The sequence below is a fragment of the Hyla sarda genome, chromosome 2, assembly GCF_029499605.1.
Source record: "Hyla sarda isolate aHylSar1 chromosome 2, aHylSar1.hap1, whole genome shotgun sequence".
In the NCBI taxonomy this organism is placed as follows: domain Eukaryota; kingdom Metazoa; phylum Chordata; class Amphibia; order Anura; family Hylidae; genus Hyla; species Hyla sarda.
This window is the reverse complement of record NC_079190.1, coordinates 38,912,552-38,975,162: the sequence shown is the minus strand read 5'-3', so window position 1 is coordinate 38,975,162 and position 62,611 is coordinate 38,912,552. Positions and strand designations below refer to the sequence as shown.

Here is a 62,611-nt window from a genome sequence, read left to right as displayed (position 1 = left end):
TCCTCGGTGTCTTCTCCGTTCAGGGATCCCCTGTATGGCCGGCGCTCTCCTTCCTCGTCATCACGTCGTCGCGTATGTGCGTCGGCGTGCGTAACGACTTGATGGCGGCGACGGAGAGCGAGGATACCCGGCCGGCAGCAGAGACATTCCGGAGCGACAGGGACACGGCGACAGCGATGGAGCGACATCCAGGGCAGTGGTGACGGGTCCGGAGCGGCGGGGACACGTGAGTATTACCTCTTATACAGTGGTCTTCAATCTGCGGACCTCCAGATGTTGCAAAACTACAACTCCCAGCATGCCCGGACAGCCAACGGCTGTCCGGGCATGCTGGGAGTTGTAGTTTTGCAACATCTGGAGGTCCGCAGGTTGAAGACCACTATTGGGTTCAAAATCTTTATTTTTTTTAGATTTTGCCCCTAAAAATTGGGTGCGTCTTATACGCCGGTGCGTCCTATAGGACGAAAAATACGGTAAAAGATAAGCAATTTCTGATTTCCAATAATGGCTGAGGGTGGGGGCCGGAGCAAGCCAATGATTATTAATTCACCACGTGTTCTATAATCCTACTGTGTTTTATTAGCTTCAACTTAAAGGACCTCCCCATCTCCTCTGCCATACAATACGTCCGCATACGTAAAAACAGAAATGCGTCAACTTAATATGTTTCTTTACAAAGGCTTTAATATAATGTAAGGCTTATAGTCTACAAAAGATTCCTCTACATTCCTGTCAGGTCTTGTAATGGACGCTGCTCTCCTAAAACATATGTATCTAAGGCCTAGGGCTCTTTTTCAATAGAATATTGCATTATCCATGTGTGGTCTATGTTGCAATGAAGGTTGATAGAAATTGCTACAGTTTGTCTTTAGGGTATTAATCTTCCTCCTGCTGTAATGTTATTCCAGTAAGTTATGGAAGTTTGGCGTCAAAAAAAATTTAAATGATAGAAGCTTCTGTGACTATCTGTGACTAGTCAGAACTTTTAGGACTCCACATGTAGAAAGCAGTAATTTGGCACCTATACAGGTACATGACACCTTGCTGTATTCCGGCCAAATACATCTTATCCCCTATCCAAAGAAGAATGTGTTGCATTGAGGGGGTGTGGCCTTGACATCACGAGCTTTGACCGCCGCTTCTAAAGTGAAAGTGAAACTATCCCGGCTAGTCAGTCGGGCTGTTTGAGACCGCCGCGGTGAAATCGCGGCGTCCCGAACAGCTTACAGGACACCGGGAAGGCCCTTACCTGCCTCCTCGGTGTCCGATCGACGAATGACTGCTCCGTGCCTGAGATCCAGGCAGGAGCAGTCAAGCGCCGATAACACTGATCACAGGCGTGTTAATACACGCCAGTGATCAGCATGAGAGATCAGTGTGTGCAGTGTTATAGGTCCCTATGGGACCTATAACACTGCAAAAAAAAAAAGTAAAAAAAAAGTGTTAATAAAGGTCATTTAACCCCTTCCCTAATAAAAGTTTGGATCACCCCCCTTTTCCCATAAAAAAAAAAAAAACTGTGTAAAAAAAAATAAACATATGTGGTATCGCCGCGTGCGTAAATGTCCGAACTATAAAAATATATAATTAATTAAACCGCACAGTCAATGGCGTACGCGCAAAAAAATTCCAAAGTCCAAAAAAGCGTCTTTTTGGTCACTTTATATACCATTAAAAAATGAATAAAAAGTGATCAAAAAGTCCTATCAAAACAAAAATCATACCGATAAAAATTTCAGATCACGGTGCAAAAAATGAGTCCTCATACCGCCCTGTACGTGGAAAAATAAAAAAAGTTATAGGGGTCAGAAGATGAAATTTTTAAACGTATACATTTTCCTGCATGTAGTTATGATTTTTTCCAGAAGTACGACAAAATCAAACCTATATAAGTTGGGTATCATTTTAATTGTATGGACCTACGGAATAAAGATAAGGTGTCATTTTTACCAAAATATGCACTGCGTAGAAACGGAAGCCCCTAAAAGTTACAAAATGGCGTTTTTTCTTCGATTTTGTCGCACAATGATTTTTTTTTCCGTTTCGCCGTGAATTTTGGGGTATAATGACTAATGTCACTGCAAAGAAGAATTGGTGACGCAAAAAATAAGGGGTTAAAGAAGAACTCCGGCCATTGTGTGGGATATAAAAAAAATAAACCTCTACTTACCTCCAGCACTGTCTACATTGTCCTGCTCCAGTTCCCAGCAGCGATTGTCCTCCTGAAGCTGCAGCATGACTGTCCTCTACAGAAGCACCCGGTCCCAATGTGTCACACTGCAGCTCAGCGAATTGCTGGCACTAAGTGGTTAAGTGGCTACTCTCAGGCAGTTCAGGAGTTAATTTACTCAAAGAGGCCACCATGCAAACATCTAAACTGTACAGTGATATGATCTACTGAAGGTAAGTGTCTAGAAAGTATGTCTCCTCTACTAATAGGCAGGGGCGGACTGACCGGCCGGTCCATTCGGCCGTGGTCCGAAGGTCCGGCCGGGTAAAGGGCCCGCTGCAGCTGCTGAGGATTGAGGACACTTGGCCTGGATCCCCAGTCAGACAAGCACTAATTTCAGATGATGTCTTTCTCTATGTAAATATCCCTGCGCTGCTCCTGCTCTGCAAATCATTAGCACAGACAGACAGCAGTGCAGGGATGAAGAGGACCTGATTGTTGGCTCCGCCCCCAGCACAGGAAGAGAAAGGGGGGACAAGAGCTGACAGGCCTCCCAGGAACACAGAGCGGCTTCATGTGGGGTGAGTGATGTCCCTGTGTGCTGCCTCTCTCCCCTCTGATCAGCAGTATATCCTGGGGCTGGGTGATGTGTATAGTAGTAGCCCAGAGGGGTCACTTTCCCTCCTCCAGTGTCCACAGGTCACCAACAGGTCACATTACCAGAACAATTTTTGGGAAAAATCGCAGCAAAAACGAGGGTAAAACTGCACCATTTTTTCCGCGATTTTGAAAAAATTGTTCTGGTAATGTGACCTGTGGGTGACCTGTGGACACTGGAGGAGGGAAAGTGACCCCACTGGGGCGACAACATGTGAACACACTGCTTGTTTATTTATTTATCTATCATTAACACCTTAGGGATATATTCACATGTACAGGATCTGCTGCATATTTTTTGCTGCATATTTTGTGCAACTGACTTTGCAACTCATTAGCTTCAATAGGTAGCAAAATTAGCTGCAGAAAACATACAGCAGATCCTGTACGTGTGAATGTACCCTAAGTGCTTATTCACATGGATGGATCCGCAGCGTATTTTATGCTGCGAATCCGCCAGCAATGGACCCTACAGTGCTGCCTCCATCTGTGTCTGCTCATAGCGGCAATCCACCGCTATGAGCAGACACGCTTCGAGGTGCATGTTCGCCATGCGCATGCGCAGTATACTCGCACACATCACAGCCGCTCCTCTTGTTCCTTGAGCTAGGCCAAGAGCAGCTGCGATATGTGCGACTATACTGCATGGGCGCGGCGAACATGCACATCAAAGCGTTTCTGTTCATAGTGGTGGATTGCCGCTAGATGGAGGCAGCACTGTAGGGTCCATTGTCGTAAAATACGCTGCGGATCCGTCCATGTAAATGAGCCCTAAGGACACAAGGCGTACATGTACGCACAGTACCTTCTCCCACTCCCTCGGCTAATGCCAGACATCACCAATCAGGCTGATGTCCGAATAGGGGTGGGGCAGAGGTGTGGCCAGGGGCTGACTGGGGGCCCTTACTTTATTTGGTCCGGGGGCCCTGAGTGTTGTCAGTCCGCCCCTGCTAATAGGGGTATGTTGTATGGCATGAGGTAAAAATGACCACGTCCTTTGATTCAGCGGTGAATAGCCGGTGACTGAAAATCAAGGCAAAACCGGGCTGACTAGTAAAAAACTACAGGGGCCACAAACCTTGGTATGGCGTATCTTATTAATAGTCTGCATTGTAAACCGTACAAATCACATCATCATGAGATAAAACCAGATGGCGTATCAAAATGACTTGACTTATGCATTGGATCCAATGGGAGCCTGTAAAACATGGGATTGCTCATGGCGCTGTGTCGGTACTGTGGAAGTCGTGACTTTTGCATTGACTTGCTGGGATGAAGGGAAAAGGACGAATTTGCTGACAGACTGGAGTTCAGCTACCTTTTTTACCAAAATTTGGAGCTCAAAAGAACCATGGGGGTTATCAATTTTACCTGTTGTCAGTTTCTTTTTACCTTTTTTTGTTCTCTGGTTTTTACGGACGTGCGTCAAATGTATCATTTTGGTGCAAATGCAAAATTCTGCTGTGGACAGCGCCATTTACACAGAAATAGCAGTCACAGAGGACAGCTTCTTTTACCCATGAAGAACAGCCATTCCCGAGTCTCTCCTGCAGCTGTTAAGCAAGCGACATGAGTGTTTTTTTTTCGGGGGTTTTGTAGCTACCTAGTCAAATGGAGTGTCCTCGTTACATTCCAAATATTATTTACAAAGTCCAAGAAATTCAAGCAATGGACGAGTGAAAGATTGTGGAAAGATGTGATCGTGTTAAAAGCACGTTGAATTGAGCCTTACCATATTGTTCCTTCGGTATGTGTGTTGTCAATGTCAGAATATTGTTGGCGGTGATTTGCGTCAAACATGTGCCACCTACCGCCAATTTAGCACCAAAGAACAATTGACGCAATTGATAAATTACTGACCACTGCAAAAATCATACACAGGACTGTCAAAGTCCTAGCAAGTTAAAATTTGACAGAGGAGAGAATGCGCCAAACATTGGTGCAAAAAGACACTGCGCCAAAGAAATGCGCCAAAGAAACACAATAAAACACACATAAATCTGTTGATAAATACCCCCCATATGCCCTTACCGAGCACATGAGGGACTCAAAGTAATAGTGTTCTGTGCAATGAGCAGGCGCAAAGTCTACAGTACCTTCACTCCTACCTGGAAATGTTACAGGAATGGCTTATGCCACAGAGGAAGACCTGCCAAACGTAGTCACCTCCATATTCCCATTTGGATGTTCACCGATACCGGAATCAAACTCTACTGGAAAACTGGAGTGGCTGCATCGACAACATAAATTCACCAATGTTGCGCTGGCCTCCATGATCACCAAATCTAACACCTTGTGACTTCTTTCTGTGAAGGCTACATTAAGGACTCTAGCCCCCCCACCCCCACCACCACAGGATGTGACCGAACTGAGACAATCATCTCTGAAACAGAGGAGTCCATGGGGGAGATTTAACAAAATCTGTGTAGAGGAAAATTTGACCAGTTGACCATGGCAACCAATCAGATTGCTTCTTTCATTTTAAAGAAGCCCTTTCGAAAATGAAAGAAGCAATCTGATTGGTTGCTATGGGCAACTGGTGAAGCTGATAAAGCGGATCCACTTCATCACCAGTCGTTACAGTAAGATCCGGCCATGGTCAACTTTTCCTCTGCACAGATTTTGATGAAGCCCCCACCATATCTGACGAGATGCTGGACCATGTCAGGACAGAACTGGACTACAACCTAGATGACTGCTGTGTCATCAGTGGAAATCACTATGAACATTTGGGGTGTATAGATAAAACCTGCATACATAGTGCGTCTTTTCATGTTAATACATTTGTTCTCTTGCTTGTGAATATCGAGGATATCATTTTGCACCATCCTTTTTTAATAATCCTGAACAATTTTTTGTATAATTTTATATGTAGTTAGGAGCAAAGCCTTATTAAATATTTTTGGTTGCACAAAGTAAGAAGTGTAAACACTGTTTTCTCCCTTATGTCTTTTATCAAAGGGAATAAAAGGATACATTAAAGGGGTACTCCGCCCCTAGACATCGTATCGAAAGGATAGGGGATAAGATGTCTGATCGCGGGGGTCCCGCCGCTGGCGACCCCTGTGATCTGGGCTGTGGCACCCCAGACATCCAGGGCATGGAGCGAACTTCCCTCCGTGCCGGATGACTGGCGATGCGGGGCGGAGGCTTGTAATGTCACGGTCACGCCCCTGCTTGTAACGTCACGACCACGCCCCCTCAATGCAAATCTATGGGAGGAGGCGTGACAGTCACGCCCCCTTCCATAGAATTGCATTGAGGGGGCGTGGTTGTGAAGTCACGAGCGGGGCGCTACACCCGACGCACTAAACGAATGCCGGGTGCAGCAGGGATAGGGGATAAGACATCTAGGGGCGGAGTACCCCTTTAAGAGAACCTACTAACAGCCCTATTGTATAAGGGGCCCATTATTGTGTGATTCTCCCATCTGACAATATTAAGAGCTTTCTTTGCTTCTGTGTCACATGATTAAATGAAGAGTTTATTTTTTATTTGTGAAATTTCCTCTGTTGCACGTTCTCTGATGAATCAATGCAACAATGAAACTCTTAAAGGAAGTGAATAAACTGAGCACGAGTCCTCGTATACACTGTGAAATCAAAGGAAGGAGGACAGTGATGAAACCCTTTAATTTGTGCTGTATAGAAAACTGACAAAATGACTGATATCACTTCCAGATTATTCAGACGTCTCTGTCAGACACATGTTTATGTTCATTCTACCAATGTGACCTTATATGGATACAATAATGTATATGGAAGAAGAATATCTAAGAATAAGATCACTAATAAAATCATGGCATAAACGGACTCAAGTCCACTTGAGTTACCTACAGAACCAGAAAGTTATACAGATTAGTAAATTACTTTTATTTAAATATTTTATGCATTCCAGTACTTATCAGCTGCTGTATGCACTAGAGGAAGTTGTGTAGTTCTTTTCTGTCTGACCACAGTGCTCTCTGCTGACACCTTTATCCATGTCAGGAACTGTCCAGAGTAGGAGCAAATCCCCATAGCAAACCCCTCCTGCTCTGGACAGTTCTGTACATTGACAGAGGAAGCAGGAGAGAGCACTGTGGTCAGACTGAAAAGATCTACATAACTTCCTCTGGAGCATACAGCAGCTGATAAGATTTTTATATAGAAGTCATTTACAAATCTGATTCTGTATAACTAATTTCCACCAGTTGGTTTTAAATTTTTTTCCCCTCTGGAGTATCCCTTTTAAAACAATCCTTTAACTTTTCTATTGGTGTTGAATGCCTATAGCCAGTAAACTGGTGTCATGTATAGCCCAATTTCCATTATTTTACAATAAACCTATTAGGAGTCGCGCCGCAGTCAGACTTGCTCGCCGCGGACGCACTCCTCCTCCGCTGCCCGACACTGCCTGTTCTGTGATTCGCATCCCGTGATGCAATCGCATTGAGCCCTCTGTTCCTCACCTCCCTCATCATCCTAGTGTGCTTCCTGCTTTCCGGCGCGCGTCCCCGCCTCCTAGGGCACGTGCGTCGGCTCTGTGAAATTTACAGGGACAATTCGCAATGAATTGGTTTTTGTTGCCCCATGACCTATGAGTACAAGCATTTCCTTTTGACCCTTGCCGGTTCTTTGTGCCTTATCAGCCTTAGAGAAAGCATTCAGTTTTGTGTCTTGCCTTGCTGTGTATCTGACCTTATTGCTACATATCCTGACCTTGCTACTGTGCCGCCTGCCCTCTGACTTCTTGCTACGTGACCTGACCTTGCTACTGTGCCATCAGCTCTCTGGTGAAAACCAGTGGCACCTTAGACTCTGCTCCCTGGTACAGCCCACATCATCATCCACACAGGTACAGCGGATCCACTTCATTGCCAGTCGTTACAGTAAGATCCGGCCATGGATCCCACTAAGGTGCCCCTGCCTAGTGTCGAGGACCTCTCCTCAATTATAGCTCAGCAGTCACAACAGCTAGCTCAACAGGCTCAGCAACTGAATCAGCTGTCCACCATGATGCAGCAGCTCTTTCTGTACAGCAGCAGCAGTAACAGCGGCAATCCGCTCCTGCTGCCCCTTTGGGGACAGCAACTACCGGGGCATCCCTTGGTCCTAAGCTTCGCCCCTCTCTGCCTACCAAGTACGAAGGGGACTTTAAATTGTGCAGAGGCTTCGCCACCCAGTGCTTTTATGCACGTGGAACGTGCTAAAGTAGCTTTCGTAGTGAGCCTTCTTTCTGGTAAGGCGCTGGCCTGGGCTACTCCTCTCTGGTGATCCAGTGACGACCAATATGCAATCTTTCCTTTCAGAATTCCGCAGTGTCTTCGAGGAGCCAGCACATTCTTCCTTGTCAGAAACCACACTCCTGAACCTCCGTCAAGGGGATTCCTCCATAGGCGACTACGCTGTCCAATTCCATACTCTAGCTTCTGAATTGGATTGGAATGATGCGGCCCTGTGCGCCACCTTCAAGAAGGGACTGTCTAGCAGGGTAAAGGATGCCCTGGCCACAAGGTACCCACCATCTTCCCTGACTGAATTGATTCTGCTGGCCACCCGCATTGATGTGCATTTTGCTGAGAGGCAAGAGGAGCTCCGTCAAGAACGTGACCCTGCCCATTCACGTTATCTACCCCGTTTGGCTCCGGTGTTTCAGAGGCCACCTCTGCCTATTTCTTCACCTTCTGCTGAAGAGCCCATGCAGGTGGATCGGCTCACCTGTCTCCACAAGAGAAGACACGCGACGGGAAGAGAATCTGTGCCTGTACTGTGCCAGCCCGGAGCATTTTTGTACTAACTGCAGTCTTCAGCCTCAGCGACCGGGAAACGCACGCAACTAGGGCATGTGGGAGAGGCGTCTCTAGGTGTGAATACTCCCTTGCTTATACATGCCTGTCCAACTCTTTTCCTCTTATGGTTCCTTGTTCCTCATTTCCACTTTTGTGGACTCTAGTTCAGCAGGGAACTTTGTGGATGCCTCACTGGTCCATAAATATCATCTCCCAGTCACACTGCTCGCTAAGTCTCTGTACATCTCCACTATCAATGGGGAGTGCCTGAATTCCACTGTAAAGTTTATCACTGAACCTCTGAAAATTCAAGTGGGTGCTATGCACAAGGAGTGGATCAAGCTCTATGTGATTCCTCACTGTTCTTCCTCGGTCCTCCTCAGTCTGCCATGGCTGCAACGCTATGCCCCGATTCTTGATTGGTGCTCCGGAGAAGTCTCCCGTTGGGGACAGGATTGCCGGAACCGCTGTCACGAGACAATTCAAGTGAAGCATCCTATTCCTTGTTCCTCTCTGCTGGGTCTGCCTTCCCGTATCAAGACTTTGCTGGTGTGTTTTGCGAGAAGCAAGCAGAGGGTCTTCCTCCTCATCAACCCTACGATTGTCCAATTGATCTTCTGCCAGGTTCTTCGCCCCCTCGGGGAAGAATTTATCCTTTGTCGGCTCCTGAGACACAGGTCATGTCTGAATACATCAGCGAGAACCTACAGAAGGGCTTCATTCGGATGTCTACCTCTCCAGCCGGAGCTGGTTTCTTCTTTGTGGAGAGAAAGGACGGTTCTCTCCGTCCATGCATTGATTACCGGGGTCTTAACAAGATCACCATCAAGAACCGCTACCCCCTTCCACTGATCTCTGAATTATTTGATCGCCTATGGGGAGTCAAGATTTTCACCAAATTGGACTTGTGAGGGGTGTATAACCTTATAAGAATTCAGGAAGGAGATGAGTGGAAGACAGCTTTTAATACCCGTGATGGGCATTATGAGTACCTAGTGATGCCGTTTGGTCTCTGTAACACCCCGGTCATTTTTCAAAAATTTGTCAATGACATTTTCTGAGATCTCCTTTACACTTGCATTGTGGTGTACTTGGACGACATCTTGATCTTCTCACCCAACTTGGAAATTCATTGCACTCATGTGAGTCTGGTTCTGGTTCAGAGCAACCGCCTCTACGCCAGACTCAAGAAATGTCTCTTCGAGAAGTCATCTTTACGGTTCCTCGCCAAGACCTCCGAATGGATCCTGATAAGCTGTCTTCGGTTCTAACCTGGCCGCAACCTTCTGGTCTGCAGGCTATTCAATGCTTCCTTGGCTTTGCCAACTATTATCGGCAGTTCATTCTGCATTTCTCCACCCTGGTAGCTCCGATTGTGGCTCTTACTAAGAAAGGTACCAATCCCAAGTCCTGGCTGCCTACTGCAGAGGAGGCTTTTTCTCGTTTGAAGTCGGCATTTGCCTCCGCACCCGTTCTGACGAGACCAGACCTAATGAGCCTTGAAGTGGATGCCTCTTCTGCAGGTGCAGGAGCAGTTTTGACTCAGAAATCCTCCAAGGGCAAAACGGTAACTTGAGGCTTCTTCTCTAAAACATTTTCTCCTGCTGAGAGGAATTACACCATAGGTGATCAAGAACTCTCGCTCTGGAAGAATGGCGACACTTATTAGAGGGAGCAACTTATCCTATAAATATCTATATGGACCATAAACATCTTCTTTACTCAACGACTGACCCCTCGGCAGGCAAGGTGGTCGGTTTTCTTTTCCTGGTTTAATTTTCTCATTCATTTTTGACCTGCACACAAGAATGTCAGAGCTGATGCCCTCTCTTGAGCTTCCGATGTGCCTCCTGATCGTTTGGTTTTGGAAGCAGCAGTCAGTTCAGCAAGTTCCCCCGGGAAAGACTTTTGTACCAACTCGCCTTAGGATTAAGGTGCTTAACTGGGGACATTCTTCCTTATTGGCCAGTCACCCAGGGATACAGAAGTCAACTTTGATCATCACCCGTCATTACTGGTGGACGAACCTGGAACGCAATGTCGCTGACTTTGTCCATTCCTGAGCAATTTGTGCTCATGACAAGTCGCCTTGTAGCAAACCAGCGGGTCCTGGATTTCACCACTGATTTGCCGTCCTCCTCCGGTTTCCCGATCCTTTGGGTGGTCGTTGAACGTTTCTCTAAGATGGCTCATTTTGTACCTCTGCCTGGACTTCCTTCTGCTCCTTAGTTGGTAGATCAATTTTTCCGTCATATTTTCCGCTTCACATAGTGTCTGACAGAGGGGTTCAGTTCGTTTCCAAGTTTTGGCGGGCACTCTGCTCGCACCTCAAAGTCAAATTGGATTTCTCATCAGCATACCATCGGCAAACCAACGGCCAGGTGGAGTGGGTGAACCAAGTACTTGGAGAGTATATTCGCCATTTCATTTCTGTCCGGTAAGACGACTGGTCCGATCTGTTACCCTGGGCTGAATTCTCTTACAATCATCGTGACTCAGAGTCTACAAGTACCTCTCTATTCTTTATTGTTTACAGTCATCATCTTCATCCTCCTCTACTTCCGCCCGCTTCTTCTGGAGTACCAGCAGTTCATGTTTTGGTTCGGGACTTTCAATCCATTTGGCAGGAAACCCGGTGTTCTTTAGCTGTCGCCTCCTCCCGCATGAAGTCCCAGGCTGACAAGAAGAGGAGGTCTCCACCAGTTTTTCCCCCCCGGAGACAAGGTTTGGCAAAATATGTCCGTCTGAAGCAACCTAGTTACAAATTGGGTCCATGCTTCTTACATCCTTTTAAAGTCCTATGCTGCATCAATCCGGTTGCATACAAGTTACATCTCCTTCCTTCCCTGCGCATCCCGATCTCCTTTCACGTCTCCCTCCTCAAGCCATTGGTCCTTAACCGGTTCTCTCTGAAGAATATCTCTCCTGCCCCTGTTTACGGGGCCGCTGAGATGTGTTTGAAATTCAGGAGATACTTGCCACCAAAACCAACTTCCTGGTTGATTGGAAGGGATTTTGTCCTGAGGAGAGGTCCTGGGAACCTGAGGAGAACATCTTAGATCAGGATCTGGTGCTCAGGTTTCTCCAGCCTAAAAAGAGATGGAAACCTGAAGGGGGGGGGGGGGTACTGTTAGGAGTTGCGCCGCGGTCAGACATGCTGGCCGCGGACACACTCCTCCTCTGCCTGGAACTGCCCGTTCTGCGATTCCTCAACTTCCTCGTCATCCCTGTGTGCTTCCTGATTGCCAGCGCGTGTGTTCCTGCCTCCTAGGGTGCGTGCGGCGGCTCTGTAAAATTTAAAGGGACAGTAGGCAATTAATTGGTTCTTGCTGCCCCGTGATCCTATAAGTACAAGCATTTCCTTTTGACCCTTGCTGGATCTTTGTGCCTTATCAGCCTTAGAGAAAGCATTCAGTTTTGTGTCTTGCCTTGCCGTGCATCTGACCTTATTGCTACATATCCTGACCTTGCTACTGTGCCGATAGCCCTGACCTCCTACCTGTCCAGACTTCGTGTTGCCTCTTCCGTCCTGTGCCACGTTACACCTCGGCCGCCTGTGTGGACGAGTCGTATCAGGGGTAGCGACCTGGGTGCCGCCTGCTGCAGCAAGTCCATCCCGCTTTGCGGCGGGCTCTAGTGAAAACCAGCGGCATCTTAGACTCCCCTCCCTGGTACAGCCCACATCATCATCCACACAGGTACTCCGGATCCACTTCATCTCCAGTCGTTACAAAACCCTCAGCAATGTCTCACTTCTTTATTATTAATTGGAGGCAGATACTGAAACATGTTATTTTTCTATTTTCTGGTTGCATTTTTTTAATTTAACTTTTTTGTACATTTTTATGGGGGGGGGGGGGCATATTGCCTGAATTTCAAGTCTGCTCTGTTTACAGCATTCAGAGATATGCTATACAGCAGCCACATGAATATAGGAAACAGTATACTGAAGCTGGCTCATTGGCTTCTGTGGGAAAGTGTTCTAGACATGCTCTGTGACCTATGCAGAGGTCATTGTGGAGAGAAGAGGTGAGCCGTGACATCACCTATTGTAAATGACCTGATCTTGTCTTATCTATATGCTTGTGTCACCTTCCACTGCAATCCTGTTTGTGATGATTTGGATGAGACTGATGAGTTGAGAACAATAAGTGTCAGCATATTATTAGGCTTAGTAGCCACAGCATATTAGTAGGCTTAGGGGCCAGAATGAAAACGAAAATCTTTCATTATTTATTTTAGGATACATAGTAAAATGAAATAGTAGAAACCCAGAATTCACTAAGAATTCGTAAAAAAAATAAGAACTTGATTTTAATAGTAGTTCAATTTCTCATGACACATTCCCTTTAAAAATCAACATACCAATATTAAAACATTGCCACTAGGTGGTCAGAACAGAAGAAAGAAGACCACTTACAGGAGAAAGCCCAGAAAAGGACACTCAATCAGCCCTGGCAAAATTGTAATTGTGTGACCTCCCTCTAGTCATCTTAAATCCTCTTATATAAAAATAAAATTTCAATATAAAAAAGAAGAAAAAAAAACTAAAAAAGTAATAAATCCATCTTTCCCATTGAAAATCCATTAATATTGGAAATTAGTAAATTAGTTACATAGTTGGTAACAATTTTCACAAAAAATGATGCTTCTATATGTTACTCACTAAGTCATGCAGATCCTTAACATGTATTTTTTAATGTGTCTAGCTTCTGTATTTGGCTCGCAAATCCCTCTGTTTTATTGCTCAATCATTCTGACATCCACTGCTTAGGAGGCGTGTCTGAGGTAAGCACTGAGTCCGCCCTCATTCCCCATCCATTCACTTCCTCCCTGAGTCTGCTGTGCAGTGCTGGGTCTCTATATCCAATCACTGCAGGCTGCTCTGTAACCCCCTCCTCTCTGTTTTCATGCTGCAGTCTGATAGGACAGGAGTGAGCACGGAGGAGTGCTAGTCCCACCCTCACTTCCTGGACTTCAGCTGGGACAAAGATGATGCTGTAGCCGGAAAGAATTATGTTGTGGATGGTATGGGGACCCCTAGTGGCCTTTTTTAAAGCCATGATTTCTATAAAAAGGAGAAGATGTTATGAAGTATATTAGAAAGGTTAACGTTTTGCCAAGATGTTCAACATATAAAAAGTTTTTTAATCTGACAACGCCCATTTATCTGAACAGAATTTAAAATGATTTTGTTGATAAATGCAGTCATGGGACTGGAGTTAAAACTGGCCAGAAACTGTGTAGAATTTGGGTATTTAAGAGGGTGTAGTTATAGGGGTACAGAGGTATTAACCCAAATATCCCCCTGCCACATAAGAAGACTCCAGTATCATAAGTGGCACATGGTAGGGGAGGGCCTTGTTATAGATTTTGCATTGAAGCCAAGATGCAATGAATGACACATTTGGGTATTTCCAAAATGTGTTAGCAATGCCCAACATTTAGAATTGGAGCCTTAGGAATGAATAACAGAATACAGAAAGAAAATCAACTTTTCTCCAAAACCTCATTTTAATTGGTCATTTTCTTTACTATTTCCAGAGGTGCTTTCCCTTTCCCTGTCCGTTCCCTTGGGAGGCTGTGCACAGAGCGCACTGTTGTGTTTGGCAATGACAAGCATGAAGCCTCTGTAAACTTTTCAGTAGGAAAAATTCCCACTTAGCTTACACAACGAAGGCTCATACCGGTAATATTATCCGTCTCTTTCCCAAAGGTAGACGAGTTCTCTAGGAAATCCCTATAGAATGAGAAGATATGATCTAGTTAGACTGTAGCCTTCGGGCTTGTGGCTCTATTTACTGGAAATAACTCAACATAAACGCGTACGTCAGCTCGAACAGGTAGGAATGCAAACATCATGATCTGTGATAGAAGGTTGGAAATTATGATACAAAATTCAGGGTCCGTAACCCAAAACAGACATATCCGGGGGAAAGACATTCAAGGAAAAACCTCTAAAGTTTACAAAAAGGGGAGAAATTTTTAGGCTGCTTTCACACTATTAAAATATCTCCGTAATGAACGTCCGTCATAAAAATCTTGAAAATCGGCCATTAAACGGCCGTTAGAAAACCCCATTATAGTCTATGGGATTTTTCTAATAGCCATTTAAACCCGTTATCGCCTGTTATTAATAATGGCCGTTATTTTGTGATGGGCGATAGTAATGGGAGGAATAGTGCATGCACTATTTCTTCCGTTCATTCGCCCATCACAAAATAATAGTCTATGGGATTTTCTAACGGCTGTTTAATGGCCGATCGTCAAGAATTTTATGACGGACGTTCATTACGGAGGTATTTTAATAGTGTGAAAGCAGCCTAAGGTGCTCGCCCTGTCCATAATGGTAAATGAGAAATCAGGAGGAGGTTATTCTTTACTATTAGTTAGAATGGAGAGTCACTGAAAAGAGCAGTTCTGTGTCTGAAGGATTCAGGGTGACTAAGCATTGGATGGGTGCACATTAATATTAAAGGTGTACTCCAGCAAAAAACATCTTATCCCTATCCAAAGGATAGGAGTAAAAATGTCTGATCACGGGGGTCCCACCACTGGGGACCCCCGCAATCTCCAGCGCGACAACCCAGTCATCTGTGCACGGAGCAACCTCAGCTCCATGCTGGATGACTGTCGACTACAGCCGCCACGCCCCCTCCATTCATGTCCATGGGAGGAGGCGTGATGGCTAGGTACTAGCCGTCACACCCCCTCCCATAGAGATGAATGGAGGGAGCGTGGTGTGACATCACGAACACAGAAGCGTCAAACTTCAGTGTTCTCCAGGGGCCGCTGGGCCGGAGATCGCACATCTTATCAGACATCTTATCCCCTATCCTTTGGATAGATAGTAAGATGTTTTTTTGCCAGAGTACCATTTTAATGGGTTCTATGCAGGGGAAAACTGGCAGTGATCTGGGCCTGTGGCAGGACCTCTTACCAACTACTATAATTGTGATACAATTGGTTTTCAATAATAAACTGCATTTGAGAAGCAATTGAAGTGTTTTGCACTTTCAGTTAACTTGTCAGAATAAGCTCTGGTGTGTGTACATGAGGAGTGCTACTCTTTTTGTATGTTATTTAACTTGTATATGGCATTTTTCACCAGTTTTCTCCTTTATCGGGACCATCTTCAGTTTTCAGTTGTCCTAGAGCTAGTGGGTAAAAACCTATCTCTATGATGGCTCCTTTACATTGCACACATATAAGAGGGAATCCTGCTCCCCTATATACCCTCAGAAGCAGCAGCATGGAAGATGTATAGATCAGTACTGAGCAGTGTTATGTGTGAATCCAGCAATGGGATGAGAATTAGCACTACACTACAATCTGCTATAGCCTCTCCTTATGTCTCTGTCTGCCTCTGTCTCTGACTGGTGACTGCCTCTTCATCTTGCCATAGACTTCTATGTGCAGCTGTAACCTGATACTTTAGTCAGCCAATCCATACAGAATTGAGCAGTTTTTTGGGTGAATGATGAGTCTTGGGGGGGGGGGGGGGGGAGAGGGGCGGCTGAAGAGTATCCTAAATGCTAAATATAGAGAAAGAGATATTTTTGTGTGATAAGATACATTACAACATTTTTAACAGTCGCTTGTTGTCTCACTCCTGACACCGTGTGTAAGTTATAAGCCGGAGAATTGCGCAGCATTAAGCTTGTCTCCCCGTCCGCCCAGCAGATCTAACCTTTTGGCTGCATAAATTTGTATAGCTAAAAGGTTGGATTTGATTGACAGGTAGGGCGTGAGCCGAGCGCTGCTGCAAACTTTCCCGGCTTATAACTAGAGATCGAGGTGGGTCTCAGGAGTGAAACCTGGTGCGATCAAAACTTTTGACATGTCAGGGCAACATGTCAAATGTTTTTAAATGATAGTACCCCTTTAAGGATCCTTTAGCCCCTTTGGCTCTTCACTAATGCTCTGTCTTTCATTTCAAGGATCTATGTAATACTAGGTAAATATGGAAGTAACCGTCAAACTTGAAGCCTTGATGCAAAATCTATAACAAATTAAGGCCTCCTCCAACACCAGGGCTGAAACTTACTGCTCCTTCCCAGAGCTGAACTCCTGCGGATAACCTCATGCTGCATGATACTCATCCCGCTCTGTATCCATGAGACCTGGACTGCCTCATAGACTTAAAGGGGTATTCCAGGGAATACCCCATATCAACTGGCTCCCGAAAGTTAAACAGATTTGTAAATTACTTCTATTAAAAAATCTTAATCCTTTCAATAATTCTCAGCTGCTGAAGTTGAGTTGTTGTTTTCTGTCTGGCAACAGGGCTCTCTGCTGACATCTCTGCTTGTCTCGGGAACTGCACAGAGTAGAAGAAGTTTGCTATGGGGATTTGTTTCCAAACTGGGCGGTTTCCGAGACAGGTGTCATCAGAGAGCACTTAGACAGAAAAGAACAACTCAACTTCAGCAGCTCATAAATACTGAAAGGATTAAGATGTTTTAATAGAAGTAATTTACAAATCTGTTTAACTTTCTGGAGCCAGTTGATCTATAAAAAAAAGTTTTTTCCTGGATAACCCCTTTAACGTGACAGAGCCGGGAGAGAACACACTGAGCCAGCAATTTTCCTGGCTTGTTCTCGTGATTAATTGGGGTCTCAACACTCAGACCCCGACCAATGAAAACTTTTGATATGTCTCTTTGCCATATCAATCAAAAGTTTTTTGCTTGTAGCTTTAAATGACAGTGTCCATTTAATGGATTTATTCCGAAATTAGTAGATACCTCTGTTTTGGCCTTTGAGCCCATTTAAACACTCCACCAGTTCCTACAGCCCACGTGCATTTCCCAGGGCTAGGTACTGACAGGTTGCTGATGCACTCAGCCCATATAGACTCAGTGGTAGCTTGGACAGCAGACTACAAGACACCAACCTCCTTGGCAGCACCTATCTAGCTCCAGAACAGTAGAAGCAGTCACTGCAGCACTGCTGCTTCTTCACCTGCAAAAAACAACCCTCCTGTTCTGCTCCACACAAGTCTTAAAGGGGTACTCCACTGGAAAAAAAAAAATGTTTTAAATCAACTGGTGCCAAAAGTTAAACAGATTTTTAATTTACTTTGATTTAAAAATCCTAACCCTTCCAGTACTTATCAGCTGCTGTATGTTCATGAGGAAGTTATTTTCTTATTAAATTTCCTTTCTGTCTGACTGTGCTCTCTGCTGACACCTCTGTCCATGTCAGGAACTGTCCAGAGTAGGAGCAAATCCCCATAGCAAACCTCTCCTGCTCCAGACAGTTCCTAAAATGGACAGAGGTGTCAGCAGAGAGCACTGTGGTCAGACAGAAAGGAAATTTAAAAAGAAAAGAGCTTCCTGTGGAGCATACAGAAACTGATAAGTACTGGAAGGATTAAGATTTTTTAATAGAAGTAATTTACAAATCTGTTTAACTTTCTGGCACCAGTTGATTTAAAACAAAAATGTTTTCCAGGGGAGTACCCCTTTAACTCCACCTGACCTACAACATACCAGTCCCGTCAGCCATTGCCATGATGTCCAAGCCCAAAGCCTACTACACTTCTCCCTGATTCTCTCAAGGTTGTCTCCTTACTCTCTCCTGGTGACACCATGTATGCCCTACTCCCAGAACTAGGCCCATTCAAGGCCTATGCCCGCACCTGTATCTTTTTGGAGGGTGGCAGTCCACAAGGCTTTTATCTCTCTTGCCTAGTGTTGAGCGCGAATTTTCGAAATGCTAATTTTTACCACGAATATCTGCACTTTGCGATTTCGCGAATATTTAGAATATAGTGATAAATATTTGTAATGACGAATATTCATGTTTTTTTCATGGGAATTTTTATGGGAAATATGGCCCCCACATATTGCCCACATCCAGAGTCAAACAGAGTCCACAAACCATCTACAAGAACACAGAACATAACCATTTCTCGCTCACGGAGCCCTATGATACACTCTTTAGGTCAATCATTCTCTTGTTTATATAGACTGCAGTTTAGCTGACATTAACACATTATTCTGAGAGTGGTCTACAACATCCTTTTTCACACCGCAAAATTGTGCACGCCATATTAAGGATGAAGTGGGAAACCTTTGTCAAATAAATTCCCACCAGCTCTTCAAATATTTTATTTTTCTTCAATTTTCTTTTATGTTTTTATGAATAATAAACGTTTTTTTGTTGCCTGATGAATTTGTGATAAAATCCAGACATGTATTTTTTCCTGTTGACAAATCACCAATGTTTATAAGGTAAAAAGGGGACATATCAGTTTTATACCCTAAGCTAGTGTTATCCAACCAGTGTGCCTCCAGCTGTTGGAAAACGACAAATCCCAGCTTGCCCGGACAGCCGAAGGCTGTCCGGGCATGCTGGGAGTTGTCGTTTTCCAACAGCTGGAGGCACAATGGTTGGAAAGCACTGCCCTAAGCTAGGGGCATATATAGATGACTTAAAGGGGTTATCCACCATAAGGTGACTTTAGTACGTACCTGGCAGACAGTAATGGACATTCTTAGGAAGGATCTGTGCTTGGGGATAAATGGCTATGTTGTGAGATTACCATAACACTGTGGCTAACTTTTTGTGAACTGGTATTTCCTGTTTGAGTTTTCTTCTTTTGCCTACAAATCCCATAATTCCCTTTTCCTCCCTTCCACACATCACCCACCCCACCCATTGAAACATAAATGAGCTGCATCCATTCAAAAGACCTGCGGTTTTCAATCAGGGTGCCTACAGCTGTTGCATTAGATGCAGATTGATCTCTCTCCCACCAAGCGATCCCTCCACCCATTGAAGCAGACAGGCTCCCTGTCATCAGCTGACTAGTGATGTCAGGTCTCGGCGGCACTGCAACCTGGGAAAAATCTGAGACAGCAGTCATTTGTATGCTGTTAAAAATAAATATTGGAGTGAAAATCACAGAAGAATTGTGAGAAAACCGTCACACACAGGTACAGACACTATATTGTGAATTACACTAACTTTACAGCCCCTGTAGCACAGTCAAATAAAAAAAAATCCTGGAATACCCCTTTAAATGGGTTGTCCACCATCAGGTCATTTTAGAACGTAGCTGTCAGACAGTAATGAACATGTTTAGGAAGAACAGTATAAGTGTAAGAAAATGTAAAAGAAAAAAATGAATGTATTGTATTAATAATAATAATAAGAAGAAGAAGAATGAAAATAATAATAATAACAATAATAATAAAAAATAAATAAAAGTATAACAAAATACATAATTGGAATCCTTATAATTGTAAGAATATGAATATGTTCTATATGGTACACAGTCACTGCTGAAATGTGGCATAACCTAGAAATTGCCTGGAATCTTGAAGAGTTCAGCTTCGGCTGTCTGGGCATGCTGGGATATGTAGTTTTGCAACAACTGGAGACACACCAAGTTCAAAAACACTTGGTTAAAAGATAACATCAAACCAACAAATCATGTAGCTTTCCTTTTGACAGCTTGCAATAAATCTATTATACAACAGAAGAAACTTCACTAGTGCCCTCGGCTGTCCGGGCATGCTGGGAGTTGTAGTTGTCTAGGGGCAATGGCTGGAGACACACTCTTTGGAAAACACTGGGTTAAAAGATAACATCAAGTCAACATATCATGTAGCTTTCCTTTTGACAGCTTGTAAGAAATCTGTTATACTACAGTACAATATTATCTATATAAATACATAGAATAAGATAAAATAAAAAAAGAAATAAAACAAAGGTAGTATTGTTTAATAATTTTTTTTATTGTTGCAGTATATCTTTTTTAATTTTTTTATTTTTTTAATTTCATTATATGAAGATTAGAAACACATATAAACATTTTCCCCCGAGCCCAATTCCCCAACCCAACCCACTACCAGCTAGGATGCCTCCCCCCACTTCTTCCACACAATTTCTATTTTCCGTCCCATCTTTTTTCCTCGATAATATATAGCCTCAAATCTTCTCATATGTTCTATTTCCTTCTGCCACTCAACACAACATGGACCCCCATGTGCGAACCATCTCCCCAGAATCATTATTCTAGCCATTCCAAAGACCTTGATTACAATACAGTGGTCCCTCAACATACGATGGTAATCCGTTCCAAATGGACCATCGTTTGTTGAAACCATTGTATGTTGAGGGATCCGTGCAATGTAAAGTATAGGACCATGGTCTACAACCTGCGGACCTCCAGATGTTGCAAAACTACAACACCCAGCATGCCCGGACAGCCAACGGCTGTCCGGGCATGCTGGGAGTTGTAGTTTTGCAACATCTGGAGGTCCGCAGGTTGAAGACCACTGGTATTGGAGGTTATACTCACCTGTCCCCGCCGCTCCGGACCGTCACCGCTCGTCACCGCTGCCCTGGATGTTGCCCTCCATCACTGTCACCGCGTCCCCGGGGTGTCCCCGACGCTCCGGCAAGGCCTCTGCTTCCCCGGCATCCTCGCTCTCCATCGCCGCCATCACGTCGCTACGCACGCCGCTCCTATTGGATGACGGGACGGCGTGCGCAGCGACGTGATGATGACGATGGAGAGCGCCGACGATGCAGAGGATCCCAAAGAGGACGTGCCGGAGCCCCGAGGACAGGTAAGTGATCGTCAGCGGAGCACACGGGGCACCGTAAACAGCTATCCTGTGTCAGCTGAAGCAGTCTGCGCTGCCGGATAGCCGTTTATGCGATGGCCCCGACATACAAAAGCATCGTATGTTGATGCTGCCTTCAACATGCGATGGCCTCTGAGAGGCCATCGTATGTTGAAATGATCGTATGTCGGGGCCATCGTAGGTCGGGGGGGGGGGGGGTCACTGTACTATTCTTCTCCTGCTTCCTTAATCCTATCCCTAAGATGGCGATTTTGATATCAAACATTATCTTTATTCCCAATTTCGCCTCTACTGTTTTATATACCTCCATCCAGATCGAGCACAGTTTTGGGCATACCTACACCATATGAGACAAATCTGCTCCTTCCATGTAACACTTTGGGCACTTTGAATCCACTCTTTTTCCTATCCTGTGTAAGAACCCCGGTGTATACCGAATCCTATGTATCAATTTTATCATAGAAATTTTATGATTCATATTTAGGAATGAGTGTGCAATGTTGGAAAACACTTCCCTCCATTCTTCCCCTTCTATCTGACCCACCTCTTGCTTCCATTTATCCCTACTTTTTGGAGGAGATTTTTCCAGGGAAGATTTAAAGGGGTACTCCGGTGAAAACCTTTTTTCTTTTAAATCAACTGGTGGCAGAAAGTTATACAGATTTATAAATTACTTCTATTAAAAAAATCTTAATCCTTCCTGTACTTATTAGCCGCTGAATACTACAGAGGAAATTCTTTTCTTTTTGAAATGCTCTCTGATGACATCACAAGCACAGTTCTCTCTGCTGACGTTATAATAATAATAATGCTTTATTTATTGTTGTCCTTAGTGGGATTTGAACCCAAGTCCTCAGCACTACAAGGCAGCAGTGCTAACCACTGAGCCACTATGCTGCCCTTAGCATACATCTGCTATGCACGGTTGCTAAAATGGACAGAGATATCAGCAGAGAGCACTGTGCTCGTGATGTCATCAGTGTTCCAAAAAGAAAGGAATTTCCTCTGTAGCATTCAGCAGCTAATAAGTACTGGAAGGATTAAGATTTTTTAATAGAAGTAATTTACAAATATGTTTAACTTTCTGCCACCAGTTGATTTAAAAGAAAAAAGGTTTTCACCGGAGTACCCCTTTAACCAATCCCTTCTATACATTACCCAGTACTTTTGTAGAAGAGGACTGAAGCCCAAATATATAATCCATTAACTCATGTCTATTTATTACCCATTTATTACCCATTGGGATTATTTTTCTCCTTTTCAAATGTGCTTTTAATTTGTAAATACAAAAAATAATTATTCTGATTTATATTAAATTGCCGATTAAGCGTTCTCCACTCTTTTAACATGTTCTCTACCACTAAATCTTTAACTCTACCCCCATTTTCTCCCAATCTACATCATACTCTTTCAATTTCCTCATTTCTGGAAAATATATTATATCTTTTTTAAAAAGACTATTCACACCACTTAGTGGTTCGAGTAAGGTATGACAACCACTATAAGACTGCATAAACGTTATTATAATAGTGATATATTTTACTGGGATATCTACACCTTTGGAACTACAGGTTTAGTCGTACCTTTTTTTTGTACTACTTTTATTTTTTCCTATATATTTAATTAATACATGATCCAATAGGAAAAGGATCCGATTGTCAAAGAAATCCGGCAGTTCACATGGAGATCGAAATATAAAAATTCTACTTTATTGTCACTTTAGCCTAAAAGGACATAAGGGACTAATGTGTATTAAAAACCGAATACATGTTTATTTCCTCTATATATCCTACAAATGAATAAATGGTAGACTTAACTTGATATCAAATAATATAATCTTAATTGAAGTCCCAAAAAACAGTAAAACCAAAACAAGAAGAAAAAATACACCCTATAGCGCACTCCCAATCAAATATAACAATCTTTATTAGAATCATTACAAAAAACATATACAACATGTTTAATCAGACAAAATCCCATTAAAGGCATTTTAAAAGACACATAAGTGACCTCCCACAACAGGGAGAAGCCCCTAGGACCCCTCCCAGGACACCTGTATATATCTGTGTCCAACACTGCCTCCACATATAAAGAAATGGCTCCATGCAATTGTATAAATACCTGAATACATGAAAATTGTACTGTCCTACCCCCACTATCAAAAACAGTTTTCAATATACGACCCCACGCGTTCCGTCACCTACAGGTGACTTCCTCAGTCTTCCTTTTTTATTAGAGCTGAGCCTGCTTGTGTTTAACCCCTTAAGGACCGGAGGTTTTTCCGTTTTTGCATTTTCGTTTTTTGCTCCTTGCCTTTAAAAAATCATAACTCTTTCAAATTTACACCTAAAAATCCATATGATGGCTTATTTTTTGCGCCACCAATTCTACTTTGTAATGACATCAGTCATTTTGCCCAAAAATCTATGGTGAAGCGGGAAAAAAAATCATTGTGCGACAAAATTGAAAAAAAAAACGCTGTTTTGTAACTTTTGGGGGCTTCCGTTTCTACGTAGTACATTTTTCGGTAAAAATGACACCTGATATGTATTCTGTAGGTCCATACGATTAAAATGATACCCTACTTATATAGGTTTGATTTTGTCGGACTTCTGGAAAAAATCATAACTACATGCAGGAAAATTAATACGTTTAAAATTGTCATCTTCTGACCCCTATAACTTTTTTATTTTTCCGTGTATGGGGCGGTATGAGGGCTCATTTTTTGCGCCGTGATCTGAAGTTTTTAACGGTACCATTTTTGCATTGATAGGACTTATTGATCACTTTTTATTCATTTTTAAATGATATAAAAAGTGACCAAAAATGCACTATTTTGGACTTTGGAATTTTTTTGCGCGCACGCCATTGACCGAGCGGTTTAATTAATGATATATTTTTATAATTCGGACATTTCCACACGCGGTGATACTACATATGTATCTGATCTTCTATGTTGATCACTGGTTTCTCATAAGAAACCAGTGATCAACGATTCTGCCGCATGACTGCTCATGCCTGGATCTCAGGCACTGAGCAGTCATTCGGCGATCGGACAGCTAGGAGGCAGGTAGGGGCCCTCCCGCTGTCCTGTCAGCTGTTCGGGATGCCGCGATTAGCCGCGGCTATCCCGAACAGCCCGACTGAGCTAGTCGGGAACTTTCACTTTCACTTTTAGCCACGCGGCTCAGCTCTGAGCGCGCGGCTAAAGGGTTAATAGCGCGTGGCGCCGCGATCGGCGCTGCGCGCTATTAGAGGCGGGTCCCGGCTTCACTATGACGCCGGGCCCGCCATAATATGACGCGGGGTTACTGTGTAACCCCGCGTTATATCAGAAGAGCAGGACCAAGGACGTACCGGTACGTCCTTGGTCCTTAAGGGGTTAAAGGGGTACTCCGCCCCCTCAATGCAAGTCTATGGGAGGGGGCGTGATGGCCGTCACGCCCCCTCCCATAGACTTGCATTGAGGGGGCGGGGAATGACTTCACACGCGGGCGGAGTTGTGATGTCACAATCTTCCGTTCCCGTGGTCGGGAGGAATTAGCCAGAGAGCCTCCAGCGCTTCCGAAAGCAGTTACAGGTGGGCGCTGCTTGCTATATTGCGGGGGTCCCCAGTGGATAGGGGATAAGATGTCTAGGGGCGGAGTACCCCTTTAAGTAAAGCACAGTAAAATCACATATAAAAAGCACATAGAACACTGCAAAAAAAATAAAAAATTAATAAATATATATATATCCAATATTCATAGTAGGATTTGTGTTTATTTCCACTAGCACATTTATGTAATATTTTTGTAATAGCTCAATATGAAAACGAAAAATTCACAAATAAACAAATACAAATTTTTCATAAGCACCATTTTTGTTTAGTGTTTTAACATGGGACTTCCTCTTGCTGTTGTATGATTAAGGAGCCTTCTCGTGTCGGCATCTTCTAAAAAAGCTGAATAATTTACAACAAAGAAACCCAATAATTAAAATAGCATCTTTTGAAGAGTTTGAGGGGGAAGTTGGTGAAACACGTATGAGTAATATGGATTGTGTAAGTGGCTCTTAGGATATGGTATATTATATCAGCGGAAGAAGAGGAGTGATTTATTGTGTTGTGATATGTATATCACTATAGATGACGTTTACCGTTGTGTTTATTTCTACAGGGGCTGCAGCTTGACTTCTTTTTAACTCAGCTTTATTGGGGCAGAGCTGTCAACTATGACTACAGCTTAGATATAGCACCTACTGGGACTCTGGAGTAGTCTAAGAAACACCACTGCCTTATGACTGGTTCAAGTTGCTGTTTCTTCCCTCTGCAGCTCTGCCGCCCCAGATTGACTGCTGTGTAGAAACACAAGCCCTTCCCTAGCTCACCACTCAGTACATAAATATGATTTTCATAACAGATTGGTGGTGGCAGCTAGAACTACATAGATCTCATAGACAAGGGATTCCCACAACCAATACATAGTGGTGCATTGACTTAAGGAGGTACTCTGCCCCTCCAAAGGATAGGGGATAAGATGTCTGATCGCCTGCGATCTTGGCTGTGGCACCCCAGACATTCGGTGCACGGAGTGAACTTTTCTCCATGCCGGATGACTGGCGATGCGGGGAGGAGGCTTGTGAGGTCACAGTCATGCCCCACTTGTCCATGCCCCCTCAATGCAAGTCTATGGGACTGCCATCACGCCCCCTCCCATAGACTTGCATTAAGGGGGCGTAACAAAGATGTCACGAGTGGGGTGCGGCCGTGACATCATGAGCCTCCGGCGCTGCACCCGATGCTCTAAACGAATGCCGGGTGCAGCAGAACCCCACGATCAGACATCTTATCCCCTATCTTTTGGATAGGGGATAAGATGTCTAGGGGCGGAGTACCCCTTTAATAACTATGAATGGGAGTTGCCTCTGATTAGGAGTGCTCATTGGTTCCAGTAAGCCCCAGTCTTTTCTAATGGAAATAACAAAAACTGACCATTCTGCCACTATATTGATGGTATCGAACACCAGTCTTTTAGAACTGGGCATGATAATATTTAAAAACAATAGGTGGCTTAGTAACCGCAATACTTATTCCTGGACATCCGCCTTTAGCACAGTATAGGGGTTAAAGGGGTTCACCAATGCTCAGTGTTTGGAACAAACTGTTCCGATTGCTGGAGCTGGTGCTGGGAGCTCATGAGGTCATAGCCCCACCCCCTCATGACATCCCACCCCATCCCCGGGCGGGGTGTGACATCATGAGGGGGCGGGGCTATAACGTCCCGGCGCCAGCTCCAGCAACCCCTTTAAGTTTAGCACCCCTACTGCAAGCAGAAGAGATAATTAGCATACCATTTACATCAAATTTACATAAATAATAGCAAAATAGGTCATCCCCCAAAAGTGTCATCCCCCAAATGACACCAACACTCTTCTTTATTTTTATTTTGCAGACCAGAAGAGATCTCAACAATTTTTGTATATGTTTCTTGAAAATAAAAAGATTCATAGCTTTTTATCATTGTATAGTTTATTTTATTTTTACCCTTTTTTTTATACTTTTGAATAATCACAAAAGTAAATTTTAATGTTTCCTTTCCTTACATTGTACTGTCTTTAACTCTACAGCCATAAAATGAATCGTCCCGTTTTACATAGAAGCATCTCCCTATGATGAGCTGATTGGCTTCAATCTGTGGGGTAACCTGATAAAAAAAAAAAACAATTTTCATATACCTAAAGCACCCTCACAGGGGAATGAAGCATGTAATACAGTTATAACATAAATTGTTTCACTGTCCATAGACTGCACAGGCTAAGGACGAGGGTCCTGAACTTACACACCATTACATAATAGGATATTTAAAAAATATATTTTTTTTATAATTTAGACAAACTCTTAATCTTAATATTACTACCACTTTAAGATGGAATAATAAGTGGAAGGAGCTTCTAATCAGCTAAAGACAACTCATTTTAAGGCAGTTATAGGAAACATTAAGGGAGTTCCAAGCCCAGGGTAGTTCTCTTTCTCTCTTCCCCTCTCCTGCACATAGCACATGGTAAGCCCCACCCCCAATTCCTGTGTTCCATCTTGCAGTGATTTTTGCCAGTGACAGTTTTCCCCTACCAACAAACACCTAGTTAGCTAGAGCTATATTACGGGTTAGATAGGCACTGTTGGATTCAAAATCTTTTTATATGTTGTACTTCTTGGCAAAACATTAACCTTTCTAATATACTTCATAAGAACACTTTATTTTCTCATTATAGAAGTAATGGCTTATAAAAAAAATAAAAAAAACACCCCTTACCATCCAGAACACAATCCTGTCCGGCTGCAGCATCATCTTTGGCATGGAAAAAGTCTAGTTAGTGAGGGTTGGACTAGCACTCTTCTGTGCTCACTCCTGTCCTATCAGACTGCAGCAGGGAGGAAGGGGTTACAGAGCAGGCGGCAGTGATTGGATGAAGAGTTTCAGCACTCAGGGAGGAAGATAAGTCATGCAGAGTGAGTACATACCCCCACAAAAGCACAAAATGACAAACCAAGTGAGCAACAGATAAAAGGTATTTGTGAGAGAAATATAGGTGCTAGACACATACAATTATATGTATATGAAAATGATTAGTAAATTAGCACTATATATAATTTTTTGTTTTTGTGGTATATGACAGGTAGGATTTAAGGAGTCCTTTTCGGTAAATGAAGTAATTTACAAATATGTTACAGATCACATAGGCTATCTTATTGACGGAAGTTGTCTAAAACAACAGGGACCATTCAAGATAACATCCACTTTACTAAGACAATAAGAAATGCCACATACATGGAAAGAAGGTTCAAGAATCATGTTACTCCATATTGGTAATACAATCAGTATAGTTACATCTAGGAGCCGGCATCTATGGAGGATTTGCAGGATCAGCAGCTCATGTCTTATAACAGCGACTATAGGACACCTTTAGTGTTTTGCAGAATTTAAATATTTAAAAAAAGTTGAAAAATTAAATAAAAAGAAACAGGAAACGGTGAAACTGCAACTTTCAGGGGGTAAAAATTTAACATTTAACCAACTTATGGTTTTTTCGTGTTTTTTTTTTAGTTTGAAAAAATCGCAATGTAAAAATAAATCCATGGACAGTTTTGTTAATAAATATTAATTTGCCGTGAGAAAGCAGTCTTGTGGTTTTCCTTTATAGTCTTTGATGAATAATATGATAACTCACGCCGGCATCTTCTAAAAAACGAGAAGTGGGAATAGTTACAATGAAGAATCCTTACAATAAATATGGCATCTTGTGGAGAGCTGGAGGGGGAACGTGATGAAACAACATGAGTAACGTGGATTGTGTAAGTGGGTCATAGGATATGGTATATTGTCTCAGCGGAAGGAGAAGAGTGATCGATGTGATTGTCACCAAAATATCAACAGGATTGTTTATTGGTCAATCCCTGACAATATAAATTATTTTTTTGTACATCTACTGTATAATATGATATAATAACAATTAAAGGAAATCTGCAGTGAAAAAAACTATTTGGACCTCCCGTGTCTGATCGCAGGGGGTCCGAATTCTGGGACCCCCACGATCTCCTGCACAGGGCCCCAGCATTGCCACGGCTCTCCCGTGCAGCCGACTCACCTCCTCCATGTATCTCTATGGGAGAGGCGGAGACGCAGCGTTCGTGCCTCCCCTCCTATCCCATTGAGCTGTATGGAGGGCGGCGTGTCTGTTGAGTTCAGTGAGCTCGACGCTACGCGCATTAGCCGGGACACAGAGCGGCAATGCCGGGGCCCTGTTCGGGAGATCGCGGGGGGTCCCAGCAGTCGGACCCCCATGATCAGACACTTATCCCCTATCCAGCTGGGACCCACCACAATATCCTGAACGAGCCCCTACATGCTCCATTCATTTCTATGGGAGTGCCAGAGATGCCCTAGTACAGCACTCACATATCACTAAATTTCCACCTCTATGTTCATACTGAGGAAATTCTGCAAGAAGAATTCAGACGCCGAATTCTATTCCGTCTGATGATTGAACATTCTTCTGGCAGAATCTGCCGGTAACAGCCATGGAACTTTATTTTTCCGGACTAAATAAGTTTGATGCAAAATTGTCATGGAATTTATGAAATTGTGATTGTGATGTCACAGTCATGCCCCCTTGTGATGTCATACCACGCCTCCTCCATTCATGTCTATGACTTATTCTGCTAGGTAAATGCGGCACAGCCTTAGGCTATGTTCACACAGCAGAATTTCCAGGCAAAATCTGGCAGAAAAAATCTACGGAATCCTGCTGCACTTGGCAGAAAAATTCTGATTCCGCCCTTTTTTTTTTATTTTTAGAAAGAACTGAAATGTCAAGTCTTTCTGCGGAATCTATTTAGAAATGTATTTTCACCTATGGAAACGGCACATTTACATGTTCTGCTGGAGCTCGCTATTTGTGGAACATGTGTGAACTTGGCTTTAGACTCTCTAGTGTTAGGTTTGGCTAAAATATCTAAAGCTAAATTTGGGTTCTTTTTGGCGCATGTCCCATTTTAAGCCACACCATCCATATCATGTAGCCACGCTCCCTCTTTGATCAGCCACGCACCTTGTTGAGTGAGCCGCAATGAATGTCTAAAACCGAGAAGTTCATGACGAATCGAATCACTGTAACTTCGCCCATCTCTAAACACGGGTATAACATTCAAAATAAGAGAATGTCTGTATATGGCCAACCATTATATACATACAGTCATGGCCGTAAATGTTGGCGCTGCTAACATTTTTCAAGAAAATGAAGTATTTCTCACATAAAAGGATTGCAGTAACACATGTTTTGCCATACACATGTTTATTCCCTTTGTGTTTATTGGAACTAAACCAAAAAAGGGAGGAAAAAAAGCTAATTGACAAACTCCAAAAATGGCACGTTTTCAAAATTGTGGAAAAATAAGATTGTTTCAAGCATGTGATGCTCCTTTAAACTCACCTGGGGCAAATAACAGGTGTGGCCAACATAAAAATCCCACCTGAAAGCAGACAAAAAGGAGAGAAGTTCACTTAGTCTTTGCATTGTGTGTCTGTGTGTGCCACACTAAGCATGGACAACAGAAAGAGGAGAAGAGAACTGTCTGAGGACTTGAGAACCAAAATTGTGGAAAATATCAACAATCTCAAGGTTACAAGTCCATTTCCAGAGATCTAGATTTGCCTTTGTCCACAGTGCGCAACATTATCAAGAAGTTTGCAAACCATGGCACTGTAGCTAATCTCCCTGGGCGTGGACGGAAGAGAAAAATTGATCAAAGGTGTCAGCGCAGGAGAGTCCAGATGGTGGATAAGCAGCCCCAAACAAGTTCCAAAGATATTCAGGCTTTTCTGCAGGCTCAGGGAGCATCAGTGTCAGTGAGAACTATCCTTCGACATTTAAATGACATGAAACACTATGGCAGGAGATCCAGGAGGACCCCACTGCTGACACAGAGACAAAAAAGCTACATTTTGCCAAAATAACCTTGAGTAAGCCAAAATCCTTCTGGGAAAACGTCTTGTGGACAGATGAGGCCAATAAAGAGCTTTTTGGTAAAGCATATCATTTTGTTTACCGAAAATGGAATGAGGCCTACAAAGAAAAGAACACAGTACTTACAGTGGAATATGGTGGAGGTTCAATCGAATGTGTGCAAGGCGTCATGAATAGAGATGTCGCGAATTGTTCGCCCGCGAACAGTTCCTGGCTTAACAACTTAGCATGTACGCGTTCGCATCGCCGGGCGAACATATGTGAAGTTCGATTCGCCCCCTATACTTTAACATTGCAGTAAACTTTGACCCTGTGAGTCAGAGTCAGGAGACACATTACAGCCAATCAGCAGCAGTCCCTCCCTTCCTGAACCTCCTACCTCTTGCATGGAGGCCATTTTACCCTCATTCGGCATGCTGCAGGCTTAGGAAGTGGAGGGACAGAGAAGCTGCTCCTGCTGTATAGGGAAAGCGATAGCTAGGTGGTGTATTCAGGGTCCAGTTTACTCCTAAAGCACTAGTGTAACATCTGCTTCAAGGACAGCACCCAAAAAAGCCCTTTTTAGGGCTCAAATATCAGTCTGTGTGTCTTGCAACAGCTGGAGGCAGCCTGGTTGGGAGGGAACCGCTGGTTAAAAGGAGTAATCCAGTGTAAAACTTAAGTTCTTTCAAGCAACTAACTACAGTATTAAAAGGGCTATAAGTTCAGTCCGTGTGTCTTGCAACAGCTGGAGGCACCCTGGTTGGGAGGGCACCGCTGGTTAAAAGGGGTACTCCAGTGTGCAACTTAAGTTCCTTCAAGCAACTAACTACAGTATTAAAAGGGCTATAAATTCAGTCCGTGTGTCTTGCAACTGCTGGAGGCACCCTGGTTGGGGACCTCTGCTTAAAAGGGGAACTCTGCTGGCAACCTTTTTTGCTCATTGTCACACTAGTGCAAATCACATTTGGTGTGACAGTTGTTCAAATAAATAAAAAAAATACATTTTTTGGCTGTGAAATAAAACCAGTGCTGCCTAAAGGGGGGCTCTAACTATGTGCTGCCTAATATGGGGGAATCTATGTGCTGCCTAAAGAGGGGCTCTATGTGTTGCCTAAAGGGGGGCTCTAACTATGTGCTGCCTAACATGGGGGAATCTATGTGCTGCCTAAAGGGAGATCTAAATATGTGCTGCCTAAAGGGGGCTCTATGTGCTGCCTAAAGGGGGGCTCTAACTATGTGCTGCCTAATATGGGGGAATCTATGTGCTGCCTAAAGGGGGGCTCTAACTATGTGCTGCCTAATATGGGGGAATCTATGTGCTGCCTAAAGGGGGGATCTAACTATGTGATGCCTAAAGGGGGGCTCTATGTGCTGCTTAAAGGGGGCTAAAGCACGTTATTCCAAAGAATTTAGGAATAATAGATGATTTATGCCGTTTATGGATTAAAACCAGACTCTGCATAAACTATGTAGTTTTCCATGGGAGTTTTGCCATGGATCCCCCACCAGCACGCCACAGTCCAGGTGTTAGTCCCCTTGAAACAACTTTTAAATCACTATTGTGGCCAGAAAGAGTCCCTGTGGGTTTTAAAATTCGCCTGCCCATTGAAGTCAATGGCGGTTCGCGACCATTTGTGGAAGTTCGCGTTGGCCGTTCGCGAACCGAAAATTTTATGTTTGCGATATCACTAGTCATGAAATCTGAGGATTACCAATGGATTTTGGGTTGCACTGTACAGCCCAGTGTCAGAAAGCTCTTGGGTCTTCCAGCAGGACAATGACCTCAAACATATGTCAAAAAGCCCCCAGAAATGGATGGCAACAAAGCGCTGGAGAGTTGTGAAGTGGCAGCAATGAGTCCAGATCTAAATCCCATTGAACACCTGTGGAGAGATCTTAAAATTGCTGTTGGGAAAAGGCGCCTTCCAATAAAAGAGACCTGGAGCAGTTTGCAAAGGAAGAGTGGTCCAACATTCCGGCTGAGAGGTGTAAGAAGCTTATTGATGGTTATTGGAAGCCACTGATTACATTTATTTTTCCAAAAGGTATGCAACCAAATATTAAGTTAGGGGTGCCAATAATTTTGTCCAGACCATTTTTGGAGTTTGGTGACATTATGTCCAATTTGCTTTTTTTCCTCCCTTTTTTGGTTTAGTTCCAATACACACAAAGGGAATAGACATGTGTATAGCAAAACATGAGTTACTGCAATCATTTCTGTGAGAAATACTTCATTTTCTTGAAAAATTCCAGGGATGACAACATTTACGGCCATGACTGTATATATATATATATATATATATATATATATGTTTTATTTAATATATATTTTTTCCATTTATTTATTTTATGGCAGATATCTTGAGAGAACTGTCGTTGTAACATTTGTTTTGCGGTATTAAAGTGCCTTTTTTGTGTCTCTCCAAAACCTCTTCCTGATCATTAATCACCAAAAAATGTTGCACAAGTGTGGGCTTTACATAGTTAGCACTTTGTCATAACATGCTGGCAGAGAAAACATATAAGGCTTTTTCTTTTCGCTGTGATTGTAGGAAGTCGTAAACAGTGAGTCACTTTCTGGATGAGGCACTCAGGTACAGTATATAAAGGGCCTGCGTCTCACTCAGGAACTCACACATCAGGAGAAAGTCTTAAGACATATAGACCTAAGGCGATCAAGAATGAAGAACCTGCTGCTCGTCCTGCTACTTTCTGTAGCTTACAGCTCAGCTTTCCCTGCAGAAGCTCCGGAGGAGAATGACCTCAAATATGCTGAAGTAAGTATATTACATATTCGTAATTATATTATAGCTTCTTATTGTCTTTTATATGGCTTTAATGGGAATGTATGTCATTGCTGTTATGTTATTACTACTAGTATGAAGAATATTCAAAATCACAAGTAAATATACAGGTATAGCAGAGTTGAGATTGAGGTTCATCGTAATTGATCACAATGAATTACTTGTTGATTTACTGGGTCTAAAAGAGGAACTATGAGCTTTAAATTGGGTTGTCCACCATATTAGGGAATTTTGAGTTAAAAGAAGTAGGTCGCCATCCAAGGCTCTCATTATCTGAATAGAAGAGCGGCTACAAAGAGTTTCCTAGTATGTTCCTGACTTCAATGAAAACAGTGTAATGCTTTATTTAGCCTTTAGGGGTGCTGTAGAAAAAAATAAACACTTGTTTATCACAGCTGCTTACTGGGGATCCTACCATTGAGACCTTCTAAGCATTTTATTGGGACAACCCTCTAATAAAAAATAAATAAAAGGATTTTACTATCCCGATTTTTTTCTGACTACCCTCTTTGTGGTGAATGAGAGGCTGCTGAGTATGTCCGTATACACAGAACCCTGTCAATTACGCATATGTGGAGTGCGGGTAGACAGGAAGGGTACCCCCTTCGTGGAAACAGTGGACTAATTTTCATCAAAATATTTCATCCCTCTTAGACATTGGATAGTTGACAAATCCACTTTAAAAATCAATGGATAACCAAAGGCAACCATTGTTGCAATGTTTGTTTTCTCTACAGCGCCGCTGCAGGTCAAATGGAGAATGGCAGGGCACTCATTAAAATAATGTTTTTTTTCTCTCTTCAATCAGTGACTATCCAAAATATTGTATATCATAGGGTACAACCCCTCTAAGATAGTGTCTACTATAATATTTTAAAAGCAAAATCCCAAGGCCTCATCCAATATTTCTTGGGAAACAAGTAGTTTAGTGATGCAGCCTCTTTAGGGTCTCAGATATGGTAGTGTGCACTAAGGTAGATTAATGGATCATTGGGTGCAGTATGTGGCCTCATATTTATTCAATTACATCCCATTATCTCTATTTTAGGAATATCTGAAGAAATATTATAATCTTAAATCAAATGGAATCCGACTGTCAAGAAAGAAAGGCGAAAACCCATTTATTCTAAAAATCAAGGAAATGCAGCAATCTCTTGGTCTACAAGTGACCGGACATCTGGACGCAGAAACCATTGAAGTGATGCACCAACCTAGATGTGGCTTTGTAGATGCAGGAGAATACAGCACATTCCCCGGTAACAGGGGATGGAGCAAGAGAGACCTGACTTACAGGTAAAATTAGAGGACTTTGTGGCTTTCTTCTGGTCATGTTCACAGTCAAGCATCTAATGTAATGTTCTTATTCCTCTTTTTCCAGAATAGTAAATTACACACCCGATATGCCCAGGTCGGAAGTAGACTATGCCATTCAGAGGGCATTCAAGGTTTGGAGTGATGTTACACCCTTGACTTTCACACGGATCTATGATGGGGTTTCTGACATCGAGATCTCTTTTGCTGCCCAAGGTAAGGTGCCAAACTTGTTGCATATATTAGTGAGGGTTCCTTAAACATGGAATTGTATAGTAAAATGTTCTTATTCTCGTTCACAGTCCATAATGACTATTACCCATTTGATGGCCCACATGGGACACTTGCTCATGCTTTTGCCCCTTCCGGTGGAATTGGTGGAGATGCCCATTTTGATGAAGATGAAGCCTGGACAAGTGGCTCTAATGGTAGGTCCCATTTTTCTTCTCATATAAGGAAGTTTTCTACATAAACTAAAATGTAAAGGCTGTCATCTTTGCTTTCAACTAATCTGACTTTGAGATGAACAAGCAATTTGAGGCCGGTTACTAGTCATACACTGCCTAACAACCACAGAGGACTGTTCTCAGGTGTCATATCCCTAGACACCAGTCTGCCTCAAACTAAAACTTAGTACAGACTTTGTATGGACTTTCCATGATTTACAATGAGATTTTTGGACTAAGAATTGGAAACAAATGTCTTCACTTATTGTCCTTATTTCCCAGCATCTTCTCATGCATGAAATCTCTTTATTTGCAGGTTATAACTTATTTCTCGTGGCTGCCCATGAGTTTGGCCATTCCCTTGGTCTCTACCACTCCAGTGATCCCAGTGCTCTGATGTATCCCACCTACCATTTTGTTGAGCCTAGTGAATTCCGCCTTCCTGAAGATGACATCAGTGGAATACAATCACTCTACGGTAGGAAAAGTAGAGGACAACCATCACTAGTCTGCTGTTCTGCACTTATGTTAGAAGATGTTAGGTACCTTCTGTTGCCCCTATACTATATTCTCATACATTGCTTAAAAAAGTATACCCTACAGTGCATAATACCAATCATACAGTATGGAATCCAAATAGCAGTGCCATGCAATGTCTAAGTTACGTGGATGCATAGCCTTTCAATGGAGAATGAAAGGAACCCTTGTGGTCTATGTCAGGTATAGGGGCAATATTTGATGTACGTGCTAGGAGATTACCCAGGACCTACACGAACATTGTCACTAAACATGATATGAACACAACATAAATTGGCCTCAAGTACAAGGCCATTTGTGGAAGCCTATCTTATATATCCCTAGGAGTGGTCTTGCCAACTTTTATGGGGGAAATTTGAGATTTGGGTCTGGATCTAAAAAAATTAACATTTTGTTAATATAAGTGAAGAGAATAGAGAGTCAAACCAGTTCCTCACAATACTAGAGCATCCTTAGGTGGACAGCAAAATAAGCCTTATTGATTAAATATCCCCTATGTACAATAATAGATACAAAGTGTACTATTAAATACTATATCAGCATGTTCCATATAGATGCAGAGTATGGGCTTAAAGTCTGTTTTGGCACAAGGAACCCCAGTCTAACAATGATCATGTCTGAGCTAGAATTTAGGGATTTACCAACCTCTATAAAGGTTCAGAGTGATGAAGACCATGGAAAAAACACTTAGGAACTATTCAATTATTGAGTTATATAAGTCATAATTTATACCATTATATTGATACAGGAGCAAGAACCGCCCCCGAAGAGCCAACTGTCCCAGCAAAGCCAAGTGAACCAAGCACCCCGTCCTCCTGTCTGCCAAACACCACATTTGATGCTGTGACAACTCTTCGTGGAGAAATCTTATTCTTTAAAGAAAAGTAAGTGATCTATTTATCAAAATAGTTTATTAAACCCCCTTAAATCCCAAACAGTATACAAAGAGAACTATCCCACAGTACAAGCAATTCTTTAATGCATATTTCTCCTTCGCAGTGCTTTCTGGCGCCAAATTTCCCAGAATTCAGAGGTTGAGCATCATTTAATCAAGGCTTTCTGGCCATCTCTACCAAACCACATCCAAGCTGCATATGAGTACCAGGACAGGGACCAAGTTCTTGTCTTCAAAGGTATTACGCATTTAATATTTCTTTTTATAATTCTTTCATTATTTGTGACAGATATGTATGAAATTGATAGATACAGGGTCTGGATAGCATTGGTAGGAAACAATTGAATAAATTAATAGATGACAATAACTGGAAAAATGGATAGATTTGAAATAGATAGCTGGTTAGATAGATAGATAACAAGATAGATATATAGATAGATAGATATGAGATAGATAGATATGAGAGAGAGAGAGATAGATAGATATGAGATAGATATGAGATAGATAGATAAATATGATATAGATATATAGATAGAAAGATATGAGATAGATATGATATAGATAGATTATAGATAGATAATTAGATATGAGCAATAGATATATATGAGATAGATAGATATGAGATAGATATGATATGATATAGATAGATGATAGACAGATAGATACTTCAATATGCATAATAGTCAGAATAATAATCGTCATATTATTCACTAGTAATAAAACACAATTTATACATTTTCCTAGGTGCCAAATACTGGGTCATTAGTGGTTATGAAGTCACAAAAGATTCTCCTAAGAGTATATACGATTTGGGCTTCCCACGGACAGTCAGAAGAGTTGATGCTGCCGTCTATGATGAGATTTCTGCAAAAACATATTTCTTTGTAAATGACCAATATTGGAGGTAACATTCAAAACCAACCAAAACATTACACACATTAGAATAAGTAACACATTGTCTCTATATAGTTTTCAAAATGTTTTTACATGATGTTAACTGTAACCCCAATTGTTTCTGAAGTTACGATGAGAAAAAACAGAGTATGGACAGCGGGTTCCCTAAAAAAATTGTAGACAACTTTCCTGGTCTGACCAAGATCCGTGCGGCTTTCCAGAAAAATGGTAAGACAAAAAATACATATTTTTTACATTTTATCTTTCTTGAAATGAATATCATATTAATATATATATATATATATATATATAGAAATAATGGGTCAAGGGGAGCACCGTGCACCAGGATTCCAGATCCGCCCGGGTGCCAAGCTTCAGGAACCGACCAATTCCCAAGTAATATGTAGAATCAAGTAGAAGCGGCACACCAGTTTACCCGTGAAAGCGTGGGTTTATTCACACATCTGTGCAAAAAAGCTACGTTTCGGCTCGACAATAGAGCCTTTCATATGCTTGAGAAAGGCTCTATTGTCGAGCCGAAACGTAGCTTTTTTGCACAGATGTGTGAATAAACCCACGCTTTCACGGGTAAACTGGTGTGCCGCTTCTACTTGATTCTATATATATATATATATATATATATATATATATATAAAGATACAACTACTACTACTAATAATAATAATTATTATTATTATTAATAATAATAATGTTATGAATATCACCAGTAGTTAGATTACCAATAAGGTTACATATTTTCTAATAATAATAATATATAAGTATTTAACTAATAATAGGCACTTATGTTTTTAAATTAAAGGGCGGGGGGGTGCTCTTATATTAAGCTCTGGGGATGTCATAAAGAGGATAGGACAATGTTACCTAGAGCCGATTTATTATTACTATCATATTTTCCTATAGTTAGAAAACACGTGAAAAAAAAATTCCAGGTGAGTTTGTGAAGAGCTGCAATGTAAAGCATAGGGAACAATGACACAAGATAGCTCATCATTTCATAAGATAGAAGATACATTTTAAAGCCCCTAAAGGTGTTGAGATAAAAAGAAAAGGTGGAATGAGTGTAAATAAATGTAAATGTGTATATTAAATATGTGATATTAATATATAATTCATATTTTATTATGTTTAGAATTTCTGTACTTGTTTGATGGACAACGCCAATTTGAATTCAGTTCTGCTAAGAAGAGAGTCACCCGCATACTGAAGAATGACAGCTGGATAAAATGTAGCAGTAGCAAGGCCAAAAGCCTTAAAAAACTTTTTAAAATTTAAATTATTATTCCCATTGAATTTGTTTTTCTTATTTAAATTTATTTTTTTACCTGTATTAAGTGATGATATTTTATACAGTATTTGTGCTCATAGAAAAGTTGGTATTTTAATATTTATTTCTGTTGTTCATGATCTGTGAAAGACATTAAAAAGATTTTTTGAATGTAACTTTACACATTTCTATGGATGTTCTTTTACTGCGATACTTTGCAAGGGTTGTGTCTTGCTTGGCCTCCATTGCAGATAAAGCATTGAGTGTGGTTTCTGTTCTCTCCAGCTCACATAAATTCTAGTGTTATGATTGGCACATGGGAGGTTGGAGCCTTTCATATCATTTTTCATTAGCTTGAAGTTTTAGGTGATGAATGGCCGGAGCTTCTAAGACTTTTACAATTGCAGTACAAGCCAAACCTCTTTAAACAACACACACAATCACCATCATTGCTCCTGCATCGTTGCCAGTATTACAGAGCTCCAGTCCCTACTGTGCAGTGCTTTCGTGTTCAGGTACATGACATCACAGGCCCATCAGCCAATCAGTGGCTGAGGCACGACAACCATGCGCCCATTGATTGGCTAAGCGTGCCTGTGGCATCATGACCTCAAACTCAGAAGTGTCGCACAGCAGGGACCGGAGCTTTATAATAATGACGGCAGCGTGGTTGTGTGTGTGTTTTTTCAAACTACCTACTACCTCAAATACATAACATCCATGCTACCCGGATAACCCCTTTAAGAAAATGGTTGTTCCCTGATGACTGTTCAGAAATCCTATGCAGCCAAGAAATGGTGGAGACATACATGTGACTTTTTCATGTTTTCGGCACCTGCATGTTAAGGATTACACCGACCTTAATATGGCCCTGAAAATACTGTAACTTGCCTGAGAGGTCCTTCAATTCCACAACAACTGGCTCAACAAAGCATCTGAAGACCTTTCAGGGCTCAGCTGCATTTATTGGAAAACACAGGTTCCATTATATCTATAAGTAAAGGCACTTTTACTTATTGGCCGAAAAAGCATTCATAGGAAAGCTCATTCCTGACAATTGGTCATGTAAAAAATGCCAGTGATGAGCCAAAAAATGAGAAAACCCTTGTTCATCAGCTGATCTGAGCTTTTATGTAGGTATACAAAGTGCTGTTGCGGTGTCCCAGTACCGCATTCTATACGGTACTTAGTCATGTATGAGTCCCCATAGCCAGAGTCCCTAGGACGTAGGGATCCCTGTCAGCCAGTCTACCCCTAGTCACCTTTATTCTAGTTTATAATCAGTAATCTATTCATAGGTTAATGTAAATAGAATGATATGTGTAGATAAACGGTTAGTTACTTGTTTCCAGTAGCGTTGCAGGACCTGCGGGTCATGTGACGAGGTGAACTCTATGGTATTAGGCTTAAGGACCTTTGGAGGCCCTGTGACGTAAGCAATCCCATTACACCATGTAATGGTGAATGGCAGATGTTCGGACCAATCAGATTCGCCCCGCCCCCTGCCCATATAAGGGAGCGGCGGCCATCTTCTCTCTCTCTCTTGTTCCTGGGCAAGCAAGCAAGACCTGCGCAGCAATTATCGCAGTGAGTTAGGCCTGAGCCTTGCGGCGACGGCTGAACAATCTAATTATAGAGTGTATCACTTTCCAAACACTCTGCAGCACCACCGGACCAAATAACTCCCCTAAATCCGGACGGATCTGCAAATCTCTTCCTAAATTCAGAGACTGTATGTCTAGCTCAAGGTCCGCAACTACTGCCAGTCACTAAGCCACCTAAAGACTGTTTGTATGAGACTGTGACTGTACCGTGAATATTGCAAGCACTTCATTAAAAGTTATCCAAGTTCAAGTTCAAATCTCCAGTTATTTTATGCACCTATCGTTACTGGGAAGGGCGGCGATAGGCCGGAACATTGATTCAGCATACCAGCCCTCAGCCTGGCGTCACCAACTCTAGGGTTAACATTAACCCCTTCTATACCTATACCATACCACCACTACCATACACCCCCCAAGGGCTACCACACTGTTATCACCCTATATAAATGGAGGATGTGTGGCCGGCAATGATGAAATTAAAAGGCCACACTGATTTATCAGGACCTGCTCGGCCTGTCTGAAAGGACCCTTTGGGCTCTGTTCACAGTTCTGCTGGACTTGTTCTGTTGGGCTTCCTTTGCTTTTTGGTGGCAAAAGTAGTGGAAGCTTTGCCCCCTATATACGCTCATTTATTTAAAAAAAAAAAAATCCAGATAGAAATGTTGGATTGCTGCAAAACTTAGCAAGGAGATATGTCTTAGGTATATATGGAAATGGTTACAGGTGTGGTCTGATTAGTGATCAGCGGCAGGGGCCAGATTCGAATTTGCGATATTTCGTGAATATATTGACGATTATTCGTCCTATGTTCGCGAAATTTGCATATTCGCTATGTCCATTCACTTTTTTTTCCATGGCAATATTCGCTGGGAAAATTTGCATAAAATCTGCATAAAAATTTGCATGTGAAAAACCAACAAAAAAACGAATATTCGTCTTTACGAATATATAGCACTATATTCTAAATATTCGCAAAATCACAAAGTGCTGATATTCGTGATAAAAATTCGCATTACGAATATTTGAGCTCAACACTACTCCCCACAAGAAGGTATAAAAGTGCTTCCCCCTAGACATGCCTTGACAACACATGAAAACACTCAAAAACAATTTTCCCGTTGACAGACACCAGAATGGTTGTTTTGACAAATTGCCTGCCATCTTAGCTGTTCTGACCAAGCTGTTAGGAGTTATTGGGAGCAGTGGGTACATGAGGGAACACACATGGTGGACAGACTCTGGACGGCCCAGACCACCAGTATAGAGGATCGTTTGATCCACCAACAAACACAAGCAGCTCCCTTGTCCTTCATCTGAAGCACAGGTGGAACCTTCACTACACACCCCGGTCTCTGCCTGGTCCAGGTGCTCAGCAGAAGTAAATTTGGTGCCATGGCATCCATAATGTGTCCCTGCCTTTGACTGAAAACCACTGTCACCTTTAATTCTAGTGGTGTCATAAATGAGATGCCTGAAGTGCTGCAGTATTACAGTAGAACAGTATTGTCTTACAGCGATGAAGTTCTGCTTAGGATCCAACAACAGTTGGCTCAGTACGAAGGCCTCATGGTGAGCGCTTTAATCCTACCTTTGTTGTGGAACGATATACTGCCCCAACTATTGGTGTGATGATCTGGGGAGCCATCGCATATGACAGTCGGTAACCCCTAGTGATACAAGGGACACATGTATTACCTCTCATGGCTTCTAAATGGCCTGTTTCTTTAGTGGTCTTCACCAGACTGATTCACTCCTTTGGCCTGGCCTGTCACCAAATTTATTGAGCATTTATGGGACCAGCTGGGACGCCAACTTTGGTACTTTACAATGGTGCAAGATCTATAGGCCCGGCTGCAGCATCTGTTGACAAATGTGCAGCAGGATGTCACACAGAACCCGTATGTCGCTCTGCCCAACCATATCTCATCTTGTATCCAGGCTAGAGATGGCTCAACATGGTACTCAAGCCTCCTTTCAATTTTACAGTTTTCCCCAATTAACTTAAGCTTTCATTCTAATATTTTAATCACTTCCACATATCATCATTACATTCACACATGTAAAGTATTATTTACTGTGTTATATTTTTGTTATATGTAAAAAAAAAAAAAAAGTTGGTACCCAGCACTCATCAGTCATGCAAAGTGAAGATTTATTAGGCCATAGTGTCAGCTGAGGAAGGCTCTTATGATGAAACGCGTCCTTCTACCACACTATGGCCTAATAAATCTTCACTTTGCATGACTGATGAGTGCTGGGTACCATCTTTTTCTACTTGTGATTTTTCCCTACCTCGTGCACCACCACAGAATCCACGGAAGTGCCGACACACCCCTATATTAAACCATATTTTTGTTCTATAACATACAGTAGGTGCAGAGGGGACAAACTGACTAAAGACTCTAACACAATAATGAGGCCTAACCACAACAAGGGCCCATGAAGTGTAACAAAAAATAACCCCAAGGGCAAATCATCTGCTGAAGGGTTTAAAACTTTTCGGGTTTATTTCACTAAAATGCTATTAGTTCTTATGACCTGGTAATATGACCTGTGTGGGCAATAGAAACTGCACATGTTACAGTACAATATATAGTGACCCCACACTGATGGATGGGCCTTCAAAATAATTAAAGGAGTACTCCGCTCTTAAAGGGTACCTCTCATCAAATAAACTTTTGATATATTTTAGATTAATGAATGTTGAATAACTTTCCAATAGCATGTTAATGAAAAATATGCTTCTTTCTATTGTATTTTTCCCGATCAGTCCTGGCAGCAAGCATTTCTGACTCATGCTGGAGTCCTAAACACTCAGAGCTGCCAGCCTGCTTTGTTCACAGCCAAACAGGCTGTGAACAAAGCAGGCTGGCAGCTCTGAGTGTTCTCCTTTGTGAACAAAGCAGACTGGCAGCTCGTAGTGTTTGGGACTCCAGCATGAGTCTGAAATGCTTGCTGCCAGGACTGGTAGGGAGACCCCTAGTGGTCATTTCTTCAAAGTGGAAAATTAAATAGAAAGAAGCATATTTTTTAATAACATGCAACTGTAAAGTTATTCTGCATACATTAATCTATAATATATCAAACGTTTTTTTTTATGAGAGGTACCCTTTAACATCTTATCCCCTATCCAAAGGATAGGCAACAAGATGTTAGATCGCAGGGGTCTCTGGGCCGGCAGCGGCAGCATCCAGAACATGGAAGCTTGCAGCTTCTGCGTTCGTGAAGTCATGCCATGCCCCCTCCATTCATGTCTATGGGAGGGGGGCATGACAACTAGTACACCGATTAACTGGGGTGCCGCAGCGGAGATCGCCCAGCGGCGAGACCCCCCATGATCTAACATCTTATCCCCTATCCTTTGGATAGGGGGGATAAGATGTTTGCAGCTGAGTACCCATTTAAGTCTATTTTTGACTAAATTCAACAGAACAAGTTGGTAGCAGCTGTTGCTAGGTATTTGCTACTTTTTGGTTCGTAGAATACCTGTATGTGTCATTCTCCACGCAGTGTTTTGGCCGTAAATGAAAACTCCGTGGCATGGCAACCCACCATTATGAGCAAATACTATGCTACTCCTATGACTGGTCTGCAAAATGGTGGAACTCACTGTAAGAGTTGTTGGGACTAGTAACATTCCATTTTTTTTTTACATAAAGTATTTCTTTAAAACCACCATAGATTATCTCACTTTGACACCTAGAGAACATTTTGGGAGGGTAAACTGGTTAATATCAAATTGATCATCCATGAAATCTGACAGTGTTCTGTGAATCAAGTTCCGGAGATTAAGAGAGTACTTTGGGGCTATTGTTAGGTTGTATTAGTAAACAGAGTTCAAGTGAGCAAGTGATATAACCCATGGGTCGTTGTCTACGTAAATGTTCTAGCCAAGCATTTTCCATCTTCTCAGAAAGAGATTAGACAATCAAAGCATTATATCCTATAATCCATGAAGAAACATTGATAAGGTAAATCAAATAACACATTGAGCTGGTACCGAATCATAATATTTCTCGTAACAGACAGGCCACAACTCGATACTTTGCGCTGAATGTCTTTCTGGTGCACCAAGGTCATCGTCTCCAGATGAGTCAGATATGTTCCAAGACATAAGACTATTTGGGTTCTTAAGCGTGTTCAGACACCAAGGCTGCCGGAAGTGGAGATGCTGCTACATTCCTCAGCCCCTATGTAGACTAGTAAGGTGAAATGGGTTCAGCTTAAAATGAAAAGTCAGGGCAGTAACATAGCTCTACCACTGCTTTAGGACTATGGCTCAAGAGCAAATATTCAATTTGTTGAAGACCTCTTGTATGGTGTAAAACTTTCCATTTATGGTATACAGTAAAGGGGTTGTCCAATGAAAAATATTTTATCCCCTATCCACAGTCATTTTCTAACTTTATTTTGCAGACCATTATGATTCCAGAAAAAAAAATATTTTATTTTATTTAGTTTTATTTTTTTTCACCTTTGACGCGATGACATTTTTTTTTTTTTAAGGAGTACTGAAGTGGAAAATAACTTATCCCCTATCTGAAGGAGTAAGACCCACTACAATCTGTCCCTTAGTGCAGGTACTACTGCTCCCAACAAGGAACAGAGTGTGTGCTGGGGGTAGTGGTAGTACCGCAAATAAGGACGAACATATACCGTATTTTTCGCCGTATAAGACGCACTTTTTCTTCCCCAAAACTGGGGGGAAAAAGTCGGTGCGTCTTATACGGCGAATACACCCCTATCGCGGCGGTCCCTGCGGCCACCAACGGCCGGGACCCGCGGCTAATACAGGACATCACCGATTGCGGTGATAAAGTGAACCTTTATACCCCACAGGTGTTTCATGACTTTTGCATATGTAAAAATATATATATATTTTTTTACCTAAAATGCTTGTTTTACCAAAAATTTTACATTTCTAAAAAAGATAAAAGCAGAAAATAGCCCCCAAAATTTGTAACACAATTTCTCCCGAGTACGGCGATACCCCATATGTGACCCTAAACTGTTGCCTTGAAATACGACAGGGCTCCAAAGTGAGAGCGCCATGCGCATTTGAGGCCTAAATTAGGGACTTGCATAGGGGTATTCTACGTCAGTGATTCCCAAACAGGGTGCCTCCAGCTGTTGTAAAACTCCCAGCATGGCTGGACAGTCAGTGGCTGTCTGGTAATACTGGGAGTAGTTGTTTTGCAACAGCTGGAGGCTCCGTTTTGGAAACAGTGGCGTACCAGTGGCGTTTTTCATTTTTATTGGGGAGGGGAGGGGGGCTGTGAAGGGGTATATGTATATGTATGTGTTTATATATGTGTGTATGTGTCTATATGTGTTTTTAGGGTACAGTGACACGGGCGGGGGTTCACAGTAGTTTCTTGCTGGCAGTTTGAGCTGTGGCAGAAAATTTGCCGCAGCTCAAACTTGCAGCCGGATACTTACTGTAAACTTGCAGCCGGATACTTACACCTCCGCCCATGTGAGTGTACCCTGTACGTTCACATTGGGGGGGGGGGGGGGACATCCAGCTGTTGCAAAACTACAACTCCCAGCATGCGCTGACAGACTGTACATGCTGAGAGTTTTAGTTTTGCAACAGCTGTAGGCACACTGGTTATGTATCACTGAGTTTGTGACCTAAGTCAGTGTTTCACAACCAGTGTGCCTCCAGCTGTTGCAAAACTACAACTCCCAGCATGTACGGTGCATGGTGTACGGTGACTGCTGAGAGTTGTAGTTTGCAACAGCTGGAGGCACACCAGTCGTAAAACACTGAGTTAGGTAAAAAAAAACTCTGAGTTTCACAACAATTGTGCCTTCAGCTGTTGCAAAACTACAACTCTCAGCAGTCACCGACAGCCAATGGGCATGCTGGGAGTTGTAGTTATGCAACCAGCAGATGCACCACTACAACTTCCAGCATGCACTTTAGCTGTTTGTGCAAGCTGGGAGTTGTAGTTAGGGATGCACCAATATATCGGCGGCCGATACATATCAGCCAAAAATAGCTATTTCAGCAAAATGCCGAAACAACTAAAAATGTGCCGATAATGACCCACCTCCCCTGCCCGCCCACAGCACAAGTTACAAACACTGCCAGTGCCAGAGGCGTAGCATGGGGGGTGCAGGGGGGGCCGCCGCAACATCTGGGGGGTTGCACTCTCCGGGATAGGAATACTTCTTTTTATGTGCCCGGGCCTGCTCCCGTGTATGGCTGCAGGCGGGGGCTGACCAGAGCATATAAAAACTAATACTGTATACTAAAAACCAGGGGGCCTCCAGCTGTTGTGAAACTACAACTCTCAGCATGTCCGGACCGGCAAAGTCTGTCCGGGCATGCTGGGAGTTGTAGTTTCACAACAGCTGGAGGCCCCCTGGTTTATAGTATACAGTATTAGGTTTTATATGCTCTGGCCGGCCCCCGCCTGCAGCCACACACGGGAGCTGGCCCGGGCACATAAAAAGAAGTATTCCTAATCCTATCCCGGACATCCCTGTGTCCCGAAAAATCTTTTCGGGACATAAGGATGTCCGGCGGTCACTCACCATTCCCCGGCGTCCTCCTGCGATCCTTCTTCAGTCCTTCGCTTCTCCGCCTCTATGGTCGTACGCACGGGACGTCACTGACGTCCCGTGCGTACAACCATAGAGACGCAGGAGAACGCACGCCGGCCGGGGCCTGGTAAGTGACCGTGTCATCTTCTTCAGTGTTCCGGTCACAGCTCCTCCGGTCCCGGCACCTACTGCTATGGTCCATAGGCCATAGCAGTAGATGTGACCCCGGGCCGGAGGAGCTGTGACCGGAACACTGTGGGGGCAGCAGTACAGACATACAGCCTGCAGCCATACACTGTATATGGCTGGAAGCTGTATGTCTGTGGGGTGGGGGGAAGCTGCCTACTATTGTGGGGGAACTGCTGACCTAATGTGGGGGGGAGCTGCCTACAAATGTGGGGGGAGCTGCCTAATATTGGGGGGGAGCTGCCTAATATTGTTGGGGGGAGCTGCCTGATATTGTTGGGGGGAGCTGCCTAATATTGGGGGGGGAGAGCTGCCTACTATTGTTGGGGGGAGCTGCCTACTATTGGGGGGAAATGCTGACCTAATGTGGGGGAGCTGCCTACTATTGTGAGGAACCTGCCTACTATTGTGGGGGAAATGCTGACCTAATGTGGGGGAGCTGCCTAATATTGTTGGGGGGAGCTGCCTACTATTGTGGGGGAAATGCTGACCTAATGTGGGGGAACTGCCTACTATTGTGGGGAACCTGCCTACTATTGTGGGGGAAATGCTGACCTAATTTGGGAACCTGCCTACTATTGTGGGGGAGCTGCCTACTATTGTGGGGGAGCTGCCTACTATTGTGGGGGAGCTGCCTACTATTGTGGGGGAGCTGCCTACTATTGTGGGGGAGCTGCCTACTATTGTGGGGGAGCTGCCTACTATTGTGGGGGAACTCCCGACCTAATGTGGGGGAGCTGCCTACTAATGTGGGGGAACTCCCGACCTAATGTGGGGGAGCTGGCAATCTAATGTGGGGGAATCTAATCTAATCTAATGAGCGGAGCGCTGCATTTTACCAGAAGACGGGGAGAAGTCATTTTCGGTATCGGTATCGGTTTCGGCCGAACATTTTTTTTTATTTCGGTTTCGTTTCGGTTCTGAAATTTCCATTTCGGTGCACCTCTAGTCGTAGTTATACAACAGCTGAAGGTACACTTTTCCATGCTGGAAGTTGTGGTTGTCTGCCTCCTGCTGTTGCATAACTACAGCTCCCAGCATGCCCTTTTTGCATGCTGGGAGCTGTTGCTAAGCAACAGCAGGAGGCTGTCACTCACCTCCTACTGTTGCTCCGGTACACAGGTCAGTCCCTCGCCGCCGCCGCTCCTGGGGCCCCGATCCCAACATTGACGCCGGGGATCGGGGTCCCCAGCTCCCGGGGCCGACGAATCAGTGCCACCTCACCCCTGCTGGCTATGGCTGTTCTGGACCGTCAGAGACGGCCCCGATCAGCCAGTAATTCCGGGTCACCGGGTAACTGGAGACCCGATATCGCCACAGATCGCTGGGCTGAATTGTCCAGCGATCTGTGGCCATCGCCCACATAATGACCTCCCTGGGCGATATGCCGCGATGCCTGCTGAACAATTTCAGCAGGCATCTGGCTCCGGTCCCCAACCGGCTAGCGGTGGGGACCGGAATTCCCACGGGCGTATGGATACGCCCTCGGTCCTTAAGGACTCGGAATGCAGGGCTTATCCATACGCCCTATGTCCTGAAGAGGTTAATGGTATAGAGAACTGTGACTAGTGCATTAACTCTATGATTTTTTGCCCATTGAAACCAGTAGGCCCATTGTGGTCTATGGGGAAAAGCTGCTGAGTTGCCCATAGCAACCAATCAGATCGATTCTTTCATTTTTGAAAAAGCCTCAGAAAAATGAAGGAAGCAATCTGATTGGTTGCTATGGGCAACTCAGAAACTTTTCCAGGAAAATCTGCTGAGTTGCCCACAGCAACAAATCAGATCGCTTCTTTAATTTTGCAGAGGCATTGTGAAAAATGAAAGAAGCAATCTGATTGGTTGCTATGGGCAACTGCACAACTCTTCCTCTACACTGGTCTTGATGAATCTCCCCCATAGAAGGAGATTTATCAAAACCTGTCCAGAGGAAAAGTTTCTGAGTTTCCCATAGCAACCAATCAGATCGCTTCTTTCATTTTTGAAAAAGCCTCTGAAAAATGAAGGAAGCAATTTGATTGGTTGCTATGGGCAACTCAACAGCTTTTCCAGGAAAGTAAAGTTTAACCACAACACTGTAACACTGTCCACCCTGGGACTTGAACCAGTGACGGTCTCCCATCCCACTGTACTGCCGAGACGGTCCTGCTTATCTTACATGCAGTGAGATCCCCATAGACCACAATTAGCCTATTGGTTTTATTGGGCAAAAAATCACAGAGTTGATGCACTAGTCACAGTTCTCTATACCATTAACCCCTTAACGACGCAGGACGTATATTTACGTCCTGCGCCGGCTCCCGCGATATGAAGCGGGATCGCGCCGCGATCCCGCATCATATCGCGTCGGTCCCGGCGCTCATCAACGGCCGGGACCCGCGGCTAATACCACACATCGCCGATCGCGGCGATGTGCGGTATTAACCCTTTAGAAGCGGCGGCCAAAGCTGACCGCTGCTGTGAAAGTGAAAGTGACCCGGCTGCTCAGTCGGGCTGTTCGGGACCGCCGCGGTGAAATTGCGGCATCCCGAACAGCTGACCGGACACCGGGAGGGCCCTTACCTGCCTCCTCGGTGTCCGATCGACGAATGACTGCTCCGTGCCTGAGATCCAGGCAGGAGCAGTCATGCGCCGATAACACTGATCACAGGCGTGTTAATACACGCCTGTGATCAGGATGAGAGATCAGTGTGTGCAGTGTTATAGGTCCCTATGGGACCTATAACACTGCAAAAAAATGTAAAAAGAAAGTGTTAATAAAGGTCATTTAACCCCTTCCCTAATAAAAGTTTGAATCACCCCCCTTTTCCCATAAAAAAAAATAAAACAGTGTAAAAAAATAAATAAATAAACATATGTGGTATCGCCGCGTGTGTAAATGTCCGAACTATAAAAATATATAATTAATTAAACTGCACGGTCAATGGCGTGCGCGCAAAAAAATTCCAAAGTCCAAAAAAGCGTATTTTGGTAACTTTTTATACCATTAAAAAATGAATAAAAAGTGATCAAAAAAGTTCGATCAAAACAAAAATCATACCGATAAAAACTTCAGATCACTGCGCAAAAAATGAGTCCTCATACCGCCCTGTACGTGGAAAAATAAAAAAGTTATAGGGGTCAGAAGATGACATTTTTAAACGTACAAATTTTCCTGCATGTAGTTATGATTTTTTCCAGAAGTGCGACAAAATCAAACCTATATAAGTAGGGTATCATTTTAACCGTATGGACCTACAGAATAATGATAATGTGTAATTTTTACCGAAATATGCACTGCGTAGAAACGGAAGCCCGCTAAATTTACAAAATGGCGGGTTTTTTCGATTTTGTCGCACAATGATTTTTTTTCCGTTTCGCCGTGCATTTTTGGGTAAAATGACTAATGTCAATGCAAAGTAGAATTGGCGACGCAAAAAATAAGCCATAATATGTATTTTCAGGTGAAAAATTGAAAGTGCAAAAACGGAAAAACCCTGAGTCCTTAAGGGATTAATGAAGGGAGGGCTCAATATTCGCAAATATGTGCATATGCGCACAAATTTTCACATATGCGCAAAAAAAATAAGCGAATATTCGTAATTACGAATATATAGTGCTATATTCGCAATATTCGCGAATTCGCGAATATGCTATATTTGCGATTAAAATTCGAATTGCGAATATTCGTGAACAACACTAGTCGCTGCATATACAGTGAAGGAGTTTAAACATGCATGGGATAGGCATAAGGCTATCCTTCATATAAGATAGGGCCAGGGACCATTGATAGGATTCAGATTATTGGGCAGACTAAATGGGCCAATTGGTTCTTATCTGCCGACACATTCTATGCTTCTATACTGTATGGATATCAGAAAAATGGTTCCAAGCTCTTATTTCTTTATTAAATTCACTACTTTGGGGCAGGAAAGCACGAGAATGAAATATGTTTCTTTAACGTTAGCTGAGCACGATGGGGGTTGGGCACTTTTTTTTTTAGGTACTTTTTAGCACTAAAATTGCAGACTATTATGAGAAGGAGGGAAAACGTAGTCCTATTTTTTCTCTCTAAGGGTATGTTCACACTACGGAATTCCCGCGGAATTCCACGGGCGTAATTCCGCGAGCCGTGTGAACTTAACATTAGTGTGAATGGGTCTCCGCGAGACCCGTTCACACTGCGGAATTTCAGCGGCGGACAATTCCGCCGCTGAAATTGTTCCGGGCAAAGAAAGAACATGTTCATTCTTTGCGCGGAAGTCCGCAAGCACTGCATAGCTGTCAATGGTGACAGCTCAGTGCCGCCCGGTCCTACCGCCACCGCAGGCTGCCAGTCTGAATCTCCGCTCACTGAATTCAGCGAGCGGAGATTCCGTTCACACACTGTAGTGTGAACATACCCTAATGGGTCGTTATAAGGATATTTTTGAGATTTTGGAAGCTGGGATACTCACTACACCCATGCATATCTATATAATAAAGTATGGGAGGAACTTCAAATTTTTTTTAAATCACATGGAGTTTTGACTTTACTTGATTATGGTCGAATAAAGCACTTAAAGAATTCCTTAAAATTAAAGATTCACTCTTTTGGATGAAAAGGAGCTTATTTATGTAAATCAATTATACGCTTTAGGTCAAATAAAGTCGTTTGAAGAGATAGCCCATAAGTGTGTGGGGGGAAGACAATCAGAAACATTGTTTTTTTACAAATAAGTAACACAGATCATAAACCAATAAAAGGAGAGTTCAGGAGAGAACATTCACATCCCCTTGTTGAATTAATAAGAGGGCCCCCTGTCCCTAAACCCATGACAAAAATGTATGAAATGTTGATGCTATCAAGGGTAGATGGGAAAGGGACTTGGGGGGGGGGGGGGGGATTAGATTCAGATTCATGGGGCAGAGCCTTTGTAAACTTGAACTTTACATCATATAATAAGGCCCATGTAATGGTACAGTCTGAGATTTTGTATAGGATGTATTATACTCCATGGGGATTGAAGGGTATGGGCCTCAGACAGGATGCAAACTGTCCAAAATGTCAGATGGAGGATGCTAACTTTTTGTATCTTATATGGAATTATTCCTATATTCATACATTTTGCAATCATCGATGTTACTGAAAAAAGGTATAACATTAAGATCGAACAAGACCCTTAGAGGCTTATCCTTGGAGCAAGTTTAATTAGACTATTTCCTTATGCGAAGTTGCTGTCTGGGCATGCTGGGAGTTGTGGTTCTGCAGCGGTTGGGGGTTCACAGCTTGAAGACCACTGCTATAGCGGGTGCAAATGTATCTGAGCCCTGGAACTCAAATAATGTGAAATATGAGATGATCAAAATGGAGCCCCTGCACTAATTACTTGGGTTCTGAGGTCTGTAAGGTCCATAGTAAAAACATCAGGTTCTGTCTATAGCAGATACTAAATCATGGCAGCTCAAAGAAACAAGCAGTCATTCTGACATGTCACATGTGATGTCATAGACAGCTGGAGGCCTGACATTCCACTGACAGCCGCCCGAGCCTTCAGTCTGTAATTGTTCCTGTGCGATTAGTGAGAATAGTGAGATTAGCGTCTTCTTCTTCTACTTGTCTGAAATGGAGCTAAAAGGACTGGGGTTCGTCCCCCTCCTGTTGGCGTTTTGGTGTGCGGCCTGGCTTGCCACCAGCTACATCATGACGGTCGTCCTCGGCCATGCAGCCTCGCCACTGATGAGCATCAGGTAAGATAAACAAGCACATGATTCTTATTTCATGGGTTGGGAGTGAGGAAATATCCATAATAACATTGGTTTCTTTTCCTTCACAGTGACGTGGGAAATTTCTTTCCTGAAAGCATATTATTCAGAATTGGATTCATAGGGACGTCCATTGGCACTTTGGTACTAACCTTTCTTATTTATAAGTATATGGTTATGCATACTGAAGAGTTCAGGGGTCATCAGGTCCTGATCCAGAGGATCCTGCTGGCCATTGTGTGGGCCTCCTGTTTTTCCACAGCTGTTATGCATGTATTGTCCCCCGAAGAATATCCCAGGATACACTTTGTCAGCACGATAATTTCCATTACATGTGAAGCCTTATACTACCTTGGGCAGTCCATCCAGATGTATAAATTACCAGGAGCAAAAAAAGTCATCCACCATAGTAGATGCACCTGCTGTGGCCTGACTTTTGTCTGTGTAGTTTTCTATTTTGGATATGAAACATTAAAGGAATTATTCCATAATGATGAAGACTGGGACGAGATCCGTGAAATCCCCATCATAATCATCGAGTGGGTGATGCTTCTACTGATCCTGATAAACATCGTGACCTATTATTCCACCATGCAGAGGTTATTGTTGACCGTCTCCAGAAACAGCTGCACACTCTCTCTTAGAGTAAAAATTGATGACTTCGGGGTGTAGACCACCACGGGGGCCATCAAGTGGACTTCTGGGAGAGATACTGCACAGGACACGGAAAACATCTAAAGAAGAATAACTGGGGGACTATAAAAAATAAAAAAAAATTATAAAAAAATATTGGTGTGTGAAGTGTAATACCTAGTTAGAAAAACAGAATCAAATTCATCATTATAACCCCCTCTGCATTACCCTGTTTATTATTTTTCAAGCAAGCACTTTGTTCTAATTCGTCCACTCTCTGGCGTGCTCCTTGTATAAGGGGTTTGGGATACCCTTTTTGTTTAAAACGATCCTCCAGGTTATCTAGTTGTTGTAGGTATTTTTGTGTGGAAGAACAATTCCTTCGGATTTGAAAGAACTCCGTCCGGCACCAAGGTATGAGGTAAAAAAGGCTTGTCTTTATTTATTCCACAGCAGGATACATACAGATAAAGATGTCTGACACGTTTGCCCTTTGCAGGGCTTAATCATAGACTAATACATCTTATAACAAACACGATTAAAATACTGAGCGGTCCGGTCACATGACCTACCGCATCATCACATTAAAATTGCATGGAAAAACTGGATACCTGGATAATACATGGATCACACCCTATTTTGGGAAAACCTGAGGTGGCTCTCTACGAGCTAATTCACACCATCCTATTTGGCCGTTACTCCTGTGTGCGAATTTTATCCTAAATTTATACCGATATGGCTGTAAGCCTGACTAATTTGATAATCCCAAATATTAAATACAATTAGTATGAAACAGAAGGGCCATCTATAAAAATTGTATCGCTTATAGGAATGGTAGAATATAAAATATAAATAAAATATGAATATAGTAAAGTGTATATATAATCATGAAATCGGGAAGAATATACATTAGCAACTATAAAATTATAGGTATATATCGTTATAGCTAACGTTATAATCTAGTTTCCCATGATTGATAAATACCTTTATATACAAGAATAAAATAATATGTACTAAACACTACCTAAATTCATCCACATCTCTATCATGTGTGATGAATATATGTAGAATCTATTTCTATCAGCAAAATCATTACAGGCTTTAATATCTAGAATAACAGAAAATTTAAATAAAATAAAATAAATAAAAGTAAAAATAATAAATAAAAACAATAGTGAGTTTGTCACTATCTCAGAAATACCGTATAGCCTTAAACCAGTTCTCAGATAGTATTAGTCATTTCGTCGTTTCTACCATTCCTATAAGCGATACAATTTTTATAGATGGCCCTTCTGTTTCATACTAATTGTATTTAATATTTGGGATTATCAAATTAGTCAGGCTTACAGCCATATCGGTATAAATTTAGGATAAAATTCGCACACAGGAGTAACGGCCAAATAGGATGGTGTGAATTAGCTCGTAGAGAGCCACCTCAGGTTTTCCCAAAATAGGGTGTGATCCATGTATTATCCAGGTATCCAGTTTTTCCATGCAATTTTAATGTGATGATGCGGTAGGTCATGTGACCGGACTGCTCAGTATTTTAATCGTGTTTGTTATAAGATGTATTAGTCTACGATTAAGCCCTGCAAAGGGCGAAACGCGTCAGACATCTTTATCTGTATGTATCCTGCTGTGGAATAAATAAAGAGAAGCCTTTTTTACCTCATACCTTGGTGCAGGACGGAGTTCTTTCAAGTATAAGGAGTTGCCGGAGGCGGTGCCGGCAGTCCGCAGCACAGGTGCAGGAGGTGTCCGGAGCTGGTGAGAGCGGTATCCATATCCCTTTGCCAATTCCTTCGGATTCTTTTCATTTGACCGAATGGAATGTTCTTCTTCCATTATTTAAGATGGCAACTGTTAAAGTCGAGGTATCTGTTTGCATCCACCTCCTTAAAATAGTTGGCAGTATGCGAACAGCCATCCTGAATATAGATATTTAAATCCAGGAACTCAAATTTTTTGGGGGACTGATGCAGCGCTGCCTTTGGCAATTTCTGGCTCTGCCATAGCGCTTTTTTTGAGGGGGCGTGTCGGCTGCCCCTTCCTCTGGTGGTCAACACGCGCTATCTGGCCAGCGAGCCAGGGCCCCATACAGGAGATCACGGGGCCCCCCAGCGGTCGGACCCCCCGCAATCTGAAACTTATCCCGTATCCTTGGGACAGGGCCGGACTGGGGATGAAAACCAGCCCTGGAAATTACTGTATACCAGCCCCACAGCATTGTGTCATTGTGCCGGCAAACGGCCACCGAGCACAGGCGTATCACTTTGCGTGGCTATACATATATATATATATCACAGAAGGAATACACCAGTACTTTGCCAAATGTTTCAATAAAGTGGTGTCAGCGACCAAGACCTGATCATAGTTCACCACAAATTCAAAAAGTAAAATGGCACAACACTCCCTTATAATCAGGGCCTGTTTTAGGCTTAGCATGGCCTTAGGCAAAATCAAAAGTGGGGCCCCAAAAGTTGTAGTAGTGCACTAACTAGATTTGAACATTTTTGGTCACTTCAAATACTATAAAAAAAAATATCTAAAAAGCTATTGAAAAGTCCCATCAAAACAAAAATGGTACCGATAAAAACTACAAATCACAGCGCAAAAAATGACCCTCACATCCCCATATACAGAAAAATAAGAGTTATAGGGATCAAAATAGTACAATTTTATATTTTTGTATAGTTCCCCCCACATTAGGTAAAGAGTATAGCTCCCCCACATTAGGTGTGCAGTATAGTTCCCCCACATTAGGTGCAGTATAGTTCCCCCACATTAGGTGGAGTATAGTCCCCCACATTAGGGGCAGTATAGTTCCCCCGACATTAGGTAAAGAGTATAGCTCCCCCACATTAGGTGTGCAGTATAGTTCCCCCACATTAGGTGCAGTATAGTTCCCCCATATTAGGTGCAGTATAGTCCCCCACATTAGGTGCAGTATAGTTCCCCCACATAAGGTGCAGTATAGTCCCCCACATTAGGGGCAGTATAGTTCCCCACATTAGGTAAAGAGTATAGCTCCCCCACATTAGGTGCAGTATAGTTCCCCCACATTAGGTGCAGTATAGTTCCCCCACATTAGGTGGAGTATAGTTCCCCCACATTAGGTGCAGTATAGTCCCCCACATTAGGTGCAGTATAGTCCCCCACATTAGGTGCAGTATAGTCCCCCACATTAGGGGCAGTATAGTTCCCCCACTTCAGGTGCAGTATAGTTCTCCCCACATTAGGTACAGTATAGTTCCCCCACATTAGGTGCAGTATAGTTCTCCCCACATTAGGTGCAGTATAGTCCCCCACATTAGGTGCAGTATAGTTCTCCCCACATTAGGTGCAGTATAGTCCCCCACATTAGGTGCAGTATAGTTCTCCCCACATTGGGTGCAGTATAGTTCCCCCACATTAGGTGCAGTATAGTCCCCCACATTAGGGGCAGTATAGTTCCCCCACTTCAGGTGCAGTATAGTTCTCCCCACATTAGGTGCAGTATAGTCCCCCACATTAGGTGCAGTATAGTTCTCCCCACATTAGGTGCAGTATAGTCCCCCACATTAGGTGCAGTATAGTTCTCCCCACATTGGGTGCAGTATAGTTCCCCCACATTAGGTGCAGTATAGTCCCCCACATTAGGTACAGTATAGTTCCCCCACATTAGGTGCAGTATAGTTCTCCCCACATTAGGTGCAGTATAGTCCCCCACATTAGGTGCAGTATAGTTCTCCCCACATTAGGTGCAGTATAGTCCCCCACATTAGGTGCAGTATAGTTCTCCCCACATTGGGTGCAGTATAGTTCCCCCACATTAGGTGCAGTATAGTTCCCCCACATTAGGTGCAGTATAGTTCCCCCACATTAGGTTGGCTGTATAGTTCCTCCACATTAGGTGCAGTATAGTTCTCCCCACATTAGGTGCAGTCTAGTTCCCCCACTTCAGGTACAGTATAGTTCCCCCACATTAGGTGCAGTATAGTTCTCCCCACATTAGGTGCAGTATAGTCCCCCACATTAGGTGCAGTATAGTTCTCCCAACATTAGGTGCAGTATAGTTCTCCCCACAATAGGTGCAGTAAAGTTCTCCCCACATTAGGTGCAGTATAGTTCTCCACATTAGGTGCAGTATAGCTCTCCACATTAGGTGCAGTACAGTTCCCTCCACATTAGGTGCAGTATAGCTCCCTACATTAGTTTGGCAGTATAGTTCCCCCACATTAGGTGCAGTATAGTTCTCCACATTAGGTGCAGTATAGTTCCCCACATTAGGTGCAGTATAGTTCTCCCCACATTAGGTGCAGTATAGTTCTCCCCACATTAGGTGCAGTATAGTTCTCCCAACATTAGGTGCAGTATAGTTCTCCCCACAATAGGTGCAGTAAAGTTCTCCCCACATTAGGTGCAGTATAGTTCTCCACATTAGGTGCAGTATAGCTCTCCACATTAGGTGCAGTACAGTTCCCTCCACATTAGGTGCAGTATAGCTCCCTACATTAGTTTGGCAGTATAGTTCCCCCACATTAGGTGCAGTATAGTTCTCCACATTAGGTGCAGTATAGTTCCCCACATTAGGTGCAGTATAGTTCTCCCCACATTAGGTGCAGTATAGTCCCCCACATTAGGTGCAGTAAAGTTCTCCCCACATTAGGTGCAGTATAGTTCTCCACATTAGGTGCAGTATAGCTCTCCACATTAGGTGCAGTACAGTTCCCTCCACATTAGGTGCAGTATAGCTCCCTACATTAGTTTGGCAGTATATTTCCCTCACATTAGGTGCAGCATAGTTCTCCACATTAGGTGCAGTATAGTTCCCCACATTAGGTGCAGTATAGTTCTCCCCACATTAGGTGCAGTATAGTCCCCCACATTAGGTGCAGTATAGTTCCCCACATTAGGTGCAGTATAGTTCTTCACATTAGGTGCAGTATAGCTCTCCACATTAGGTGCAGTACAGTTCCCTCCACATTAGGTGCAGTATAGTTCCCCACATTAGGTTGGCAGTATAGTTCCCCCACATTAGGTGCAGTATATAGTCCCCCCTCATTAGGTGAAGTATAGTTCCCCCACATTAGGTGCAGTATAGTTCCCCACATTAGGTACAGTATAGTTCCCCCACATTAGGTGCAGTATAGCTCTCCACATTAGGTGCAGTATAGTTCTCCACATTAGGTGCAGTATAGTTCCCCCACATTAGGTTGGCTGTATAGTTCCCCCACATTAGGTGCAGTATAGTTCTCCCCACATTAGGTGCAGTATATTCCCCCACATTAGGTGCAGTGTAGTTCCCCACATTAGGTGCAGTATAGTTCCCCCACATTAGGTTGGCTGTATAGTTCCCCCACATTAGGTGCAATATAGTTCTCCCCACATTAGGTGCAGTATAGTCCCCCACATTAGGTGCAGTATAATCCCCCACATTAGGTGCAGTATAGTTCCCCCACATAAGGTGCAGTATAGTTCCCCCACATTAGGTGCAGTATAGTTCCCCCACTTCAGGTGCTGTATAGTTCTCCCCACATTAGGTACAGTATAGTTCCCCCACATTAGGTGCAGTATAGTTCTCCCCACATTAGATGCAGTATAGTTCCCCCACTTCAGGTGCAGTATAGTTCTCCCCACATTAGGTACAGTATAGTTCCCCCACATTAGGTGCAGTATAGTTCTCCCCACATTAGGTGCAGTATAGTCCCCCACATTAGGTGCAGTATAGTTCTCCCCACATTAGGTGCAGTATAGTTCTCCCCACATTAGGTGCAGTATAGTTCTCCCCACTTTAGGTGCAGTACAGTTCCCCACATTAGGTGCAGTATAGTTCCCTCCACATTAGGTGCAGTATAGCTCTCCACATTAGGTTGGCAGTATAGTTCCCCAACATTAGGTGCAGTATATAATCCCCCCCCCCTCATTAGGTGCAGTATAGTTCCCGTACATTAGATGCAGTATAGTTCACCACATTAGGTACAGTATAGCTCTCCACATTAGGTGAAGTATAGTTCTCCCCACATTAGGTGCAGTATAGTTCTTCCCACATTAGGTGCAGTATAGTTCTCCACATTAGGTGCAGTATAGCTCTCCACATTAGGTGCAGTACAGTTCCCTCCACATTAGGTGCAGTATAGCTCTCCACATTAGGTTGGCAGTATAGTTCCCCCACATTAGGTGCAGTATTTAATCCCCCCCCCCCCCTCATTAGGTGCAGTATAGTTCCCGTACATTAGATGCAGTACAGTTCACCACATTAGGTACAGTATAGCTCTCCACATTAGGTACAGTACAGTTCCCTCCACATTAGGTGCAGTATAGCTCCCCACATTAGGTTGGCAGTATAGTTCCCCCCACATCAGGTGCAGTATATAGTCCCCCGTCATTAGGTGCAGTATAGTTCTCCCCACATTAGGTGCAGTATAGTCCCCCACATTAGGTGCAGTATAGTTCTCCCCACATTGGGTGCAGTATAGTTCCCCCACATTAGGTGAAGTATAGTTCCCCCACTTTAGGTTGGCTGTATAGTTCCTCCACATTAGGTGCAGTATAGTTCTCCCCAGATTAGGTGCAGTATAGTTCCCCCACTTCAGGTACAGTATAGTTCCCCCACATTAGGTGCAGTATAGTTCTCCCCACATTAGGTGCAGTATAGTCCCCCACATTAGGTGCAGTATAGTTCTCCCCACATTAGGTGCAGTATAGTTCTCCCAACATTAGGTGCAGTATAGTTCTCCCCACAATAGGTGCAGTAAAGTTCTCCCCACTTTAGGTGCAGTATAGTTCTCCACATTAGGTGCAGTATAGCTCTCCACATTAGGTGCAGTACAGTTCCCTCCACATTAGGTGCAGTATAGCTCCCTACATTAGTTTGGCAGTATAGTTCCCCCACATTAGGTGCAGTATAGTTCTCCACATTAGGTGCAGTATAGTTCCCCACATTAGGTGCAGTATAGTTCTCCCCACATTAGGTGCAGTATAGTCCCCCACATTAGGTGCAGTAAAGTTCTCCCCACATTAGGTGCAGTATAGTTCTCCACATTAGGTGCAGTATAGCTCTCCACATTAGGTGCAGTACAGTTCCCTCCACATTAGGTGCAGTATAGCTCCCTACATTAGTTTGGCAGTGTAGTTCCCCCACATTAGGTGCAGTATAGTTCTCCACATTAGGTGCAGTATAGTTCCCCACATTAGGTGCAGTATAGTTCTCCCCACAGGTGCAGTATAGTCCCCCACATTAGGTGCAGTATAGTTCCCCACATTAGGTGCAGTATAGTTCTCCACATTAGGTACAGTATAGCTCTCCACATTAGGTGCAGTACAGTTCCCTCCACATTAGGTGCAGTATAGCTCCCCACATTAGGTTGGCAGTATAGTTCCCCCACATTAGGTGCAGTATATAGTCCCCCCCCTCATTAGGTGAAGTATAGTTCCCCCACATTAGGTGCAGTATAGTTCCCCACATTAGGTACAGTATAGTTCCCCCACATTAGGTGCAGTATAGCTCTCCACATTAGGTGCAGTATAGTTCCCCCACATTAGGTGCAGTATAGTTCTCCCCACATTAGGTGCAGTATAGTCCCCCACATTAGGTGCAGTATAGTCCCCCACATTAGGTGCAGTATAGTTCCCCCACATAAGGTGCAGTATAGTTCCCCCACATTAGGTGCAGTATAGTTCCCCCACTTCAGGTGCTGTATAGTTCTCCCCACATTAGGCACAGTATAGTTCCCCCACATTAGGTGCAGTATAGTTCTCCCCACATTAGGTGCAGTATAGTTCCCCCACTTCAGGTGCAGTATAGTTCTCCCCACATTAGGTGCAGTATAGTCCCCCACATTAGGTGCAGTATAGTCCCCCACATTAGGTGCAGTATAGTTCCCCCACATTAGGTTGGCTGTATAGTTCCCCCACATTAGGTGCAGTATAGTTCTCCCCACATTAGGTGCAGTATAGTCCTCCACATTAGGTGCAGTATAGTCCCCCACATTAGGTGCAGTATAGTTCCCCCACATAAGGTGCAGTATAGTTCCCCCACATTAGGTGCAGTATAGTTCCCCCACTTCAGGTGCTGTATAGTTCTCCCCACATTAGGTACAGTATAGTTCCCCCACATTAGGTGCAGTATAGTTCTCCCCACATTAGGTGCAGTATAGTTCTCCCCACATTAGGTACAGTATAGTTCCCCCACATTAGGTGCAGTATAGTTCTCCCCACATTAGGTGCAGTATAGTCCCCCACATTAGGTGCAGTATAGTTCTCCCCACATTAGGTGCAGTATAGTTCTCCCCACATTAGGTGCAGTATAGTTCTCCCCACATTAGGTGCAGTATAGTTCCCCACATTAGGTGCAGTATAGTTCTCCACATTAGGTGCAGTATAGCTCTCCACATTAGGTGCAGTACAGTTCCCTCCACATTAGGTGCAGTATAGTTCGCCACATTAGGTTGGCAGTATAGTTCCCCCACATTACGTGCAGTATATAATCCCCCCCCCCCTCATTAGGTGCAGTATAGTTCCCGTACATTAGATGCAGTATAGTTCACCACATTAGGTACAGTATAGCTCTCCACATTAGGTGCAGTATAGTTCTCCCCACATTAGGTGCAGTATAGTTCTCCCCACATTAGGTGCAGTATAGTTCTCCCCACATTAGGTGCAGTATAGTTCCCCACATTAGGTGCAGTATAGTTCTCCACATTAGGTGCAGTATAGCTCTCCACATTAGGTGCAGTACAGTTCCCTCCACATTAGGTGCAGTATAGCTCTCCACATTAGGTTGGCAGTATAGTTCCCCTACATTAGGTGCAGTATATAATCCCCCCCCCCTCATTAGGTGCAGTATAGTTCCCGTACATTAGATGCAGTATAGTTCACCACATTAGGTACAGTATAGCTCTCCACATTAGGTACAGTACAGTTCCCTCCACATTAGGTGCAGTATAGCTCCCCACATTAGGTTGGCAGTATAGTTCCCCCACATTAGGTGCAGTATATAGTCCCCCCTCATTAGGTGCAGTATAGTTCCCCCACATTAGGTGCAGTATAGTTCCCCACATTAGGTGCAGTATAG

The 62,611-nt window shown here is 43.2% G+C and overlaps 2 protein-coding genes across 2 annotated transcripts; both read left to right on the top strand.

Moving 5' to 3' along the window:
- Nucleotides 1-2,724: 2,724 nt before the first annotated feature.
- Nucleotides 2,725-39,025, top strand: LOC130358388 (matrix metalloproteinase-18-like). Its single transcript, XM_056561574.1, has 11 exons — nucleotides 2,725-2,751; nucleotides 33,238-33,462; nucleotides 34,538-34,782; nucleotides 34,868-35,016; nucleotides 35,103-35,228; nucleotides 35,563-35,724; nucleotides 36,532-36,667; nucleotides 36,783-36,916; nucleotides 37,423-37,582; nucleotides 37,700-37,800; nucleotides 38,723-39,025. The coding sequence occupies exons 2-11, from the start codon at nucleotides 33,367-33,369 to the stop codon at nucleotides 38,863-38,865; spliced, it is 1,452 nt and encodes a 483-aa protein (XP_056417549.1). The 5' UTR covers nucleotides 2,725-2,751; nucleotides 33,238-33,366; the 3' UTR covers nucleotides 38,866-39,025.
- A 13,040-nt stretch (nucleotides 39,026-52,065) lies between these two features.
- Nucleotides 52,066-53,642, top strand: LOC130358390 (uncharacterized). The gene is made up of 2 exons (XM_056561577.1): nucleotides 52,066-52,908; nucleotides 52,995-53,642. Exons 1-2 carry the CDS (start codon nucleotides 52,784-52,786, stop codon nucleotides 53,593-53,595), a joined length of 726 nt encoding a protein of 241 aa, XP_056417552.1. The 5' UTR covers nucleotides 52,066-52,783; the 3' UTR covers nucleotides 53,596-53,642.
- The last annotated feature ends 8,969 nt before the right edge of the window (nucleotides 53,643-62,611 follow it).

What these genes read in the sequence shown, in the direction of transcription:
- LOC130358388 (XM_056561574.1), top strand. Translation starts at nt 33,367, where the DNA reads ATGAAGAACCTGCTGCTCGTCCTGCTACTTTCTGTAGCTTACAGCTCA. An exon ending in GATCTCTTTTGCTGCCCAAG is followed by an intron (nt 35,017 to 35,102) that starts GTAAGGTGCCAA and finishes TCTCGTTCACAG; the next exon opens with TCCATAATGACTATTACCCA. An exon ending in ATCTTATTCTTTAAAGAAAA is followed by an intron (nt 36,668 to 36,782) that starts GTAAGTGATCTA and finishes TCTCCTTCGCAG; the next exon opens with TGCTTTCTGGCGCCAAATTT.
- LOC130358390 (XM_056561577.1), top strand. Translation starts at nt 52,784, where the DNA reads ATGGAGCTAAAAGGACTGGGGTTCGTCCCCCTCCTGTTGGCGTTTTGG. An exon ending in TCGCCACTGATGAGCATCAG is followed by an intron (nt 52,909 to 52,994) that starts GTAAGATAAACA and finishes TTTCCTTCACAG; the next exon opens with TGACGTGGGAAATTTCTTTC.